Source organism: Phocoena phocoena, chromosome 10, assembly GCF_963924675.1.
Source record: "Phocoena phocoena chromosome 10, mPhoPho1.1, whole genome shotgun sequence".
Lineage (NCBI taxonomy): Eukaryota > Metazoa > Chordata > Mammalia > Artiodactyla > Phocoenidae > Phocoena > Phocoena phocoena.
Window position 1 is genome coordinate 7,465,311 of NC_089228.1, and position 72,089 is coordinate 7,537,399.

The 72,089-nt window shown below is 41.3% G+C and overlaps 1 protein-coding gene across 1 annotated transcript; it reads right to left on the minus strand.

The window, feature by feature from the left end:
- Positions 1–8,440: 8,440 nt before the first annotated feature.
- Positions 8,441–32,122, minus strand: THUMPD3 (THUMP domain containing 3). The gene is made up of 9 exons (XM_065886142.1): positions 31,868–32,122; positions 30,712–30,789; positions 23,738–24,214; positions 20,001–20,131; positions 17,780–17,849; positions 14,123–14,238; positions 9,520–9,630; positions 8,767–8,890; positions 8,441–8,590 (listed from the first exon to the last, which is right to left on the minus strand). The coding sequence occupies exons 1-9, from the start codon at positions 32,120–32,122 to the stop codon at positions 8,441–8,443; spliced, it is 1,512 nt and encodes a 503-aa protein (XP_065742214.1).
- Between the last annotated feature and the right edge of the window lie 39,967 nt (positions 32,123–72,089).

The window sequence follows — 72,089 nt, forward strand, 5'->3', positions numbered from 1 at the left end:
ACCTTCTGCAGTGATGGAAATACCCCATAGTTGTGCTGTCCAATATGGTGGCCACTAATCACACATTACTTTTGAGCCCTGGAAATGTGGCTCTTATGACTAAGGAAGTCAATTTTTAATTTTATGTAATTTAAGCTTAAATTGCCACTGTGGAGGTGTGGCTGTAGCCACAAAGTTGTGTTGTAGATTGCAGAATACTTAATATGGACATTGATAATTTTGTCTTCATACTGAGCAGTAAGGAAATAAAAGTTGAACCTTTCTGGCCCATTTAGGTGTGCACCTCGCACCCCCCAGCCCCCCACCAAGTTGGTTGGTTGGTTTTTTTTTTTTTTTTGCGGTACTTGGGCCTCTCACTGCTGTGGCCCCTCCCGTTGCGGAGCACAGGCTCCGGACGCGCAGGCTCAGCGGCCATGGTTCACGGGCCCAGCTGCTCCGCGGCATGTGGGATCTCCCCGGACTGGGGCACAAACCCGTGTCCCCTGCATCGGCAGGCAGACTCCCAACCACTGCAGCCACCAGGGAAGCCCGGTTGGTTTGTTTTAAAACTTATTTGTATACTTTAGCTGACAGCTGAATCCAGCAAACCATTACTAAAGATAAACCTGCCTTGGACAATGGTGTGTTGAGAAAGCAACTGTTGATTCGTTTGAGTTTCAAGAATGCATAATGGATTTGACGAAAGTGGGATTTCATTAAATCATAACGGTGACAGAAGTTTAATGAGGAATAGGACTATATCTGATGTTAGTGAAACTAGCCCTAAATTTCAGTTCTACAAAGTTTTCAATTTTGGAAAAACTTCCATCAGAGGAGGCCCTAAGTATCATATCTTAAGTTACAGGAAATCATCACAAAGTAAGTTTTCATTCTGATGAAGTATAAATTAATAGATATGTTTTAACACCAAAATGCTTTTTGGTTTGTATGCTAATATAGATAGCATCTTGTAAATTTCAAATTTTTTATATTTAAAAAACAATTTTTTTAACTTAAAATTTCTTAAGATTTCTCCTTAAAATATGAGAAGTGCACATAATTGGCTTGCTATTTAATGCAGATTCCCAGTCCCACACTCAGAGATTCTGAATTCAGTTAAGACTGGTGGGGGTCACTAGAATTCTGTGTCTTTTATATGCTTCTGATGTTGGTGGCCCAGAAAGCACACTACAAATACAGCCCCGAGGGGCTACAGTATGCCTATCTTACAAAAATGATTACAACTTCAGGGAAACTGTATGTTCCCTCTACTTTGTAATTTTTTCCTCCAGAAAAACTGAATAAATGGGGAGACATTTTGAAAGGCAAAAAAAGTTATATTTAATAGTTTGGGAAACATACAGGTCAGACTGCTTTGTTTTAAAAGGAATGTTAAACTATTCCAAGTAATCTTTTTTTTTTTTTACTTTTTTACCAATAAAGTTCCCTCTTTTGTCTGTTTTCCCACTAAATGCATTCCTCAATGATACAGATTTGTTCTTGATTCCCTGGTGCCTGAACACAGAGCTGGGTACTCAATAAATGTTGATTTTATTGATTTATATGTGAAGTTTGTTTTCAAGTAATAGTTTAAATCCACAGAAGCAATGCTCCTTTTATGGAGAAACTTTAGGATCATACTTAACCCAAGTCACCTGATACTCTATTCATAAAGGAAACTGATGCCTCATGGTCTCTGAATACATTTGTCTGCCATTCAGCTCTTCCTTGGGTTTCCTGTGCAAACCCTTGCACTCATCCTCTTCCTGTGCTTGACTTCCTTAGGCTTTATTACAATTTTTTAAACAAAGCAGCTACTTACCTCCTTCTGAAGTAGAGCCATATTATTTCTTATACTCCTAGGACAGAAATTAAATAGAGTGAAAACTTGTACTTGCATGAGAGTTGAAGGTTTTGTAAGGGATTTTATAATCATTTTTTTTTTAAGATTTAAAAAATTTGAACTACATAATGTTTCTCTCATTTTTTATGCACAGAAGAGGTTTGGTATAATTATGGTTTGCAACTGTTAATCCAGAATATGATAGGGATCAACATCACAAGTGTAAGACTAGTTTGTTTTAAGCCCATCTTAATTTTAGAGCACATTGTTAGGTCACATATCCAGAAGTCTGGTACTTTACTTTGCAGGCTGAGAATTCTTGATTTAGTTACATAGTAGTGTACAACTTTATTGGAGGATGTATTTCTCCAGAAGACATTGCTTCTTATCCATGACTCCTCATGGATTCTTGATGGAGTGGGTGAGAAACTGGGTTATTAGAGAACTGTTAATAGAAATGTTATAAAATATTTAGGTTTATTTTATCTAGGCCAGTGTTGAACTTGATGACTTATTCCTGGTATCATGATGTATACCTTCCTGGTGACTAGAGAGATTATTTTCTGCCTCTCTGATTATATCTGGAAGTCATGGTTACACTTAATAATTCTACTTTCTAGCTTTTTTCCTGGACCTTTGCTTTGTACTGGTACTTAGTCACCCTTTGTGTTCTAGTTTTTTGGGTTTTTAAAAAACATGTTTACGATTGGCTCTTCCTGCTGACAACAGTAACAGATTTTCAGATCACATTTATAGAATTGGTTATTTTACCAGCTAATGAACCCCACCTCTAGTATATGGATTCTAGTCAATTCAGTCAACACTCTTTACAGATTTTCTTCTTTTTACTGACCTTTGGTTAAAATCTCATCCCAGACTTTTTAGTATAATAAGTAGTGGTAACTTACTAGTGCATACTATAGGCAAAGCTAATGGAAACACAGGTTAGAAGAAATGAACTAATAATAGTTCATTTAATTGAGCTAATAATAGTTCAAATAATTGAGTGCCAGTTGTGTACCAGATAGTATGCCAGACTCTGCCATTGTATTTAGTGTGGTTCTGATACATAAAACCTCATCTTACAGAGTAGGAAACTGAAGCTGTGAGGTTGAACAACTTTCCTATAGACATAACAACTAATTAAGGGCCAGGGATTGAGACTGATCTGACTTGCTTAGTCAGTATTCCTTACCAATTTAGGGTACTGTGTTTCTCTGATGGAAACAGTCTTTTAGGAAATTTAATCTGGCTACAGATACAGGATGGGTTGTAGGGTTGAAGGCAGAGAGACCGCTTAGGAGATTCTTTTACAGTAGTCCAAACAGGAAGTGATTAGGTCTGGTATACAGTGATGGCAGTCAAAATGGAAAGGAAGTTAAAAGAGTCAGACTGACCAAATGGTCACTGAAAATGGTCTCGACACATCACTTCTCAAGGAAGCCTTCCTTGATGCCTTAACTCCACTGTATTGGGTACCCACCTGAATGCTGTCATAGCATTTCTCGCAGTTGTAATTAGTAATTGGGGTTTTTTCCCTATTTTTTTAGGTTGCTCCTTGAGGGCATGACATTGCTTGTTTATGGCTATATCCTTGTTGTGTAAGCATACAGAGGTCTTCAAGGTCAAAACTGTTTTCATAACACAGTAAGTCCCCTACATACTAACCTTCAAGTTGTGAACTTCCAAAGATGCGAACATGTGTTTGCACGTCCAGTCGTGTAAGTTAGTTCGTGTGTCTGGCGTACATTGTCACATGCCTGCAGCCTCTACAAGTGGTGCTTTTTTGTACTTTACTGTATGCAGTAGTATAGCATCTTTATTTCAAGCCCAGCATGTCCAGAAGCGCTGTAGCTGGTACTGCTAAGAAGCCCCAAGTGATAATGATGGAAACAAAAATGAAAATAATTGAGAGGGTGGAGCGAGGCGAAAAGATGGTAGACGTTGTTCATTCTTATAACATGAATTGTTCAACTATCAGCATGATTCTAAAGAACAAGGACAAGATCATGGAACATGTGCAGTCTGCTGTGCCAATGATGGCGACAATGTTGAAGAAGCGGGAAAAGTGACGGAGATGGAGAAACTTCTTAGTGTGTGGATGCAGGATCAGCATCAGCATCAAGTTCCCCTCAGCTTAATGCTGATGCAAGAAAAGCTAAAAGGCTTTATGAAGACTTGAAGAAGAAACATGGTGAAGAACCAGAGGGTGCATCTTTTAATGCCAGCCACGGCTGGTTTCATCAGTTCAAGGCTAGAGCCAACCTTCACAATGTAGAAGTAAATGGCAAGGCAGCGAGTGCAGATATGGTAGCTGCCTGGGATGAGGAGTCCAAAGAGGTTTTTAGCAACTTAGTGACCCTCAGAGAGAAGCTGGAGCTAGATCTGCAAGAGGACGACTTCACTGAACTCCTTGCTGTGCAACACGAGGAGCTTACTAACGAAGGCCTGATGGAATCGGAGGCCCAGAGAAAGGACGAAGAGAGACAAGAGGAGGAAGTAACCGAAGAGATTCACGACACAGGAAATGGCAAGGGGATTTTCTTTATTCGAGGAGGCACTGTTAGTTTTTGAGGTGCAGGATCTGAATGTAGAACAGTACATGAAGGTTGCAGCAGCCGTTCGGGATTCAATCCAGTGCTACCGTGTCATCTGCGACGAGAAAAAAAGAGCTACTACCCAGACATCATTGGGTTGTTTTTTCAAGAGGGTAGATAGAATTGAATCCAGCAAGGAACCAGAACCTGTGCCATCAGTGTCGGGTGTGAGTGAAACTGAAGCTTGCCCTTCGTCTCTTGTTGCTGACCATCCCTGAGTTCTACCATCTTCTACCTCCTCTCCCTCCTCCAGTCAGTAACTCTTGCCTGTTCACTCGATGCCAGCCCTTGTGTGCCAGCTGTTGTACTGGACTACTGTACTTTTTAAGGTACTGGACTGTGAGATTAAAAATATTTTATTTTTTGTGTTTGTTTTTAGATAAACCTATTAGTACAGTACTACATAGCCGATTGGGTACCTAGGCTAACTTTGTTGGACTTATGAACAAATTGCACTTATGAATGCCCTCTTGGAACTGAACTTGTTCGTTATGTAGGGGGCTTACTGTACTAAGACGTAACTTACCTTTTCAACTCATTCTTACGAGTACATAGAGGCTACATGATATGTGTTGGATGACATCATCACTAATGTTAATTGAATGGTGCTGTATATTCTTGAATTTTTCACAATTTCCTAAGGTCGTAGGTTTAGGGTATGAATATCTGTGTCTTTAGAAATTCACTCTTAGGTTATACCTCCAAAATCCCAGCAAACCTCAGTATTACGCAGTTCTTATAAAATCTTGTAGTTTTCTTTGCACCTAAGCATAAACATGAATACATTCTGTTATCAAATAAGGTGATGAATATTTCACAGAGTTGTCTGACACATAGGGAGAATCAACTCCAAAAAACTATGAGAAACACCTACTGAAGTATCTTAAAGGATAGGTTATTGTATGAGATTACATGCTTTGTAATGTGCCATTCTTTGTTTAAAATAGTTAACTTCCGTGAAAGTGTTAATGTGATATTTTTACTGTATTTTACTTTTTTTCTGTTTTTCTAATTATGGTAAAATATTGGTAAACAAAGCTACTTGGAGCCCTCAGTTTTTAAGAATGTGAAGGGGTCCTGAGCCAAGAAGTTTGAGAAAGCTGCTGTAGCACAGTGTATATTGTAAACAAACACTCATGCCTGTTGAGTAGCTGGATGTAGTTAAAATGACTCGCAGCATTAAGTGTGGATTACTGGGAGGATGGGCATGCTAGGACAGGGAGCAGGTTTTAGTGGAGAAAGGTTCCTGTTGAGTTTAAGTACATACAGGAGAAGGGATAACAATAGTAGGCAGTTGGAAATTCAGAATTTGGGCTTGAGAAAAACTAAAACACCATTATCCTTTGCAGTGAAAACTGCTTTCATCATGGAATATATCACTGAACAGCTACTACCTCACAACTGATTGGCATACGTGTTAGCCTTGGGGCAAAAATATGAGGGTGACAGAGCAGCACCCTGTCTCAGTGCACAATGATAAATATTTTCACATTGTGCACTTTTTAAAATTTGGCACAGGAGAGACCTATATATGGTGTTTCTCCTGAACTTAAAAAAAAAAAAATGTAACCAAGGTACAATAATTTGATTTTTTTGTCCTAGAAGTTTCAAACTTCCATCATATTCCCACATAACACCTCATCTGAACTTGGAAAAGGCTATGCCTAGAATAAGGATGTTCTACTTTTCCTATGCCTAGCTCAGTAATTAATATTAAGCACTTGTGCACTTGTGGGCATGAGTATACTTCAGGCACTTTACAGACCTTTTAAAATACTTCCTTTTTTGTCTTCAGCTTACCTTTTGGTCCTTGCAGTGGAAACATGAGCCATGTCTGACATTTGACATGTCAGAATCTAAAATTTTCTGAAAGTCTTATTACCATTTTAAAAGAAATGTTTAAACAAATGTTTCCCTCTCTAGCCAAGTAGTATATTGTCTCTGGGAGATAACCATCTTCCTTTAATTTCATTAAATTTATAAAATCTGTCTCAATGTCTGTTGTTTTTTTTCCCCTCTAAAATGCATTGAATGTCTGCTCTATAACTCAAGTCATTCTGTTTTCAGATTACTAAGATTACCTTCCCCATCTTTTTACATCCCCATGGTGCAGGTCTGTTTCAAAAGTTGAAAACCAAGGTCACAGAACTAGTAGGTGGCAGTGTCATATATAATTCAATCTCAGCTTTTCTGAATCCTCATGTAGCGCATTTCCTGTTCCTGTCACCAGATTACAAAACAATACTAGAGAGGAAGATGGCAAACTATTACAATGTTCGCTACATACTTACATCATCTTAAATCACATCTGTTCATGTTTTTATGATGGTATTTAATAGGACTAAAGTTATGATATATTGAGCACAAATTTGATACACTTAAAAACAGCCAATATGCAAAAATACCCATCTGTTCAACAGATATTAAACGTCCATGCTGATAGGTAATGTGTCAGGCAGTTGATGAACGGTAGAGAAAACATGGCCCTTGTACTTTTCCAGTCCTATGGACTGCTGACCAACACTTAGAGGTTTAAATGGTTTCTTTTGTGAGAGGTGAAAGGCTGTTTGTTCTTTGTTGAACCCATAATAGTGAAACTGCATTCTGATGACCTTAAAAACTCCAGTCTAGGATATAAGACCCTTATAAATGTCTTACTTCCAATTCATTCTCAAGGGTGAGGTATATCAGAGAGAAACCATACAAGGACTGTTGGCTCTGCTGCTAATGTGAACTCTATTCTTTCAAAGGAAAGAAGTACTGTGTCTTTTTACTCTAAATGAGACATCAAAAGTTAGTATGTTACTGACATGACACTGAAGATCTAAGCTGAATGCAGCCAGAAACTCCAAAGTAAACTGAATACAGAATGCCACATAAAACCCCAACTCTGTCGCACAGAAGCACTGTTTTTACAAGGACTTGATGTTTAGGTTATTTCATTTTCCACTGTCTTGGGAAGGACTTTCTGCTACTGCAAAAGCAATTAAATATGAATAGTGACTGAGAGAAAATAACTTACACGAAGTTTTTAATTCAAAGATACATCAGTTTGTTCTGTAGTCCTTTAGAGAAGCCAACAAAAATACTTTGACAGGTTTATGCTTGACTTTGAAAGGCATCACCACCTTTGTGTACTGAAAGAAAAATTTATTTAAATATGGCTTGTTGGTCCCATACTTCATCTACCAGTGTAATCCCTGCTGTTTACAAATAGAAATGTCTATTTAGTTCTATTAATCTGAATAACATGCATATTGTAATTTTTAAAGCAGATAGTAAACTTTTCTGTAGGTCTTGTGAGATTTCATCTTGTCATGGGGCAAACACCATTTTACAAAGTGTAATAATGCTTCATTTTTTTTTTTTTTTTTGCGGTACGCGGGCCTCTCACTGCCGTGGCCTCTCCCGCCGCGGAGCACAGGCTCCGGACGCGCAGGCTCAGCAGCCATGGCTCACGGGCCCAGCCGCTCCGCGGCATGCGGGATCCTCCTGGACCGGGGCACGAACCCGTGTCCCCTACATCGGCAGGCGGACTCCCAACCACTGCGCCACCAGGGAAGCCCGCTTCATTTTTTAAAGTTGAGGTGAAGAACCTAAGCAACTAAATAACAAAGCTGCAGAGGCAATGAAATGTAACCTCATGATCTGATTATGCTCTCTGCCTTTCCCTTAGGCCAGGGTAGCTTTCCACCTGCTACAGTGGAAAACAGGAACTGCTATAAAGCCTGAAAATAAAATGTTCTAAACCCAAATCCCAGAGTATTTTAGTAGGCTTAGCATCTTTAAAGCATTTTAAGAAAACTACTAATTGTCCAACTACAACAGCTCCAAAGAAAAGCTCTGCTTTCTCTTACGACTTGTTCCGTTCTATTCACACCTTTTGCTATCTAGGGTGAAGAGATTTACACCAAACTTCACTTTTATTAATACTATTTTTCTCTCAAAGCAAGTTCGTCATGCTGACATGTCCACTGTCAGGAAGCACTGGCAGCGCTACTAATCATCTTCAGTCTTTGTATCACCAAGGAGATCTTTCTCCATCTTGTTCTGAAGGATGAACAAAAGTTTGAGGTGTACGTTTCAGAAGATAAACTGCAGCATGAAGACCCCCTATGTTGACCCAGACGGTATGTACCTTCCGCCACAGGTGTCCCATTCCAGATAATGCCTGTGTACACACAAAAAGTAGAAAAGTAATTAGCTGATAACTGCTTCTCTACCAACCAGGGGTCTTAGTAAGAAACACTGGGAGAAAACAAATCTTATTGAAATATCCCCAAGTGTACTTAAAAAGGTCCTAAAGTTGTCATGGGCTGGCTGAGTTTTCAAGCTAACGTACAGCACCTTGATAAAGCATTTCTTGTCCTGGGTCAGTAGTACAGCTTGGCCTGTCCCTGGCCTACAGACACGGCTCATCTCCCGTAGGCAAGCTGGATAAAGGTTCCAGTTTCTCTTCTTGGAGCCCATCCTATAAAAGAAGGTCTAATGAGTCACTCACTTTTGCAAAAAATAAGTATCTAGGACTATATGAAATGAGAAGTTACTAAAAACTCATTTTTATTGCAATAAGAAAGTCCTGAGGTATGAAAAATAGTTGCCTTCTAGAGCCAGAGCTTTGTCATTACATGTCAATGAAATGGTTAGATTTAGTTAAGTTGTTTAGAATTCTGAATGGGATGAACTGGTTACGGAAAAGATCTGACAACTATAATAGTTATGTTAATAGTTATGTAAGTTGTCCCCTTAATGAGTATAAGCAATCATTATGTAAATGAAACCAGTGATTAAAAAATATCCTGATAACCAAGTTTTCCTCAACCTTTCTCTGAAGTATTAATGTAATTCAACAACGGGCTACAAAGTGGATAAACCTGTGATGGTCAGGATCAAAGTGTAGTACATTCCTGAGTTCTCATAAGAAACAAAATGGGTCGATCTATCATATTGTTACATTCTTAAGTGAAAAACTGTTAAGTCTGCTAAAAGAAACGGAAGATTTCTGACAGAATAAGCTCAAGGAAAATACAACAGATTTAGAAGACAAGTGGGTACTAATATAACAAATGAAAGTAAAATTCATTTTTTTACAAGTCCCACCTTTTTCCAAATGGCATGTCTGTTACAATAATGTCCACAGAGCCAGTTCTTAGTGGCAAGTTGCAGATATCCCACTGAATAGTATCTATGGGCAAGCCCCAGGACAGTTTGCTGTGGCGACAAAAGAAAAGGTGCTTCAACATATCCTGAAGAATGAAATTTTAGAAGACTTTTCTTCTGAAGAGACTGCTATAAAATACAAAAACTAAAATAATAATATCAGTGACAACATCAACAACTTAGTAAAAATTTTTGAAGTAGCAGGTAGGCAGAAAGCATAGGTCATAAGCTAAAACTTTTATAATGACAGTCCGTAAAAAACAAGTAAATTAAAAAATTAGTTAAGATTGGTTTTCAAAAGCTGTCTATATCTGTTTCATCTACAATTTAAGAAGACAGATTAAGGGGAAAAGACCGTTAACACAAAGAACTGTAGTACACAACTTGAAAACAGTGTTGAGGCAGTTAATTACCTAACTGATGATGTAAAAACATTGTTGATGAAACACTGGAAAAAACCAGAACACTAAAGAGAAAAAAGCTGATGAGGTGACACACCTGAAGGATAAAGTTTGGTAAGTCTACACAGAAATAACAGGAGACCTAAAGAAACAGATATGTAAAATTAGGAAATATAGAGGTACTGGTCTTAAGATTAAAAAACATGTATCATACTATAAAAAAACAAGAGAACAAAAAAGTTAACATCAAAAAAATAATGACAGAAGGCAGGATGAATATAATAATATAGATGATTTAAATCCTCCCCATTAAGGCAAACCTACTAGTTTAAGAAACAAAATTATAACAGGCAATAATAATGCACAGGCTAAAAATTAAAAGCAAATCAAGATTATGAGCAGAAATTAAATGTAATATTGATATTTAATAAACAATTTAAGAAAAAATAAAATGCAATAGAGGTAATCACTACATAATAGGAAAAAAATACAGATATTAAAAATATGTATTACACTCACAAGCACCAATAGCTACAATAAAACAAAACAAAAAAGGCAAAAAATATTAAAAGTCAATGTAAGATTGGGACTTCCCTGGTGGTCCGGTGGTAAAGAATCTGCCTTCCAATGCAGGGGATGTGTGGCTTTGATCCCTGGTCGGGGAACTAAGATCCCACATGCTGCGAGGCAACCAAGCCCACATTGCCACAACTACTGAGCTCCTGCGCCTCAACGAGAGAGCCCACGTGCCACAAACACAGCTAGAGAGAGAAAGATCTACACACCACAATTAGAGAGAGGCCCGCTTGCCACAATGAAATATCCCGCATGCCTCAATGAAGACCCCGTGTACTGCAACTAAGACCCGATGCAGCCAAATAAATTTAAAAAATAAATATTTTTTAAAAATCAAGTTAAGATAGAAATAGTACAGGTTGAACAGACAAAAAGTGAAGATGCAGAGGATATGAAAAATATGATAAAATATTCAGAAACTAGAAAAATTATTTGCTTAAAAATATCAGGTTTCAAAGAAACCCTAGTCATGTACTATGCCTCAGGAAAAATCTCAAATATAAAACAAAATATACCATAAAAATTCATTAATCACAATAAAACATAATATAAAAATAAACTAAAAGCTTTTAACTACTTATGTATAAAAAATGATCTAAACCATTGGTCCTCAAAGTTGGGCCACAGACCAGCAGCATCAACATCACTGGGAAGCTTGCCAGGAAATGCAGACCCTCAGGTCCCATCCTAAACCTACTGAATCAGAATCTGTGTGTAGTTAACAGGTTACCCAGGTGATTCATTTGAACATTAAAGTTTGAAAAGCACTGTCCTAAACAATTAGAAAAGAGAGAATCAAGTATATAAACAACCATTTAGAAAGTGACCAAAACAGATTTATCAAAATCTATAGGATATGGTCAACAGGAGTACTTAGCATAAAAGTCAGCTCTAGTAAAAACTTTTATTAAAAAGAAGACATTGGGCTTCCCTGGTGGCACAGTGGTTGAGAGTCCGCCTGCCGATGCAGGGGACATGGGTTCATGCCCCGGTCCGGGAGGATCCCACATGCCGTGGAGCGGCTGCGCCCGTGAGCCATGGCCGCTGAGCCTGCGCGTCTGGAGCCTGTGCTCCACAACGGGAAAGGCCACAACTGTGAGAGGCCCGCGTACCGCAAAAAAACCAAAAAAAAACAAAAAAAAGAAGACATTTACAGCATATAACTTAAGATTTTAGATAACAAATGAAAAGACCTCAATAGGAAATAGGAATAAAAAACAAAAAGCATCAAGCATAAAACCACAGAACAAATAGTATATGAAAGAACAAAACAAAGCACTGGCAATCTAATCAAAGGGGGGAAAAAAAAACTAGCAAAGAAAAGAGGATAAGCAATATACAGACATAAAATAATATTAAGGCATACCATGTATAAATAATAAATATGAAAATTTGCATAAAATGAACAAATATTCTTAAGAACAACTGATTTCTACTTACAAATATAAACCTCACATTAAGGGTCATGGAGGCAGCTGTGAGGTCAATCATGGGATATAACGACTTCCTGTGCTCCTGGATATGAAGCACCTGTAAGACCTAACAAATCTGCTTACCGCTACATATTTCTGCCACTTTGTAAGAAAATGAAGGACTCCAAGCAGAGGAGACCAGAGAAACAATTTTGTGATGAGGCATCTCATAGGAAACTGCAGACCAAGTGCTATTTCAACCAATTCTTCCCAAAGACAGCTGAGACTTTGAAAGAATGGTGAAAGGCTGGCACAGATGGTGTGTCGTCAAATCCAATTTGTAGCAGTGGGCTAGGGCTTAAGGTACTATAGCAACATACATCTCAGGATGGGAAATTTCCCAGAGGCTAACAGACTTTCAATGCACATATATCAAAGGGATATGGTTGAAGGACCTTGGAATATTTTGCTTGGAGGAGAGAGGATGTGGAGAGCTGCGATAGAGGAAGAGGAGGGTTGGTAGCCCTTCAAATATCTGATGTTAATCATCACTGTGACACAGAGATAAGATTTTCCCTTATGGACTCAAGTGGAAGAAAAAACCCAGATCTGTACAAGGTACAGGGAGAGATTCAAGTTCCCTAAAAGATATGACTAGCACTCAAAGCTGTGCTAAGCTGGAATCAACAGCCTTCAGAGTCATAAGAGGTGTTTATACAGGCTGGAAGATCACTGGTCAGGATCTCCTACAGGACATTTAGGGACTGTAGGGACAGCTTTCAGGTCTTTTCCAACTTTGAGATTTAAGTGCCAAATAACAGAGGAAAGGCTAAATAAACTGTAATATTTCTGTACAATGGAATATTATGCAGTCATTAAAAACACTGAATAAGAACATAAGCGTTTGAAAACTTTTTAATGTATTCAACTGTTTAATTGCATTAGAAAATATTAATATTTTAATATGTACTTGTTTTACAAGAACCTAGAAATTTTGAATTGAGAAAATGATTACAAAGCGTGTCTATGTGTCAGTCTGAGTTATGAATGAATTAGGTCCTGGGGCCCATGTGGTCTAGTAAGACTACAATCATCAAAAATGGTCCTGAAACATACTAACAAGAGGACATGAAAGCTAATACGTGTGGGATATGCAAATATTTGAACATTAGATTATCTTCCCCCCCGGTATTTCTCTAATCCTTATAGCATGTAGCATAAGATTGAGTTCCTTGTTGGTGTTCAATTAAGTTTCAGATATGAGAGTGCACCGCCGCCACTTCGGTCCTCTTCCCCGACAGCTAGGAGGACAGCTAGGGCCCCTTCTCTCACCCCCTTCACCGGGTGCCTTCTCCAAACTACATCACTTATTCAATACTAAAACATTTCCAGAGAAAAGACCACTAGTCAGTTAGGAGGAGTCTTGTGCCTCTGTTAAATCCCCAGCTGGATGCCTGCATGCACTAATGGAAAACTTATGAAATTAAAATGAATCTATGCAGTTCTTCCACTACATGGGAAAAAAGATATTTGAATAAGGAAAGAAAAAGGAAGACAGAAATAAAAATAGTTGCATTAGGGTGGGGGAAATTATAGTTAAAAATATTTTAAAAATACAAATTAGTTTCAATCAACTTTTAAAATTTAAATGGAGTTTCAATATATTCATTTGGCTATAATACTGTCACAATGCACTGGGTGTGTTAGTTCATAAAGCCAATAAGAAAAGTGATTATTGGACTTCCCTGGTGGTGCAGTGCTTAAGAATTCGCCTGCCAATGCAGGGGACACAAGTTTGATCCTGGTCCAGGAAGATCCCACATGCTGCGGAGCAACTAAACCTGTGCACCACAACTACTGAGCCTGTGCTCTAGAGCCTGCAAGTCACAACTACTGAGCCTGTGTGCCACAGCTACTGAAGCCCAGGAGCCTAGAGCCCGTGCTCTGCAACAAGAGAAGCCACTGCAATGAGAAGCCCGTGCACCGCAATGAAGAATAGCCCCTGTCTGCCGCAACTAGAGAAAGCCTGTGTGCAGCAACGAAGACCCCACGCAGCCAAAAAGAAATAAATAATTAATTTTAAAAAAAGAAAGAAAGAAAACTGATTATCTAAGTCTAAGAGATGCTACAAAATCTTTTAAATTAAAATTTTACCCTTCTTTCACTTGGCTCTTGGTCAATAAAGATGAGATGTTATTTGCTGCTCTATTCACAGCCAATGGATTATTATCACCAGCAATGTGATAACAGTTAGACCATTCTGTAGCCCCCTGAAAGACAAGAGTATATATGAAAACAGAAGTAGCCAACTGCAAAAAAAAAAAAACAAAACCAAAAAATGATTAAAGGTAAAATCATTTCAATCACTTGTCAATACACAAGACAATCCAATCCAATCCAATAATCCAATGCTTTTCTAAAGTAGCAAAATACTGCATGCTGTCAACTTTGCTATTCCCCTTGCTTGAAATGCCCTTCTGTTCTGTTTGCTGAACTCTTACTCATCTCTCAAGGCCCAGCTCAAATGTCATGCCCTCTGTGACATCAAGCACAACTCTCCAAGCTGTCTCTCATTTGCCCCTCCAAAAGCACTCTGTACATGTATCTGCCCCTGCACTTGCTCTCTTTTTAATTATTTCTATACCTGTCTGTGGCTCAAAACGTCTGGGAACTCCTTAAGGATAGGTCTGGTGTGTCACTCAGTCCCTCACCCAGCAGTGTCTGCCACACAGTAGGTATTACAGACTTTAAATACAAACATAGTTTAACCAAATCAAACTGACTAACCTATATCCTTTTGTGATTATGGAATTTTTATATAATCCGATAACCTGGAATATTTGAGAATTTAAATAAAGTGTAATCTCTATTATATAGGCTTTTGAATGATAACCACCATATTCTTGAAAGGATTTTGTCACTTTTTTTTTTTTTTTGCGGTAAGTGGGCCTCTCACTGTTGTGGCCTCTCCCATTGCGGACCACAGGCTCTAGACGCACAGGCTCAGCGGCCATGGCTCACGGGCCTAGCCGCTCCATGGCATGTAGGATCTTCCCGGACCGGGGCACGAACCCGTGTCCCCTGCATCGGCAGGCGGACTCTCAACCACTGCGCCACCAGGGAAGCCCAGATTTTGTCACTTTTTAAAAAAAAAAAATAAATTTCTTTATTTATATTTGGCTGTGTTGGGTCTTCGTTGCTGCACACGGGCTTTCTCTAGTTGCTGCGAGTGCAGGCTCCTCATTGCGGTGGCTTCTCTTGTTGTGGAGCATGGGCTCTAGGTGTGTGGGCTTCAGTAGTTGTGGCGCTCAGCCTCAGTAGTTGTGGCTTGTGGGCTCTAGAGTGTAGGCTCAGTAGCTGTGGTGCACAGGTTTAGTTGCTCCGTGGCATGTGGGATCTTCCCGGACCAGGGCTCAAACGCATGTCCCCTGCATTGGCAGACGGATTCTTAACTACTGCGCCACCAGGGAAAGCCAGGATTTTGTAATTTTAAATCAAAAACATGTCAGCAGAACAGAAATACCGAGCTTTCCATATTATTTGTGCAATGGGGTGACATACTACCCTAGGCCTGAACAATGTTCTATGCAGATTAACAGAAGGTTTCTGACGTGAAAGCAGAGACAGTTCTGCCCTTGGTTTAGGGATGAGTAACAAACACCTCTTCCATGGTAAACAGTAATACCCCCATATCTATGGACACAGGGCTTCTTAGCTTTTTCTTTTGCCCAGACCCTTGAGGGTAATGGAGAAGGGTGATGTAGGGAGGATGATGTAGAGTTTGATGAAAGCCTCTCTGGTGATTCTGATTGCCGAGTATTCATTTTTTCTTCTAAACCTATTTAGATTTTTGGGTTTTATAGTACTTCCAAGTTTTAAAGGCAGTATTATAAATCAAATACTTTATACTTTGGTGAACAAACTGTTTATATACCCTTTCAATTCCTTTCATAATTTCATTCATTTTGGTCATATACCAACTTAGGTTTTTCCATATTGACATCCTCATGCCTACCCCCACATGGAAATGCCTCAAACATTTTCTTTTTATTTATTTTTTATTTTTTGGTGGGGCTGGGAACTCTTCCGGTCTCTCTCTAGCTCTGTTGTATATTTCTTGACATGTAGTAACCTTCACTGCTATTCCAGACCATAGACACATCATGGTTTAATGCTAGAGAAGCACACTCTGCTTTGTTCCCAGAATTCTTTGTGACAACAACTGAGTTTTCTCTGTGTGGCTCTTTAGCCAGAGTAAATTTCTCTAGCTGACACTAGCAGAAAACAGCAGTCATCTAGACTACTATGATTTCCTTCTGGGATTCAAATTCCCAGGTAGCCGATGTCATTTTCTAATTGCAGTCTGGATTATTTTTCCCTTTGTGGGTTGTTTTGGACTTGCTCATCTGTCCAGTTTCTGCTCAGTCACAGAATCTGTAGTATCTCCCTGCAGTTTATTCCCATTGGCTTTACATATACTATACATAAAGCAATTTTTTACAAATTTAATTTAATTTAAATTTAATTTTTTTTTTTTTTTTTTTTTGCGGTACGCGGGCCTCTCACTGCCGTGACCTCTCCCGTAGCGGAGCACAGGTTCCGGATGCGCAGGCCCCGCAGCCATGGCTCACGGGCCCAGCCACTCCACGGCATGTGGGATCCTCCCGGACCGGGGCACGAACCCGTGTCCCCTGCATTGGCAGGCGGACTCTCAACCACTGCGCCACCAGGGAAGCCCTAAATTTAAATTTAATTTAAATTTTTTACAAATTTAAGCCATTTTACTGGCGCCCTCTTCCAAATTATTTATTATAAAAGTTTAGGTAATATTGATTCAATAATACGGATTCAAGGAGACTCTCCTGTTAAATGTTCTCCAATTAGAAAATGCCTTTCTATTTCTTGCTTTGCTTTAGGCAGTTTTTGAGTCCTCTCAATGTCATGGTATTTTCTGTAAACTTTGTAACCTTGCTAGACTTCCTAACAAACCTAACTAATGGTCACAGGCTTCCCCATCTTACAAGAACCTAGGAGGATGAAGAAGCATAGTCTCACTTTATAGAGATGAAATGCCCTCCTCCAGTTCAAGCTTGTACCTTCAATTATCTTTTCTGTTCAAGTCTACCAGTTTGTCTGTTACAGAAATGGGACTCACCAGTTTGTAATTCTCAGCCTCCTCTGTAATCCAGTGACTAAAGATGACTTATAACCTAAATCTAGTCCTTGGCTATTTGTAATAAGTGGCTACATCCTTATCACAAAAGTTCCACCTTTACTAGTGTAATTCACTCAAAACTCTTGGGTCCATGGACCTAACCTTGGTGATTTCATTATGTCTAATTTACCCATGAGTTCTAGAACATTCTGGATGTATCACTTCCTTATCTAAAAGCTAAAGAAGGGTTCCCCTGGTGGTGCAGTAGTTAAGAATATGCCTGCCAATGCAGGGGACCCAGGTTCGAGCCCTGGCCTGGGAAGATCCCACATGCCACGGAGCACCTAAGGCTGTGCACCACAACTACTGAGTCTGTGCTCTAGAGCCCGCAAACCACAAATACTGAGCCTGTGCTCTAGAGCCCGCAAACCACAACTACTGAGCCCACGTGCCACAACTACTGAAGCCCACGTACCTAGAGCCCATGCTCCGCAACAAGGGAAGCCACCACGATAAGAAGCCCGCACACCGCAACAAAGAATAGCCCCCACTGGCCGCAACTAGAGAAAACCCATGCACCGCAACAAAGACCCAATGCAGACAAAAATAAAATTTAAAAAATAGTAAATAAATAAAAGCTAAAGAAAAGTTATTACCTCAATTGATATTGCCCCTGTTCCACACATCGGATCAACTATTATATCAGTAGGCTGAGGAGCACAGAGCCTAGAGAAGAAAACAGCCTATGTGAACAGACAAGACTTCCACGACTATTCCTAAAGCTGTAAGATCAAAGGCCTGTTATGCTAGCATGAAGAAACAATTGATATTTATTTTTAAAATCAATTGGTAATTACATGTTGACTCTATATCCTAGCACTTACAAAAACATTACATATAACTAAAAGTCCCCTTTGATTACCATCCAAAATCCCATTTCACTTACAAATGGAAATAGCTTCTAGATCTGTTAATATATGTGTGTATATGCTTTTAGAAAACACATGTTATTTTGTATATAGACCTGTGTTGTTACATTTAAAACAACTCAAATGTGTGAAGTAGAACATGTATCAATATAAGTTTACTGGAAATTATTCATTCAGTATTCCTTTCCTAATTAATTCAATTTGAAAGATAATAACATTGCTATAAAATAACTGCTTTACTTTGAGCACTTAATATTTGCCAGGCATGGATTTAAGCTCTTTGCATGCATTATCTCTTTTAGTCCTTTTAACCATCTTGTGAGATAGGTTACTATTATTATTCTCATTTACAGATAAGCTGATGCCAACCTGTCCATGGACACAAAGCTAGTAGGTGACAGAGTCAGGATTAGAGGAATTACTGTTAGTGGCTTAAATGTTACCTCTTCTATGAAGCATCCCCTCCTCAGACAGGTGACAAGGTTTATCCTTCCTCCTTTTGTCCTGCTATTCTTTCCACATTATATTATGGTTCTCCCTTACAAAACTGAGATTCCTGGGGACTAACTCTGGATTCTTATTGTAATACCTGTCCAGCTCTACTTCTCCATTCCTGCCCCTCAACACATGGCAACAGAATCCTTGGCAACCCTCTTGGTAGTAAGCAACCCCGTACTCCTAGCCACTGCTGCTGCGTCTGGGTGAACACATGACTGAAACTATGTCAACCAGATTCTCTCTTCTAAGACGTGGGAACAAAGAGCTGGAAGACCTAGGCAGTATGGGGCTGGCTGGTTATTTAAAATTGGAAATACATAAATTTAGATGACGGGCAGCCATTTGCACAGATGAGCAAAACAAGAACCCGTAGGCTCCCAGGGTAGATAAAAGTGACTGTCTAGGTTTCTGGTGGTTTTCTAAGACCTGGTTCCTACCCTTCTTAAGATACGGCTTTTAGTTTTTCTGTGGATTTCCCAAGACTTCTCAGTATCTTGCCAGTAATTCCCCCTCCCACACAATCATCACTTTTTTTTAATCTTAAACTAGCTTAATTAGGTTTCTAACAGTTGCACCCAAAATTACTCTCCATATCCCTGGCTCCCACCATAATGCCTGGCAGTAGATAATAAATGTTTGTTAAATGAATGAAGACTAGGAGCTCTTGCTTAATCAAACGGGTGCAGTTTTCTATTGTTGTCATTGAATTGACAGGTTCCAATTGTATTGAACTAGGACTCCATGGATGAGCAGGGTAGAAGAGGAAGCAAAGATTGGAGGAGTAGGAAATACAATTAACTACCAGGCTATGCCAGGCACCGTATGTAACAGGTATATTTCATCTGTTTTTGCAATTTACTCCTCACTAATAATCCTTTAAGTCTAATATCAAACCCATTTTGCAGTCTGGCAAACAGAAACCTAGAGAAAACAACTCGTCCTAGTGGTGGAAAGAAACACCCAATCAAAGGGAAAAGGGCAAAGGAGAAAGAAAGTTATATCTTGCTCTTGGAAAAGTGGAAAATTTTCCATGTGAGTATAAAATTTTAAAATATAAGTAAAAGCTCTCTGTGTTCACTTATACATTATACACATTAAAAAAATCTCTGCTTTCATCTGCTTCACTGCATAGAAATGAAACAAAGCAAAATTTGTTCTATTTCCCAACACGCAGTATATCCTTTCTAAACAGAAACGTGATAACCACGTTCAAGAGGCAGATGAAAACTACTGTTCTCATTTTAAAATCAAGAAAATTGAGATAGTAATTAAGTGATATTTTCAGGATCTCAAGGAATCAACACTGGATACAAAGAAAGAGAGCTTTAGCTTTTTATCCTGTTCCTTAACTACTAGATTCTAACACAGTACCTCACAAAAAATTACATTTTGAAGGGAAAATTCAAACCAAGTTGTCACGTTCATCTACATGGCAAACCCATTCTCTTACCTGAGCATCCCATAGGCAAGAGTAGATCTAAGAGTTGTGGGTCCAAAATGTGTGATATTTCTTCGGTGGAGACTCTCTTCTGTCAATGCAATGCCCACAACAATTTCATTATCATGGATATTCAAAAGAACCTATAAAAGAAGAATAAAATAGTTTTAGGGTTATTCAAACTGTACTTATCACTAAGATTTTAAAATTTGAGGCTTTATTAATTTTTGTTACTTTATTACTGAGGTATACTTTGCATACAGTAAAACGCACAAACCTTAAGTATGCAGTGCAGTAATTTTTACATATAAATGCTGTGTAACCATCATATAAACATATCTATAGTTTTTCTTGCCCTCTGTCAATACCCACCACAAATTATCATTAATCTGACCACTACCATGATAAACTATTTTGTCTTTTTTTGAGCTTCATATAAATGGAATCATTTAAGAATATTGTATTTAAAATTTTTTAAATCTATTTTATTCTCCTTTTAATTCACCGTATTCACAAGTTAGCTATAACCAGATTCCCCCCGAATTTTTATGAGAAACACATTTTGAAGGTTTCCAGGTTTTTAATATGCATTTTTGAAATTTTTAACTTTTTTGGAAAAAATTCCAAACATCCAGAAATGCTTACCAGAACACTGGCACAACGAACTCTTAAGTATGCTCTTCATTTAGATGAACCAACTGTTAACGATGGGCCACATTTGCTTTAAAACCTATTATTTTTTTAGTACTTTTTAAAACTTGACTCAAGTAATGTCTGTGAAAGAGTGTTTCTTTTTGGTCTTAAGTTATAGTTTTTCTAACACACAGTTAAATATATACTATTCAAACGAAAATAAAAGTTGAAATAAAATATGTTCTGCAATCTTCCACCTAAAATTTCCTCACCATGATCTTAACAGCAGCAGCTAACACTTACCTAGCTATATGCAAACTACTGTTCTACACACTTTATATTTGTTACCTCATTTCATAGCCACACCCTCTGAGCTAGGTATTATTATCCTCCTTTTATAGATAAGGAAATTAAGGTACAAAGAGGTCAGTTTACTTGCCCAAAGTTATGCAGCTCGTAAACTGGGATTTAAATCCATGTAGCATGGCTCCAGAATCTGTACTCTGAGCTCCCATGCTAACTTCTGGACATCACTGTTCTAGTTAGCCTATTCATTCTCATAACAGCTGTTACAAGAAAAAAAAGAATGGGGACTTGTTCTTCTGATTTGATGTGCAAAAAAAAAGTTACAGAGAGAACAGGCAACTTGCCCCAGATTCAAGTGTCCCAAAAGCAACAGTAAATGACTCCTTGGTGAAAACGTCAGCTGCTAGGGGCCTTTTAAGCTGTCAGAGATGGAAAGACTTGTTAGTATGGCTCACATGTGAATCACCCTTATAGTAGAAGATTGAGACCAAGGAGGGTAAGCGTGCTAAAAAGAGGTATCTGGATTTGGGAATCTAGCAGAATTTAAGAAAAAGGACAGCTGGCTCTAACATGAGTATTAGCAATGATGTCCTGATTTTATAAGGTCGAGGTTTGTTTTAAAAATGTATTCCACTTCAGAAGCAAAGTCTGAAACCAAGACACACAAAACAAAATAGTTGTTTTAATTCTTTTGAATTTTATAATCTGAGAGTCCACATAATGTAAAAAGCACTAGATTAGAAATTAGAAAATTCAAGTCTTAATAGCTCTCATCTATTAAGCATGTAGTATAGACCAGGTATCACACCAGATACTTAAAATGTATAATCTCATTTAACCTTCAGGACACACAGGTATAAACTATTATTGGCTCCATTTGAAAGAGAGGCTCAGAGAGAATAACTTGTCCAAAGTTACACAGTTAGGGAGTCAAAAGTTGGATCTAGCTCTGTCTCAATAGCCCATGCTCTTGTTAATGATACCCTACAGTTTTCTTCCTTTGTGACATCTTTGGTTCTGGTATCAGGGTGATGGTGGCCTCACAGAATGAGTTTGGGAGTGTTCCTCCCTCTGCTATATTTTGGAAGAGTTTGAGAAGGATAGGTGTTAGCTCTTCTCTAAACGTTTGATAGAAGTAGCCTGTGAAGCCATCTGGTCCTGGCCTTTTGTTTGTTGGAAGATTTTTAATCACAGTTTCAATTTCAGTGCTTGTGATTGGTCTGTTCATATTTTCTATTTCTTCCCGGTTCAGTCTCAGAAGGTTGTGCATTTCTAAGAATTTGTCCATTTCTTCCACATTGTCCATTTTATTGGCATATAGTTGCTTGTAGTAATCTCTCATGATGCTTTGTATCTCTGCAGTGTCAGTTGTTACTTCTCCTTTTTCATTTCTAATTCTATTGATTTCAGTCTTATTTTTTTCTTGATGAGTCTGGCTAATGGTTTCTCAATTTTGTTCATCTTCTCAAAGAACCAGCTTTTAGTTTTATTGATCTTTGCTATAGTTTCCTTCATTTCTTTTTCATTTATTTCTGATCTGATCTTTATGATTTATTTCCTTCTGCTAACTTTGGGGGTTTTTTTGTACTTCTTTCTCTAATTGCTTTAGATGTAAGGTTAGGTTGTTTATTTGAGATGTTTCTTGTTTCTTAAGGTAGGATTGTATTGCTATAAACTTCCCTCTTAGAACTGCTTTTGCTGCATCCCATAGGTTTTGAGTCGTCGTGTAGACATTACTCCAAAGATAAACAGATTGCCAACAAACACATGAAAGAATGCTCAACATCATTAATATTAGAGAAATGCAAATCAAAAACTACAATGAGATATCATCTCACACCGGTCAGAATGGCCATCATCAAAAAAATCTATAAACAATAAATGCTGGAGAGGGTGTGGAGAAAAGGGAACCCTCTTGCACTGTTGGTGGGAATGTAAATTGATACAGCCACTATGGAGAACAGTATGGAGGTTGCTTAAAAAACTACAAATAGAACTACCATACGACCCAGCAATCCCACTACTGGGCATATACCCTGAGAAAACCATAATTCAAAAAGAGTCATGTACCACAATGTTCACTGCAGCTCTATTTACAATAGCCAGGACATGGAAGCAACCTAAGTGTCCACCGACAGATGAATGGATAAAGATGATGTGGCACATATATACAATGGAATATTACTCAGCCATAAAAAAGAAACGAAATTGAGTTATTTGTAGTGAGGTGGATGGACCTAGAGTCTATCATACAGAGTGAAGTAAGTCAGAAAGAGAAAAACAAATACTGTATGCTAACACATATATATGGAATCTAAGAAAAAAAAATGGTCATGAAGAACCTAGGGGCAAGACGGGAATAAAGATGTAGACCTACTAGAGAATGGACTTGAGGATATGGGGAGGGGGAAGGGTAAGCTGGGACAAAGTGAGAGAGTGGCATGGACATACGTATAGTACCAAATGTAAAATAGATAGCTAGTGGGAAACCGCCACATAGCACAGGGAGATCAGCTCGGTGCTTTGTGACCACCTAGAGGGGTGGGGTAGGAAGGGTGGGAGGGAGGGAGATGCAAGAGGGAGGAGATATGGGGATATATGTATATGTATAACTGATTCATTTTGTTATAAAGCAGAAACTAACACACCATTGTAAAGCAATTATACTCCAATAAAGATGTTAAAAAAAAAACGATACCCTATTAGCTTTGTGGCCTCAGTTTGATTGTCCATAAGATTGGGTTAGTCTTGAAAATTCTACACATTTATGAGAGCCTTCTTGAATCATCACAGTAAGAGCCTGCACTTACCTCCACATCAAAGTTGGTCATGTCAGCCTTCCACTTAAAATAATCTTGAACAGCACCCCCAAAATCTCTTGCCGCCTCATTTGAGGAAAAGCAATGTTTCTCTCCTGCCCTGTTGCATGTGACTCTAAACTTCAGCACTTCAGGATCAGTTTCTTCTTTTGAGCTTTCCTCAGTCTCATCTTTGCAAGATGTCAAATCATCACCTACTAATGTTGATATCTCTTCTTTGATGGCTGCATTTTCATAATAGTCTAAGATCTGTGAATCTAAGACATTGTTAGTGAACTCTTTTTTGACATCTCTCTCATCTGTTTTGTCTCCTCGTCCACTTTCAATCTTCTGTTTACTTGAATTCTGATTGATCTTTTTGTGCTTTGTTTTTTTTTTCTTGAAACATGTGTTAATTTTCCATATTTTTAAAGGGTCTGACCATGGAAGCTTCCCAGCCAAGTCCTCAAAATCCTTTAGAACTTCTTCCTATAAAAGAGAGAATGAAATCCATTCATTTCATTCATTTCTCACCACTTTAATTGAACAAATAAACCCCTACTTTGCCTACAGACTACGTTAATTGTTATGTTGGGGGTGGCAGGAGTACAGGACAAAAGAGTAAATAATATAATGTCTGCAATTGAGGAAATTAAAGTCTCACTGAAAATTAAGATTTACACAAATTAAGGCTACTACAGAATAATACAAGACAGAATGGTAGATCAGAGGCTGGGATTCAAGATTAAAATGTAAGCAAATAAGGAACTATTAACAGTGGTTACCTCCAGCGAGGGGAAATGAGGAGATGAAAGACAGGGGAGGGAGGGCAGCTTACCTCTCACTGACTTCCTTTTGAATTTTGTGCTGTGTATACATATTAACTATTTTTGAAAAGAAAAAACCCAAACCTTAAGCAGTTAAAAACGTATCTATCCAATTTCTAAATAGTATCTATAGTCATCTTTTAGAAAAGTAAATCTGATCATGCTTAAAGCCCCTCAACAGCCTCCCATTACACCCCCCAAAATTTAACTTCCTTAAAAAGCCCAAATAACCCGACTCTTGCCTGTGTCTCTTACATCACTTCAGGATCATTCTCTCCCTAGCTTCGTACCTCTGCTTGGAAGGTATATGCTTCATATGGCCTCTCTGCATTGCTGGTTCTCTTCTCATTATTTAACAGCAATTTAAAAGGCACATCCTTTGAGAGACCTGCTCTACTTAAAGTAATCCTCTCAAGTCATTCTTTTCTCATTTTATTTTCTTTAGAGAACTTAACATTATCTAAAGTTATTAGGTTTAGGCTCCTCCCAGAAGGTAAGCACAGGGTGGAAAGACCTTGGCTGTCTTGACCATTGCTATAAACCACACATCTAGAGCAGTGTCTGGTGTAAAAAAGGTGCTCAGTAAACAGCTAATGGATATGTGGTAAAATGTTAAAACGGGTGGTACAGAGCCGTGCTGTCCAATTCAGCAGCCACTAGTCACATACAGCTACTGAAATATTTTAAATGACTTAAAATTAAAAATTCAGTTTCTCAGTCATATTAGCTACACTTCACATGGCTATCATGCTGGACAGCATAAACATACAACATTTCCATCAGAAGTTCTGGTGCAGAGCACTGGCACAGACAGTATATGTTACTGAAGATCAAAGTAGAAAGAAATCAGTGCTGACTGATGGAGCTGAGACTTGAATTGGAAGTGAGTGAAGGCTGTAATACTACTTGAAACCTGATGAAATAATGGTAATTTCAGGTTGGGCAAATTCAATTTTATTTACAAATAATTTCCATATAAAGGGCATCTATAGGACTTGTAGGTTTAACATGGTGGGATAACACTGGTACAGCCCCTTTCTTTCTTCAGAAACCACTCTAAAAGAAAAGAACAACAGAAATACCAACTCCATCCTAATAGAATCTACATGATATCTGTAACCTAGAAACAGAACATAAGAATTATAACATAAGAATTCCCAGGCTCAGTGAAGGTAAAGCAGAGGTGCAGAAAGACAACAGAGGGAGAATGACTACAGATCTCAAAGGGGAGAGCAGTCTGCAGAGCAGTAGGAAATAAACTCTTCTCTGGAACAGCAGGGAAGAAGTACATGCACTGAGAGGGAGCGTCCCTGGATCTTGTTTGTACCCAGAAGCAGCAGAGGAGAGAAATGGAGGCTGAACAAGGAATCTCACAGACATGCTCTATTTGCTGGAAACAGAGTAGAGATGGGGAGATATACTCTACATTGTGAATAACCCTAAAGCTGGTGAATGCTTCCAGCTAGGGAGAAGTAATGGTTAAAAGAACTCATTAAGTGGTATGGAAATTACACCTCAACAAAGCTATTTAAAAAAAAAGGAAGAGAACTCATTCACCACAACCTTTTGTCAAAAGGAACTTCACAGTGAACCAGAGGGATTTCTTGCTAGCTTGGAACAGTTCCTGAACCTCCTATAAAGAGGAGGCCCAAGAGGGACTACCTCATTCAAAGATGAGCAATTATCAAAAGTTATCAGCACCAGACTTATATGAACGGAAAAAAGGAGAAAAGGAACAGAAAAACAGCGGACAAAAACCAGTGACCAGAAAGACACTGCCACAGAGCAGCTGAAAACCATGATCAAATATGTTGACATGACATCAAAAAATGTAATAAGGAGATACTTTTGCAAAATAAGAGCTCAGTTGCAAAATAAGAGCTCAAAGCACAGATATAAAAGCAGGAAAAAGATGAGGGGAGCTGCCAGAAGGAGATGAAACAGGATCTTGTAGAGTTCAAAGAAAAGTGGAATAAAAAAACAAACCACTGCAAAATTGAAGACCATATTGAAAGCACCACATATAAAAGCCACCGCTGAAAACACAGTAAGGGATGTGAAGAAAAGTAAAGCGAATACAATAAAAATTAGCAAAAATTTAAAAATGGATTAGAGAGAACATGATAAAACATCAAAGACAATCAAAGAGATCCTGCTGTATGTATAACTGGTTTATCCCTGATGGAGGGATTTAAAATAAAGAAAACATACTAAAAAAATAATTCAAGAAAACTTTCAAGAAACATAAATGGAAGTGAATTTCTCTACAGACTGACATGTCTTAACTGGAATTAGCAACAAGGAGATGTACCCTGGTGAACTTCAAAATTGAAAAAAAAAAATCATCTGGGCATCAAGCAAAAATAACAAGAAAGCAACAAATAAGGAGGAAAAATAACAGGATGACTTCAGAATTCTCCATGGCAACATTTCATGCTAGAAGAGAACAAACATTGTCTATGATATTCTTAAGGAAGGAAAGCGTGACTCCAAATTTTAAACCCAAATTATTAATCAAATAGAAAGGTGAAAGACAAACATTTGTGAACTCATGCCAGTCAAGAGATAAAAACTGTAACAAAAGGACAGGTAGTGTGCCTATAATCAATTTAACTATAGGACTAAAATGAAAACAAATACAGGGATTATGACTGCAAAACAGAATGTAAATGTTACAAAGTGGCCTGTCCTTAGAGGGGAAAGGGAACAGAAGATGGGAAGTAATTTAAGCACACTGATATCCTCTTCTCTCATTCCCCAAGGTCAAAGGTTAGAAATTAACGCTTAGCAGAGAAAGTGCAAAACACAGGCAGTTTGGTGCTTCCAGAATATAATCTCAGTGACTTTTCATGCAGCATTAAAGCTTTTCGGGTTTCATCCAATCTTTTAAATAAATAAATAAATAAATAAAGATGATTTTTTAAAAAGTATATTTAAAGGATTTAAAGGCATGTGGTTCAACATTAAGAAAAATTATAAAACTGGAAGGTGAAAGGGAAGGAAGAGAGATGTGGGAAATATGCCAATTTCATCACTGCTCTTAGTAGGGATTCAAAAATACTGTGTAAACAGTAGAATAAGTTGTATTTATAAAGGTAACAGCTAGAGAGCAAATACAAGCCTTCCAAATATTTTAAAACACATGCACGGGGAAAAAGCAAAGAAAACACATAACATAAATTTTTAAAAAGAAAGAAAAAGAAAGCAGAAGGCGTGTAGCATAAATGTGAGAGAACCAAGACCAAACATTTCTGTCATGTCAATAAACATCAATGGGATAAACTTATTAAACAGAAAAATGACCCTCAGACTGAATATGTACAAGGGTGTATATAGGATGTTCATTGCACTACTGTAATAGCAAGACTGTGAAAAATCTTAATGTCCTAAAATGGGACCGATTAAATTGTGATACAGTCAAATCCAACAATGATATTGCCATGATCTCCAAGATAAATGAGAAAAAGCACAGCACAGGACAGTATGTATGTCATACTTCCATTTGTGTAAATATGTAAATAAAATACACATATTCATAAAATATCTCTAGAAGGATATCTCAGAAATTGCTAATAGTTGTTGCCTCCAAGGAGGGGAACACGTGGTATGAAAACAGGGGAATACTTTTCACTGTATATCTCTTCAGTCTTTACAGTTTTGCTCTAAGAACATGTATAAACTCGCTTAAAAAAATTTTAATCACAGATGTTAGCCTTTTTTTAATCAGTTAATAAAAAGGCTAATAAAATTCATGGTATCATCTGAATATTTAAAAATAAGAGAACCCATTAGAATGCTTAAACTAACAGGCTTTTATAAGCCATGAGAAAGTATAATGCAACAAAGAAAAACTGATGGTCAACAGAATGAAAACTAGAAGCGAATGTTTAAAAACAAGGTTTTATTGGGGGCATGTTCCAAATTAAGTCCACAAAGTGGAGGGCTTAACAATTTCTCATGGTTATACACAAGAGAAGTTGCCCTTGCAGAGATCTGAAAATCTACCTTAGGGCTTCCCTGGTGGCGCAGCGGTTAAGAATCCACCTGCCAATTCAGGGGACACAGGTTCATGCCCTGGTCTGGGCAGATCCGACATGCCGTGAAGCAACTAAGCCCATGTGCCACAACTTCTGAGCCCGAGTGCCACAACTACTGAAGCCCATGCGCCTAGAGCCCGTGCTCCGCAACAAGAAAAGCCACCGCAATGAGAAGCCCGCGCACCGCAACGAAGAGTAGCCCCCGCTCGCCGCAACTAGAGAAAGCCCGTGTGCAACAACAAAGACCCAATGCGGCCAAAAGTAAAATAAATAAATTTTAAAAAATAAATAAAAGGTGAAATTATTTTTTAAAAAAAGAAAAAAAAAAAAAAGAAAGAAAATCTGCCTTAATCCCTGCTGCTCTTCTTCTGGGACTTCCACCAGTAATATCTTTTGCAGTTACTTACAAGGCAACTCTGAATACCTGGCTCATATAGAACCATTCCATAATAACAAATTCACCTCCAAAAACACTCAAAATAATACAAATTCTAAGATGACAAAAACACAGTAATTGAAGAAAATATTAATAACACCCTAGTAGGTTAGAGGCAAGAATTTAAGATGGACACTTATAGTTTTAAAAAATATGTTAACATTTATTCATGTATAGAATTGACTATCACAATTTTGAAATACTTAAGAGCAAAAACTGTCAGCACCCTGCCTGTTATTCACTAGTTTTATAGATATGATATGGTTGGCAATGCCTATCAGAAGGCTGAAGGGTTATAAAACTAGTGTTAGAAGTTACATTTTTAGGGCTTCCCTGGTGGCGCAGTGGTTAAGAGTCCGCCTGCCGATGCAGGGGACATGGGTTCATGCCCCGGTCCGGGAAGATCCCACATGCCGCGGAGCAGCTAGGCCCGTGAGCCATGGCCACTGAGCCTGCGTGTCCGGAGCCTGTGCTCCGCAACGGGAGAGGCCACAGCAGTGAGAGGCCCGCGTACCGCAAAAAAAAAAAAAAAAAAAAAAAAAGAAGTTACATTTTTAGTTAATAAAATTATCATCTATTTTGAGTCTCAATTCTTTTAGGTCTGTTTTTTTCTAGGTTGGGGGTTCATATCAGTTTGGTTTTTGAAATCAACCTGTTGTCAATAAATAAAAATTAGAGAATTAGGCAGCATATCACAACTTTAAAAAAGATTATTTCTAATATAGGCAATAAAACTGAAAGAAAAAAGTTTTCAAGCATTTGACTCTGGAAACCAGACCAAAAAGCAATCTGGAAAAATACCAAAGACTCACTGTGATCTATTTTCAGCGTTCAGCTTAGGCAGCGTCTCAATATTTAGGAATCAGACGCTAAATACAAGTTGGGGATAAAGCTGTTATCCTAACAACTGAAGGAGTATTTAGATATTACTTTGGCTTTATTTCAAAAAACAAGCTAGAGAAGAAAGCAGGGCAAAAGGAGCATGGTGAGAGAAAGTGTTATTTGTAGATGACACAAACTGTCACCTACTCTGGTTCACAGCCTAGAAGCAATTCTATTTTGAAACCATATACATCAGCAAAGCTCATCTAAGGTGTCCATCTTTTGTAAGAAAGTCAAACAATTTGTTCTATTTCTTATAAGTTTTTCAATATTGATATTTATTTCTTGATATTTATTTCTGTTATTCTTTCATCTTTTCAGAAAATGGAACACAATTAACATATAATATTATTTTAGTCTCAGGTGTACACATAATGATTCAGTATTTGTTTACATTGCAAAATGATCACCACAAGCCTAGTTAACATCTGTCACCATACCGTTAAAATGTTTTTCTTGTGACGAGAACTTTTAAGACCTACTATCTTAGCAATTTGCAAATGTGCAATACAGTATTAATTACAGTCACCATACTGTACATTATAGCCCCAGGACTTACTTGTAACTGGAAATCTGTACCTGTTGACTCCCTTCATCCATTCCCCATCCCCTGCAATAATGATTTTTAAAAGCAACTTTTGCGATAGACTATCAATAAATCTCTGGATTTTACTGTAAAAGTCTCCCAGTATTCTATATTATAAAAGCAGCAGTAATGCTAAACGATACACAGAATGTGAAAAGTGGAAATAACCTCTTTGGGAAGACGGCTGAAGATCAGCTACTGTGTTTGGGATAGCTCACCTTTGTTTCTTTGAACTGGTAATCCTTAAACTCCTGAACAACCACAAATAAGTTATCAACTGATCTCAGACAGTGAACCTGGGGAGGGAAAAAAATGTTGGAAACAAATTTCTGCAAAAGCTTTTGAAGCGCATAAACTATCAGCATTTAAATATAAAAATCAGGTACAAAGATTTTAAAGCAGCTAATACCTATAATTTGTATTTTAAATTTTTCCCAGCTTCTGTTCCTCTACAGAAAAGGAAAAAAGACAGATGGCAGGATAGAAGCTTGAAGTGTTATGTGGGCAACATGGGTTTGGGGGGGGAGGGAGAGATGAAGACAGTGAAGTGGGGCTTTATACTGCCCTCATGGCTCTCTGGGGTACTGTATAGGGTTTGAGCTCCAGCTCTGCGATTATTAGCTAAGCAACCCTGTGCAAATTACTTACTCCTAAGCTCAATTTTAGGAATAAAAATAATTAATCCTTAATTAATGAGGATAATGGTAGGGCCTATCTTTACAAAGCTGCTGAGTTATTATCTAAAACACTGGATGAAAAATACTTGCTTACCAATTCATCCCACAGATATGTAGTGGGTGTCTACTATATGCCAGATACTAAAAGCTTGGGAAATATTGACCAAAAAAAAGAAAAAAAAAAAACAAACAGGCAACAATCCCTGCCCTCATGTTGCTTATGTAGTAATGAGATACAGCTTAGCTTTTACTTTAGTGGGATGGCAGTTTGCTGACCTTCACTTCTCACCTTCAGTGATTCCTAATTACTTTTGAGCAAGAATAAATTTGACACAGATAAAAAGAAAAATTTCTCCCTTTACGCTTCACCACTTAAGTCTAAACTTCAGCTAGATGCTGAAGTAAATAAATTCTAAGAGGCGTAGCAGATACTAAGAATTTCTTCATAAGTCTCACAGGATCCTTTCTGGTGAATTCATCCTCAGGAAATACTAGGATCACTTCTAAAAAATATAGCAAACCTAGTAGTTACACTTACAAATCAGTACCCATTGGAAAATGCAGTAATACTTTAAAATTACCTGATTTGCGGCAGAGCAAAGAAAAGCAATAAGGATTCCAGAGAGGTCTGTAAACTAGAAAGTAACCATAAAATGATATATTTAGAAAACTATTTTAAACATTGCTTCATTCAAACCTGAGCCAGACTTTCCACTGAAATGTCAAAATATATCTTGCCCCGGTCTTTGCTGATTTTGCACGGTGACGCCAATTTCTCTCTCACTTCATCTGCAGCTGTTTGCTCAAAACCAGTAGGCACAGTGGCTCCAATAGTGACTTGGAGATGTTCAGACTCACTTCTGAGGCCACTTTCTGTCACTTGTATAGACCTCTGGTTCTCATGAAGGTTCACATCCAGGAGCTGGTTAGTGGCTTCTTGAACATCAGACATATTGGCAGTGCTTCCAAGGTCCTGAATATAGTCCCTTTAAAAGTAGTACAGAAAAGAAAAAGAAATAATGCCTAAACATTATCACCTCTTATTTCAACTATAACTAAAAACATCTGCTTTGGAGGTCTGGCAGAACAACGCAACACAACTGAATCAGTATTCACCAAAGATAAAAGGACTGAATAACATGGGTACAAAGTGGAGGATATAAAATATTATTAAACAAGCAATACAGATAGTGTGGAAGAAAAGGAGACAGACAAGAGTATTTCCACAGCATGCAATGTTTGGTTTGGGATCACCTATCTTGATGATAGCCATCGCACAACTACAACAGTTAATCCCAAAACAGAAGTTGCTAGAACACATTCAAAAATATTTCTACATCTAGTCCTTTTTCAGCTAGCAGTTAAGAACATGGGGCTTTGGAATTTCAGACCTGGGTCTGAATTCTTGCCCTCACCATTCAGAGGCTGAATGACCTAAAACAAGTTTATTCTCCATTGCCTCAACTTCCTCATCTGCCAAATGGGAACTGAATAATGCCTCTCTCTTAGAGTTGTTGTAAGACTTCAGTGGGAATAGCATACTGCCAGGCCCATGATTAAAACTTGCTAATTAAGGATATCTATCTTCCTCCTTGAAATGGATAGTGATTCATGCATTTAAAAATGATTAACTGAGCACGTACTATCTAGTGACTACAAATATTTGAATGCCTAGGACAGGACAGGCTCTGGGATGCTTGGATGGGCATCAAGAGAGACCTGTGAACTATTTAAACCAGTAAGCCAAATTTCCTTTATCTGAGCTTTTGGTAGGGTGGGGGGCGGGGTGGAGTAGGAGGGACTAAAGAGCTGGGTGGGAGGTGGAGATCAATAGTTCTTGGCAGATTTTCAAAGTTTTGTGAGCCAAAACAACTTAAGTAGGCCCAGAGTACCTACACAGTTCTTGTTCTGTACCCGGGACAGGCGACAGTGTCTAACACAAATAAAAGTCAGTTCCTGCCATTAAGGAGCTCACAATCACTGTGATACGACCTCTATCTGCTAAATAAGGCAGCTGAAGCCCACGAAAGGACGTATCCTACCACGGTCAGAGGGCCAACCAATGGCGCAGGCTAGAATAAAACCCACGTCTCCCTACTCCCACCCCCAGGGCCCTAATCACAGGATCCCGGGGAGCAGGTGAAGCCCAGGGAAAGGTAGCGAGAGGGCTCCACCGTGGATCGGGCTGAAGTGCAGCCAGTCTCCGGCCCGGGTCGCAAGACGAAGGCCGCCCTTCCCTGCCGAGGGTCAGCAGCGCCCCAACTGGCCACTCCCACCCGCCGCCCGGTTACCGGTCGCCAACGAACACTCTTCCGGCTCCCGGTGCCGCCGAGGCCAGCGCGCCCAGGTCACCGCGCCGGAAGTCGCCTCGGTGCCCCGGAAACGGAAGTCTGGTGGCGCGGTCACAGCGGCTCCGCGCTAGGGGCGGGCGGTGGTGCGAGGTCGCTGAGGAAAAGGCGTGTGTGTAAAGGTCTGTGCGCGGTGGCGTGCAGTACGTGGTGGTTGGTTTCTGCGGTTGCGGACAGGCGCCTCAGCAAGCTGAGCCGGGGAGGCCGCGGGCTTCGTCGCCAGGCGTCATTGTAGCTAACTTTAGAGGGCGCTTAGCGGCGCTGGCACTGAGTAAGCGCTTCACACGCGTCATTTAATTTGTTCCAATAATTCTCAGGTGGCAGGGGCCACCCCTCTTAAAGCCGGGGAAACTGAGTCTCACAGAGGTTAAGTATCTTGCCCAAAACGTCCGCCACAGCACTTTAGAGGCAGAACTGGGATTTGAACCTGGGTGCTGTGCCTCCAGAATGCTTGCTCTTAGCGTCTGAGCCAGTATTGCTCAAACTAGTCCCTGAGTTGTACATTGCCTTCATTATTTTTGCCCAATTGTACTGTTGTTTACTTAACACTTTTCTTTAAATTTATAGTTTCAACAAGTTATTTTAGAAGGAGATTTTACAATTCAGCAACAAAACGATAATTCAGTTAAAAATGGGCAAAGGCCATTTGGAATATTTGGAATATTTCTCCAGAGAAGACACGCATATGGTCAACAGTCACATGGAAGGATGATCAAGGTTACTAGTCATTAGGGAAATGCAAATTAAAACCGCAGTGAAATACCTATTTGAGTGGCTAAAAGTTTTAAAAAGTGGACAGTGCCAAGTTTCAGTAAGGGTGTGGAGCAATGGGACACTTGGGCTTTGTTGGTGGGAATGCAAAATGGTACAGCCACTGTGGAAAACAGTTTGTCCTTTCCTCATAAAGTTAAGCAGAATTACCATATGATCCAGCATTTCTACTGGTAGCTATATACCCAAGAGAACTGAAAACAGATGTTCAAACAAAAACTTTTACATGAATGTGCTTAGCAGCATTATTTATAAGAGCCAAAAAGTGGAAACAACCAGAATATCCCTCAGCTGATGAATAGGTAAACAAAAGTGGTGTATCCACACAATGCAGTATTATTCAGTCATTAAAAAAAGGAATGAAGTACTGAAACATGCTACAACATGGATGAACGTTGAAAACATGCAAAGTGAAAAAAACCCAACAACAACAGCCCCCAAAGACCACATATTCCATTTGTATGAAATGTCTAGAATAGGCGAATATATACAGACAGAAAGATTAGTGGTTGTTTAGGGCGGGGGGGAATGAGGAGATTGGGGAGTGATAGCTAATGGGTATGGGGTTTCTTTTTGGGGTGTTGAGAATGTTCTGGAAGTAGTGATGGTTGCACAGCATTGTGACTATTACTAAGAAACACTGAATTGTACAGTTTAAAATATTTAAATTGGTGAAGTTTGTCTTAAAGGAAACTTTGGTGTCATGGGAAACTCTTCTGCAGTTTCCTCACATGCAAAATGCTACTTCTCTCATAAGAGTTCTTGCAAGCTTTAAATGAGATTAACGTGTTACATAATTAAAATAAATGGTGCCATTAAAAAAATACAGTGGAAACAAAGTTATTAAATGCTGGCCAGATAGTGTTCCCTATAAAATGTTCTAAATGTGAGGCCCATTCTGTTTTTAAAAGGATAAATTGTCAAGTATTAGAGACAAAATTGCATTAAATGAGACCTTCTTGACATAATGAGAGGGATTAAAATATTGAAAAGATTCTTTCCATTTGATTCAGTGTTATTTAATGCATACCTTTATACTATTTAAATTGTCTCTCATAAACAGGTCATACACGTGGGGAAACATTACCCTAAGACAGTAACTACCTGTAATGTTAGGTCTGTCGTTGAAGCAACAGAACTTTTTTTTTTATATATAAATTTATTTATTTAGTTAGTTATGGCTGCGTTGGGTCTTCGTTGCTGCATGCGGGCTTTCTCTAGTTGCGGCGAGCGGGGGACTGCTCTTCATTGCGGTGCGTGGGCTTCTCATTGCAGTGGCTTCTCTTGTTGCAGAGTGCAGGCTCTAGGCGCGCGGGCTTCAGTAGTTGTGGCGCACGGGCTTAGTTACTCCACGGCATGTGGGATCTTCCCAAACCAGGGCTCGAAGCGGTGTCCCCTGCATTGGCAGGTGGATTCTTAACGACTGCTCCATCAGGGAAGTCTACAACAGAACTTCTTGAACATGTATTACATGTTAGCCACTCTCAGGCACTAAAGATACAGCACTGAAAATTTTTTCTAGAGCTTATATGCTAATGGAAATGACAGACAATACAGAAAAATACACATATCATCCCTGTGATGATAAGTATTACAGAGAAAAACTAATGAAGAGTGCTAGAGAGATGGAGGGGAAAACCTATTTTATATCAGGTGGTCAGGAAGGCCTCTTTGATAAGGTGACAAAGCAGAGCCTGAAGGAAATGAAAAGCAAGCCATTTGGGTATCTGGGCGAAGAGCATTCCAGGCTGAGGGCAGGAACATGTTCAACAGGGTTTAGGAATAGCCAGCCAAGAGGCCAGTGTAGACTGGGAGGAGAGAATGAGGGGGAGAGAGGGAGAAGATGAGATGGGATGGGTACATCATATAGGCCAATGTTTTACAAATTGTCACCGTGACTTAGATTTTAAAAGAATCACTCTGGCTACTGCACGGAGAACAGTAGAGTGCAGGAATGGAAGCAGTCCCCAGGCCATTTCAGTGGTCCAAGTGAGAGAGAATGATGACTCAAACGAGGATATCAGGGGTGGGTGTGGTGAGAATTGTCAGATTCTGGTGTATTTTGAGGGATGACCTGTCACTGCTGATGAATTGGATGTGGGTTTGAAAACAAGGTAAAGAACAGGAAGTTTAAGGGTCAGACCTAGCAGATTTTGCTGGTTCAAAGTGCCCATATTCTGCTGGGGGATGAATGCTCAAGAGCTCAGGCCAAAATGCTACAGAGGAAGTAAAAATGGACATATTTGCTCTTTAGAGTTCTGGTTCTGGTTTATTGCAAAGAGTAATAAACCAGAACCAAAATAGTATTCTAGCTTACATCAGACAAACCCTGATGATCTGCTGTGAAAATATTGACTAAAGTGCATCCTTGCTTGAAAATGCCAGTTTTGAATAAGTAACACATACCTGTAGAAATTGAAGCCTCTAATTCCTTTCTAACTGGTAGTTGTATTATAGTAAACTAAAGTGACCCCTAAGTAAATAAGCAAATGATTAAATTTAATAATTCCTATCAGATACAGTGACACAAATTAGGAACTGAGTGGTAGTTGCTCCCATGAACACAGATATCTATTTTACCCTAATAGCTGTCTATCCTTGCCTATTCATAAGGGTAAAACAATATCGTGTTTAGAAAGTTAAAGAGTACAGCCGCTCCCCAGCCCGGTCCCTTCCTCTGCTCTTGTACAGAAGCAAGGACTGTTAACCACGTCTGCCTTTAGTTTACATGGTGATTTCCTCCATGTCGCTAAATAGCATGCTTGAAGTGCTATGTCTTGCTTTTTCAATTTTGGCGTTATCTGTGAAGTCTGTTGTGGTACTTGGGATTTAGCCTATTTCCCCCTCCCTTCCCCTCCCATTAAAGTTACAGCCCAATATAGTTTGTTCCTCTATGTTAAATTTACTGGGGTAAATTTAAGTGATATATGAAACATTTTTTTGTTTTATCAGCTGTAGACAGTATCTTTTGATTCCCCATACTGTTAGGTGAGGGTTTTATCAGCACTCCTGGCCTTTCTGCTGCCCACTTAGTACCTTTCTCTACTTTTCTTCCTTTTTTAAAAAAAAATTAATTTTATTTATTTATATTTTTGGCTGCGTTGGGTCTTTGTTGCTGTTCGCAGGCTTTTCTCTAGTTGCGGCAAGCAGGGGCTACTCTTTGTTGCAGTGCGCGGGCTTCTATTGTTGCAAAGCACAGGCTCTAGGCATGCAGGCTTCAGTAGTTGTGGCTTGTGGGCTCAGTAGTTGTGGCTCGTGGGCTCTAGAGTGCAGGCTTTAGTAGTTGTGGCGCATGGGCTTCATTGCTCCACGTCATGTGGGATCTTCCTGGACCAGGGCTCGAACCCATGTTCCCTGCATTGGCAGGTGGATTCTTAACCACTGCGCCACCAGGGAAGCCCCCTCTCTACTTTTCTTCTTTATAGCTCCCAACCTATTTTGTTAGGATTCCGCTTGCCAGGTTGGATTCCTGTGGGGATGTAATTGAAAGAAAGGATACCCCTACACCTGCTTCTCACTCAAGAAACTACTAAAATTCCATCGTCCCCAAGAAAACCTTTTGGGACCTCATTGGGAAGCAAGTGATGTGTCTACAATCCTATTAATGAAATGATATGATAGACTAGGAGTCCATGAACTCTTAACCCAACGGACCTTTGGCCTGTCAGGTGATGATAACAACTAGAGAGGAAAGCAATCAGCTTTGGCCGTGCCCTGAACAAGCTGAGATTTGTTTACTTTTCCCAAGCCCTGTGAAGCCAAAGGCTATAAAACTGCTTTAAGTAATATAACTCCTGCGAGAACTCTCCAGTAGAATTAGTGACATCACAGTGAATTTTCAAGAGAATGTCCTTGAAATTTATCGTTCACCTTAAACTTCCTATGGATAAGTAGGTTTATTTAAAAGCAACTCATTCATCTTAAAAGGAACTGTATTTTGGCTGTAATTGAGATTGCAAGGAGGAAGAAGGTAATGAGCTGGGGAGCAAAACACCCCTGCCACCTAGTGGTCATTCATTCTGAAACACGACAGTTCTTTGAAAGCACAGACAGCAGAAAAGGAACTGAGTTGGTACAGGAAACATCCAGCAAATGTTTGGAACTGGGGAAACTTCTGTTCCCTCTTCCCTTGTTAGAAAGGGATGTTTGTGAGCCTTTTTTAAATAGTCAAAGACGAAGCAAGGTATTAATGGGGTTGTCCCTGAGAGCCGTTCTTCCTTTGTGTAATCAGAAGAATTAACAGAGCACTGACAAAGGGAGAATGTTGTTAGATAAACACGGACAGCCACCAGATCTCTAGCATGAAGTGGAAGCTCCAGAAGGAAGCAGGAAGTGCAACTAGTGAGCAGAGAGGGACCACAGTGAAGCCGGACCCTCTTCAGTGGTTACTGCAGCAGCAGCATGGGTCTAGAGGCAAAGCAGAATTAGAAGCAAGGCCAACAGGGAAGATGATGGTTAAGTTGCATAGACTCAGGATCACTGGTCAGCAGCAGCCTCGGAGACCATGGTCTTGTCACTGTAGTACTGCTTGATTCAGGGTAAACTAGTCAGGACACGCAGGGGATAACAAAAGTAATTAACATTTATGGAGCACATACTCTATCCAGGCAGTGCTTTACATGCATTATCTCATAATAGTCCTGTGGAGTAGATGTTGTTACCAGCCCTGTTCTGAAGATTGTGAACTTGAGTCTAAGTAACTAGCCCAAAGTCACAGAGCTAATGAGACTTAGAGCCAAGATTTGAACCAAGGCAATTTGATCCGAGTTCAAGCTCTTCATTGCCATGCTTTCCTGCTTCCCTAAGGGGGAGGGAACATGGGGTTCAATGCCTCTAACTCTACTGACTATTGTATTGAGGGATAGTTGTGAATTGGAACTCTGAAGGTGATTAAGATCTGGTCTTAGGTCTGCCACCTACTTGCAGGAGGATATTTAACCTTTCAGGAACTAATTTTCCTTATTGTAAAATAGGGATAAAATGGTGACTTTCATAAGCTGCTGTTGAAGATTCATTGAGATAGTATAGTTTTTGGCATGTGGCAAATGAGATGGCTTGCCTGCAAAATGGTTGCCAACAATTCTCATCATTGTAAGGATCAGTATTCCTCCCAAAAAGAGGTGGGATCTATTTCCCTTCCCCTGGAAGTGTGCCTGGGCTTATGACTTGCTCTGGCCAGTAGGACGTGGCAGATGTGTTGTTGGCCAATTCCAAGCCCAGGTCTTAAGAGGCCTGGCAGTTTCTACTTTTGCTCTCTTGGACCACTTGTGCTACTTTGTAGGGAAGCTCAGCCTAGATTCTTGTGTGGTAAGAGACCACATGGAGAAAGAGGCATCAGGGAGCCGGAGTCCCACCTGAATGCAGCCATGTGAGTGTGCTGTTGAGACCTGAACTGACCTGCCAACCTATATAATTATGAGAAATAATAATTCATTGCTGTGAAATGACTAAGTTTGGGGATAGTTTGTTATACAGCAAATATAAAGTCCTCAATAAATGGCATCTATTAGTATTATAATTGGTGCTGGTGAGGGATTCAGCCAAATATCTGGTTTATCTTTTCTTAGGTCACTGGGTTTTTTTTTCCTCTTTCACTGAAATAGACAGAGAGAAACAAGGGTTATATGTGCAGTGAATATTGCTTGTTACAAATAGGTCTTGTATTTTTATTAAAACAGGATATCTACTCAGAAAGACTTTGTTAGCATTTCAAATTGCTATATACATTTGATATAATATAGAAGTATATTTCTTCAAACATTTCCAATTCAGGCTTTTCACTAAATTGGTTATGGTGGGACCTTCCGAAGCCTTTATGTTGGATGCCTTCCAAAACCTTTATGTTGGAGGAGCTGAGTCGTGAACAGAGATTTATCTTCTTTCTAGCATCTGAAAGCCTTGAAAAGGACACTTCACTCTGACCTTCATCTCCTTTATCTCCCTGTCCCTAAATTCTCTTTTTCTTTCCCTTCTCACATGCTTTTCCTATCTCATTTCCTTATTGGATGATTAAATAAGATCTTCCCTACTGAAATGTAAGTTCCAAGAAGGAGGAGATTTTCACCTATTTTGTTCTCTACAGAACATTCTTAGAACAGTGCCTGGCACACAGAAGGTGTGCCACGAATGTGTGTTGAATGAATTAAACAATGCATATAAAAGCACTTAGAACAGTGTCTGGCATAGGGTAGATGATGCTGAATAAATATAACCTATGGCAATTCAGTACTGCAACACGTGAGATCATTCACATTTGTCTTATAAATGTTCTATTACTTTTAGTCTTTCCTCTCTTTTCTTTCCACTTTATCCCTGCTTTTCTTTTTCTGTCATTGCATCTTCTCTCCTGCCCTTGCTTGTGGCCTGTCAGGGACCCTCATTGGTGGTGTTTCACCCTACCTCAGAGGATGGGCAGAGAAAACTTTTTGGAACTTTGTCTTGGATGAAAAGTAACTATTTGTGATTTATAGCTGACCTAGGACTGTGCATAAAATTCTGCTGTTAAGGCAAGCCAAATTTTGATGGTACTGAATATTTTATCTAGAGGCCTGGATAATGGAAAACAACACGCTTATTAAGTTATAGTCTAACAAATGCTTGACTGTACATGTCTCTGGGTGTGTGGGTATTTCTAGTGCCTGTTGGTGAATAACTGCTACTCTTGGCAGTAGAGATGTGAGCAGAATCAAGCAGAACTGATTTAGCTAATTTTCTCGTCCCCTTTTTCTCCATAAGGGAATGGAAATGTACTGCCATGCAGTGGAGCAGTTCTTCCTCGGGCTCATAACATTACGGAATTCCTGTTGAAATGCGAGCTGGACTGGTGGTGAAAACCAGATTCTCATATCGTCTCATGAGCTGTTTGTCAAGGTATATCCTATATATTTTAAAATCATGGGGAAACTTTGAACCTATCATCAGAACCAGTTATACAGATATCTCCATTTCCTCCAATAATCACTTATGTAGGAAGAGCTCTCTCCTCTTTCCTGCTAGTCTTTCAGATTCAAAGCAGGAGTTTCATGAATCTGTAGGCCAGCAGCTGGGTAGCTTGAGCTGAGTACAAAACAGTATTGGTGCAGTTCTCAACACAGTGTTGTTTATGTTTCTATTAGGCTAATAGGTGGCTCAGATCTCTTACCCCTGCTAATGTTTGAGTCCTGTTTTATATATATATACATTCATATAATATATATTCCTGCATATATTCTGTCACATAAGACCACTGTTTTAAAAACCAAGAGTTGGGAGGAGAAAGGGTGAGTCTGTGAGCCTCCTGTCACTCTTTCCCAAAATTGCTTTCAGCCACTCTGTTTTCTTTCCTTCTTTCAAACATCTGATCACCTTATAGGAAATAATTTACCAGGTCTCTTTACTAGGTTAACCAACTTAGTAAATCAACATAGACTCAGGGCAGTGAGATTTTGAGGCATTCAGACCAATGATTTGCACATATGTTAATTGGCACAAAAGACCTCGTAATACACCTAACCCATCCATTCCACTTCTTGTGAGAAGAGAATTTGATGATAACAAAGAATTAGGGAGGAACAAAATATCAACCCCAAGTGGCAATATCATAACGTTTATGCATGAACAATATCATAAAACCAGAAAAACAACTATATTTGACCCGTGAAATAACACATACAAGAAGGGCTGTATTTGAAACTTAAGACACTATGAAGTCTCCCCAGTCCCCTCAAAATCATTCCTGAAAACTGGAAATTCCAGCAATCTGTGCTGTCACATGTGTGGCAGGAAATTTGCATCATTACCAAACTTTCTGTGGCAGTCAAAGTTTTTGATAATTGGCAGTACTGCACTGTTTTTCTTTTTGAGACTATAAAATTTTAATCACTCTTAATAATTAATGAAGAAAGCTATTAAGTACTTAGTCATATATAAAAATGAAAGTCCTTGCCCTTGCATGGCATTTGTTCTAAGAGTTGAAGAAAGAACTTTCATATTTTGAACTCTTCATGTTTCGTCAGGAAGACTAGTGGGCCACAACTATACGTGGAAACTTGCTGGCCCAAATGACTACAACAGCCTTATTTCCGAGCCTTCTCTGGCCTGTGTTTTTGAAGCTGTAAGTTTTTTCCAAGTCTTTGAGTAACAATTTGATTTCTGCATTAAAATGATCACTCTACTGGTGGAAACATAATAAATGAATAAAACCTTTCCATGGAGTATTTGGCAAAGATTCAGAGTCTTAAAAATATGCATCCCCGTTGACCTGGCAATTCTACCCCAAAAGAGTTAATTATGATATGAACAAAGATGCATGTACAAAGATGTTTATTATAGGATATTTTAAAATATTTTTAGGGACTTCCCTAGTGGTCCAGTGGTAAAGAATCTGCCTTAGAATGCAGGGGACTCTGGTTCGATACCTGGTCAGGGAACTAAGATGCCGCAGTGCAACTAAGCCCATGCGCCACAACTACTGAGCTTGCACGCTTCAACTAGAGAGGCTGTGTGCCGCAAACTGCAGAGCCCACATGCTCTGGAACCCATACGCCACAACTACAGAGCCCACGTGCCCTGAAGCCTGTGTGCCACAACTAGAGAAGAGAAAATCCACACGCCACAAATAGAGAGAAGCCTGTGCACCACAACGAAAGATCCTGCATGCCTCAACGAAGATCCCGCATGCCATGAGTAAGACCCGATGCAACCAAAAGTAAAATAAAATAAAATTTAAAAAATAATAATAAAATATTTTTATACTAGGTAATTTTATACTAAGAAATTGTTCACAACTCTAATTTTAAAAAGTAGGGCAGGGCTTCCCTGGTTGGCGCAGTGGTTGAGAGTCCGCCTGCCTATGCAGGGGACATGGGTTCGTGCCCCGGTCTGGGAAGATCCCACATGCCATGGAGTGGCTAGGCCTGTGAACCATGGCCGCTGAGCCTGCACATCCGGAGCCTGTGCTCTGCAATGGGAGAGGCCACAACAGTGAGAGGCCCGCGTACCGCAAAAAAAAAAAAAAAAAAAAAAGTAGGGCATATAAAGTATGTATAGTATAATCCTTTTTATCTGAAGATGTATGTTTATTTATAGAAAATGGCTGGAAGTATATATAATACAGTGTTAATGGTGATTATCTTTTTGTGCTATTACAAACTCTTTTCTGATGTCCACAATAAACATGTATTAATTCTGTAATAAGAAGAAAGGTATTTAAATATAGTTAAAATTTAAAAAAATCCCTTTGGCAGTCATGGTTATTAGAATATGAATGAGGGAGATTGCATGAGAGCTTATTGCAGTGATTCAGGCAAAAGACAATGTAAGTAAGAACCAAGGATAAGGCAGTGTGGATAGAGAAGGAAAAGCTTATTGAAGACATATCAGTAGTTTTCTGAGAACTATAAACACACACCACACCTCCAAGTCAATAAACATTGATCTTTTTTAAAAAAAAATATTTATTTATTTGGCTGCACCAGGTCTTAGTCGTGGCATGTGGGATCTTCATTGCAGCATGTGGGATCTTTAGTTGTGGCATGCAGGATCTTTAGTTGCAGCATGCAGGATCTTTAGTTGTGGCATGTGGGATCTAGTTCCCTGACCAGAGATCGAACCCGGGTCCCCTGCATTGGGAGCGTGCAGTCTCAGCCACTGGACCACCAGGGGAGTCCCAACAGTGATCTTTTAAAAGAGCTAACATGATTCATCTATATCCTTAGAGAAGGGGTCCCCAACCCCGGGGCTACAGACCGCTACCGGTCTGCAGCTTGTTAGGAACTGGGCCGCAGAGCAGGAGGTGAGCGGCAGGCAAGTGAGTAAAGCTTCATCTGCCGCTCCCCATCGCTCCTCATTGCTCCCCATTGCTCACATTACCGCCTGAGCCACCTCCCCCCTACCCCGTCCATGGAAAAATTGTCTTCCACAGCACTGGTCCCTGGTGCCAAAGAGGTTGGGGGCCGCTGCCTTAGAGTACCTTCTAATATGCATTTAAAGAAACTCAGAGCCAATTCTGATGACAGGGTTTTGGTTTTCTGACTTGTTCAGCTGAGTTAATGGAGGTCCTGTTGATCAAGAAACAGAATTAAGAGGAGGACAGGATTGTGGAAGGAGAAAATCAATTTAGTTTTGGACATGTGGAGTCTGAGGAGTTTGTGGGACACACACTAAGCTGTGGTACACTAGTCTGAAGCTCAGTTCTGGTCAGTAGATACAGAATTAGGGATCATCAGTGAATGAGTGATGGTTAAAACTGGTTGGTTGTTATGGTTACCTGGAGAGTGAACAGTGAGAAAAGGGCTGAGCGGGGACCCTTGTGGAACCCTTACAGTTCAGGGCAGGGTGAGAAAGAGGAGGTCCCGGAGAAGACTGAAGAGTGGGGAGCGAGGCCAGCCCGTAATGGGCTAATCCAAGTTCAAAGCCTGGCGAGAATGAACAGTTGGACAAGTTCAAGGTTGCTTTCATTTCTGCTTACTCTCTAATATGCGAGCAAACATTGAATAAATAGATGCTGGGGTTTCTTCTGCTCCTTGTGGAGCTGTGTGACCAGAGTTCAGGGGTCAGTGCAGTCCCTCTGAAGTCTGATCTGCCATTCACTGCTCTTCAGGCTGGGGAAGGGGTCCGTAGTCCTCAAGGGTCTGGGTATTACTTCTTAAGGCAATTGCTCACTGTTCCACAGGTACTTCCTCACGTGTTCTCTCTTCTTACTGCCGCTCCACCTGCACCAGGCTTGTCTGTAGCATCCCAAAAGTGGCCAGAGAGGTTCAGAGGGAAAAGGCAGTGAGGGAGGGGAGAATTTCAGAGAAGGAATTGTCAACAGTATCACATGTCAGTGAGGTAAAGTAATATAAGTGCTAACAAGTTCCCACTATATTTGGCAATTTAGGGCTATTTGTAACCATACACATAGGGTACTGCCAAGCTCAGATTCCCACAAAAGTCATTTTCAGTCTCGTGAAACGTAATCCAAATATTTATTTTAGCTGTGGTATTTTGTTACAGCAGCCTGAGATGACTAAGACAGCCACCCTGCCAGACTCCCTCCTTTATAGTGATTTTCTCTTAGTGGTCCTATTGTCTCTTCTAACAGTTGGGTTTTTAAAGGAACTCCCCTGTCCATCATACAGGTTGTAGCATATTCCACTTGTGGGCAGTTCAGCCTCTCTTCCATAGGGCTCTTGTGTCCCATGAACATCAAGGAGTGCGGCTGGGTACCAATTTCATTGTCCCCAAACCTTCCCAACAGGTGAGAAGACTATTGGATGTTGGTCTTCCCAGAGCATACGGTGGACTTCTAGGTGACTCAAGTCCATCAGTTCATCCCTGATTCATGGAATGCTCAGTTGCCCTTAAGTGGCAAAATAAAAGAAACACATTCAGATGGAAAGTGTGGGTCTTTAGCACCAAATTATAATTACTGGGCTTTATAAAGCATGGCATTTGTCAGAGGCAACAATGCTTAGACTCTCCTGCAAGGGATGAGGCAGCTCCAATCTTATGTCTGTTACCAGCTTCATTTGGGGCCCCAAACTGAAGCATTATAAATATCCGTATCTTTTTACATCTGTCATTGTTTATTATTTGGTTTTCCATCTGCCCTGCTCTGGAACAGGAGGAAGAGAAGACAGAGGGAAATGGTAAACTCTTTAGAGGAATAGTGCCAGATATTAAATCCATAAACAAAATAGATTGAACCGGAAAGAATGAGTCAGAGATGAAGGAAGCGTGAAAGCAGTGAGTATCACACTGGGAAAATATCACCTGAAAGTGCTGACTGAATGCTCCTGCTGTATTTGTGATTGGCTCTGTAAGTCTGATCAGCACAATTGGGTTCCTGCACTGCTTGCGCCTCACTGCCCTGTGAGTGCATTTTCATTGTTTCCTCATATCAAGCCCTTAGATTCATTTATATAATGCAAGCTGATGACCCGTGGTGAGATTGTCCTTTCCTCTAGTGATAATGATCCTGTCGCACCAGGTTCCTGTTTCACTGGAGTGTGAAGAGAGTTAGGCTGATTGATTGAGTCCACGCTGGAGTGAAATAAGAATTTTACTGGAGAGTCCCTTGGTCTTGCTGCATAATAATGCCTCAGACGGTACTTAAAACTGGGAGTTATCTGCGTGCCCAGCCCTCTTGTAGTAGTTGCAAACAGGCAGCGCCTGGGTCTGATGTATTTTATTTGGTCTACCTAGGGTTTAGAATTAGTTGACAACATTTAAAAATAGGCATATTCCACACCCAATTTTCCTGCTTCTCTTTAAAACTGGAAGATCTGTAACGCTGGCCCTGCAGTCCCTCCCGGAAATGACTGGCTGATGCTGAGTGGGTCACTGCCCTTTAGTGTGGACATGAGCTCTCCAGGTCGCCACAGTCCCTGCTGCTGCATTCATTTATGTTGGCCACCAGAGGCACCTGAGTTTGTGTTCCATGACCTATAGGAAGGACGTGCAGGGGAGGAAAAGCCTTTTTCCTCTGTCATCCTAGGTTTGTGGCTCTGCCTAAGAATCAAATTGATAATATATAGATTAACAAGAGAAGAAAACCAGTTTTAATTATATAGGTACACATGGGAGTTTCACAAAGAAACGACTCAAGGAAGTGGCCAGATGATTGAGGTTTATATACCATCTTAGGCTAGACAAAGGAAAAGGGGTTTTGGGCTTCTGGGTAGGAGAGAAAACTTATGACAAAGTGAGAGGAGGAAATATATGATAATTGTCTTATTATGTAGGTAAGAGTTTCTTAGGTGATAAAAGTCGTCTTTCTTCCTGGTACAGAGACACCTTTACAAATGGAAAGTTCTTTCATAAATATAAGTTTCCTTTACAAAAGGGGAAATTTATACTCTAGTTTTAAGCAGTTAGGGGGAGGTGAAGAGCTTTTCTTGCCTCTGCTTGTTCTCAATTCCCTTTAGCTTAAAATAATCCATATGCAAAAGAGGCATAATTTCACATGGCGTATGCTGGTACCCTTCAGAAGGAAACTAGCATTTATTGAATGTCACTTTTATAGATGAACCACTGTGTCTTGTAACTTGCACATGTGATCTTATTTGATTTTCCTAACAACCCAGTAAGATTTGAGCTCCAGTGCTCCAGGGACCATGCCTGTGATGGGCTTCAGGACACGCCACCTCAAAATATGGCACCTTGGCATATTGTATATTTTAAGCTGAAGGAATCTGAGAACACAGCAGAATCAAGAGGGTCACTCTGACCTTCTCCCTACCCTTCTCCCCTGAAACAAGTCATAAAACCTTCATGTGAGAAGTGCCCTCCCTATACAGGTTTCCACTGCTATCTGAAAGTAGAGCATTCCTGTGAAACCTTTCGTAAGACAAAGTGGCACAAGGTGAAGAAGCAATTACCTCAGGACACATCTTGCTAATGGATGCACAAAGTAAATCAAGGTAAAGCACAGATGCTCACAGACACCGTTCAAAGGTGAGGTGCCTAGTGCTGAGATGCTGAGTGTAGCTCCCGGGGAAGGAGCTTTGTGGAGCCACGCTGCTCTGGGTGTGTGCTCACTGCAAAACAAACGCTAAATGCTATTTTCATTTTTTTTGTCTTTTTCATTTTCCTTCTTTTTTTTTTTTTTTTTGTAAAAATGAAAATCCTCTTCAGATTTCTTTCAGTTAGCAGAAGCAGGAAAATGTAGGTTTTTTGTAAAAGTGAAGTGGCATAAAGCGAGCTTTTGAAAAGCAGGGGATATCTGTACCTGGAGAAAAGGTACATCCTCATCTCTGAAGACAAAGGGACCCTGAGAAGAATCCTAACAAGCAGATCTTGCTAAGTTTCCCTCCTACTCCTTACCCTCCCCTGTTCCTCCCTGACTATCCACTCTTCATCAAATCTAGCATCCGGGCTTCCCTGGTGGCGCAGTGGTTGAGAGTCCGCCTGCCGATGCAGGGGACACGGGTTCGTGCCCCGGTCTGGGAAGATCCCACATGCCGCGGAGCAGCTGGGCCTGTGAGCCATGGCCGCTGAGCCTGCGCATCCGGAGCCTGTGCTCCGCAACGGGAGAGGCCTCAACAGTGAGAGGCCCGTGTACCGCAAAAAAACAAACAAACAAACAAAAACTCTAGCATTAACCTCTCAGGTCTAACTGTTTCTTTGGGTCCTCATTTCCTTATGAAGCCTCCCATGTAACATAAAACTTATATTTCATTAATTTGTATGCTTTTCTCCTGTTAATCTGTCTATGTCAGTTTAACTTTTAGACCAAGCTAGGCACCCTAAGAGGGTCGAGAAAACGTTTTTCCTCAACACTGTGAGAGTGCCCTGCACTCAGTGTAGTCAAAGCTACGTGGTAGGAGCTTTGAATGGATGAAGGTACCCATGAACACATAAATATATGAATGCAGCATTTTAATTCCATTTTTGTAGATGAGAAAACCAAGGCCATGAACAGTTAAATAACTTAATCAGATTCATAGAGCCAATAGAGGTTACAGTTGGAATTTAAAGATGAGACTGTATGACTTCAGAGGTTCGGTGTGAAAGAAAAGACCATGGGTCATTCAGGGCCAAATGCATGGTAGGCACTTTGTAAGTACTTACTGAATTGGTTGACAATGCTCAAGCATATTTTCATGAGTACAAGTAGCCAGAAGATTGCAGGCATGGTTCTTAGCTTCTGAAGTTTATTTAAAACCTACTGGTGTCTAGGTGCCTTGGACTTTGGGATTTTGTAATAATCAGTCTCTGTAGTAGAGGCCACCATTGGCATGTGACAAGGAGGCCATGACATTTCTGTCCACACTTGACTTGTGTCCCATAAATGTGGTAAAATCCCAAAGTTAATTCTCCTTACACATCTAAGGACCTTCCTCCAGGGCTTATTTCCTTAAACTACCTGCTGATGGTGCTTGGTTACCACCCTGGAACCCAGAGCTGTGCTCAGGGATAAATGTAATTCAGTGCTCCTTTGGGAGCTTATTAGGAGGGCCTAAAGCTGGCATAGGAAGCAGGCCCCTCAAAATGAAGCCCCTGTCAGTGAGAAGGGATTAGCCTGGCTGAGGAAAATGGGGGAGTAGGGAAGAGGGTATCCTGTGGCTTAGTTTCCACCTTTACGCTGATTATTCCTAAATTGATCTATAATTTTGATAACTCTCAAACAAGTCTCATAATTGCAAAAACTGTTAGATATTTCTTCCAGACCTTTGTGTACCATGACTCCAAAACCAGCATATGGAAAAGTGAACATATATTTTTGTCCATACATCAGTCTTTCCTTTTAGTTTTTTTCTGTTAGTGGTTATGTATTCTTTCACTTACCAAGGTTTAAACTTTGGATTTTTCTACTGTTACCAGATCAAACTTGGGTGTGCTTACCCACCATACACTAAAGCCAATTTACTTCACCAGGTGGTGGAGGAAAGTACAGTTTTTATTGCAGGGCCCAGCAAAGAGTATGGGTGGCCCATTCTCTAAAAATCCGAGCTCCCTGATGGCTTTCAGGGAAGGGTTTTTAAAGGCAACATTCTGGGTAAGGGCTGTGGGGTGTATGACCTTCTTCTGATTGGTTGGTGGTGAGTTAATGGGATGATGTTTCAGGAACCTTAATCATCAACCTTCTGGTTCCAACCAGTCTGGGGTTTACCTGTTATGGTCAGCGTGTAGTCACCATCCTCCACCTGAGTGGAGGATGACCTGGCCCTATAGGCAAGTGACTTTCCAGCCCAGGCTTTACCCTGAAGAGTGCTCAACAGACTTGAAAGCCTTTTACACATCCATTATCCCAGCAACCCCACAAGGTCAGCTGTATTAAATCTCCCTTTTGCAGCTGAGGAAACTGAGGACTAGTGAGCTAAGGGACATCCCTAGAGCCACATAGTGACAGAGCAGGATGAAAACCCATCACTTTTCACTTCTGCTTCAGTGCTTTTCTCCCTTCCATCTGGGCAACTGACTGTTAGTCTCTCCAGGCCAATATACCTGGCTGCCACCAAAGCCAAACTCTGTAAGTTAACAGGGTACCACGTTTTCAAGAAGGGGAACCCTCTATCTTGTCTTTATTTATTGTGAATATTTTCTGTAAAGTGTTTAATATACTAACTAGTACATAGAAGGTCCTTAATGAAAGATAGTTACTCTTATTATTATCTACTTTGTTTGTATAGCATCACTTGATGCCCTTTTCCTTCTTTCCCTACTCTCCATACCCCTGGCTGGATACTTTCATCCCTCATATAAGATCTGGTACATTTTCTGTATCTCTATTATAGCACATAATCACACTGTATTATATTTTCTTTTTTTTTTTTTTTACGGTATGCGGGCCTCTCACTGTTGCGGCCTCTCCCGTTGCGGAGCACAGGCTCGGGACGCGCAGGCTCAGCGGCCATGGCTCACGGGCCCAGCCGTTCAGCGGCATGTGGGATCCTCCCAGACCGGGGCACGAACCCGCATCCCCTGCATCGGCAGGCGGACTCTCAACCACTGCACCACCAGGGAAGCCCTTATATTTTCTTAATGTGTCTCTCTACTTACTCCCTCAGTCCTTGGGTGCTTTGGTTTCAGGGATTATTTTTATTTCCAATTTTTGTAGCACAGGGTCTGGCCCAAACTAGGTGCTGCCCAAAGTAAATGCTGAATGGAATGGAATTCCCTTGACTGGAATTGAAATTCAGTTGCACAGTTGCAAGATACATTCAATCATATTCTAATTTTACTCCCGATAATAATCATCCTGCAAAGCAAGTATTATTATTAATATCATTATACCCATATTAAGAATGAAGAAATGAAGCTCAGAATCCTGAATTCTCTCCAACTGGTGTTACTAGGTGATGTTGGCCAGGTTTTCCATCAAACAGTTGATTGTTATTCTTTGCTTTTCTTTATAATTTGTGCAAGGCTTTCTCCCTGACAGCAGAGCCTAAGCCTTATGTAGATCTTTATCCCCAGCATGGGGTGTGGCAGGTGGCAGACACTCAGTAAGCATTGATTTGAACGTAATTTCCACTGTTATATGTTAGAAGCTGTGTCTGTTACCAGTTTAGGGAAATGTTTGAAAGTAGAATCTAAAAGTTGCTCATGATTAAATCTACTTTCTCTCCATCTGAATATTATCCAAATATACTCACTGTTTTATCAGAGATTGGATGCTGAGAGAGAGAGAGAGAGACTGGGATTGACTTGGATCTTTGAGAAAAGGACATGGGAAATTGCACGGTAACCAAACCCTGTCTGAGAGAGAATTCTTTCTTTGTGCTAATACCAGAGAGTGCAGGGCTGTCATGTGAGGAGCAGTTACGCCCTTTGTGTATCAGGTAAGGCAGTAAAGAGAGGACTAAGGTTCAAGGAAAGGAGGAATTAGAAAGGGCCAAGTGATTGAAATCAACAAAGGGAATGGGTCAAGAAATATGAGAAATGGAGAGGAAGGAAAGACTGAGAGGGTGCTCTGTAGATAGCATTTAAAAGAGACTAAGGAATGCAAAGTGACCCACTGTGAAGGAGCCACCAGATACCATCTGTACTCTCCCTCCTCACCCCCACCGTGAGACACTTTCTTCTGAAAAGGATTGTCATCATCAAACCCCAAACACCACTGCAGTATTTTGTGGTGCTATTGCTTTTAAAATATAGACTATAATTTTATTTTAAGAATCTGATTAATCTGTGATAACATTCTGGTATTTTGTAAAACTAAAATATGCTAAGGCATCCTGTCAAGAGAGATGGTAAATCAAGAAGCTAGGGTATTTTTTTCCTATGATCATGGTTGCTGATTTTGATAGGGAATTACCCACGTGCAAGAAACATTTCCTGGTATTAGCAGTGGGTTCCATATCATGTTTTGTGCTGATTTGATTTTCTGGTCTAGAGCCATTTGTGTCTGAATAAAAATGACAGCTATATTCACATTCATCATATTCTCTTTGGATCAAGTTCCTTTTGCTCATGAGTCTGTTATTATTGAAGAAGCATTTAGTTGTAGGTAAATGACCCTTGCCTTCTGTCTTTAACTGAAACTCAGCCTGCCACAGTTAATATGTTTCATGATTCAGTAAATCTTGGAAGAAAAACCTAATGTGCTGTAAAAGCAAAGGAAAAAATATTAATTGATTTCAGCACACATTTTCCTATGTAAACAAGGCCTTGCTTTCACGTCGAAAGAGCTCTCTTGACATTCTTTTTTGCATAATCTTCCACACGTTCTTACCAGTATCTGTTTAGTTGTATGTAATTCTGTTTTCAGAAGAAGAACCCTTTGGTCTATTTAGAAGGGAGCGTGAGATCTGTAATCACTCTCTGGGCATGGAGTGTGGGCTTGATCTACGTGTTAGGAAAAGAAGTGCAAGAGAGCCTCACTGAAAGGGCTTCTACCTCACTGTGTTATTTAGTATTTTTTTTTGCCGCATTGACCCAGCATAGGCACCTCAATGACTTGAGATAGGCTCTCAGCTTTGTAAATTCAAGTTGTATCAGTTAGCTATTGTTGCAGAACAAATCACCCTACAACTTAGTGGCTAAAACCAACAACAGTATATTACTTTTCACTATTTTATGGATTTGCTGGGTAGTTTTTCTGCTCATTTTGCCTGGACTCACTCACATGGCTGCATTCATTTGGAAGGTCACCTGGGGGATGGGCTCATTTGGGCTATGGGGAATGTCTGGGCCTCTCTCTCTATGTGGTATTTCATTTTGGGCTTCTTCACACCATGGTGGTCTTGGGGTTCCAAGAGGATAAAGGTGAAAGCTGCAAGGCTTCTGGAATTTCCATGATGTCACTTCTACCATATTCTGTCAGTGCAAGTCTCAAAAACAGCTTAGATTTGAGGATTGGGGAATCTACCTCTCTTGTAAGAAGGAGACCCTATATGTTGTGGCCAAGTTTTTCTACCACATGGCTACTTGTCTAGGAGAGAATTATTAGGATATTTGGGACTGGGAAGCGTGCTTATATCTGGGTTTTGAGTCTTCGATAGTTGCCAACTGAGCCAGCTGTCCCTAAAGTGGAGTGTGTATGGCAGTAGCTGGATGTGTACAAGTTTGCTTCCATAATTGTATTCCAGAGTCATCCCACATCAGACTAGGGCAAATTGCGTCGTCTCATTTCCTCATCTTTAAAGTGTGAATAGTAATAGTGTCTCCCACATAAATTGTGAGGATTCAGTGAGAAAGATAATGTATGGAAGGTGCTCTGCATGGTTCCTGGAACACAGCAGGTGTTCAAATGAATGATAGCTAATTTAACTTTTTGGTTTTCTTATTTTAAATCCTGTTGTTGTTGTTGTTGTTTTTTACAAGTAATTCACAACATTCTTTTCAGGAAAATCTGAAAGTATAGAATAGCAAAAAGAGAAAAATTATTTCAAATTACCCAGTATCTTATCACCCAGTTTTAGTCACTGTCAGCCTTTTGGTGAAATTCATGTAGCGTCTAGACTTTTTTCAATGCATATAAACATATGAATAAGTACATGTTAGAGAGAGAGAGATATTGATTTGTGTGTGTTTAAGTTATATATATATATAATACATATATAATTTTTAAAATCACAGAAGTACCCATTACTTTTTATTATTTGTAACCTTCTCATCCCAGCATTTGTATAGGCACTGAGACTGCAGTGTTAAGTAGAACCTGACTCACAACGTGTCATTTTAGTCTTCCATGGATCCCAGCTCATACCTGTTACCAGATCTGAATTTCTCAGGGTGAATCTAGGAAACACCAGGCTCCAGAGATGCTCTGGGAAAGAAAGGTTTCTTGGTCAAATAAGTTAGAGAAATGCTACATATTCTCTTCTGGTCTTTGAGAATCACAGATGCTCATTTGTAATTAGATAAATATTAAATTAAATATGTGATTAAAAATGCAAAGGCTCTGAGAAGTCCTGTTGTAAAGCACCCTATTTCACTTTAACCCAAACTTCCCCAAATTTAAGTGAAATCTTCTTTTGCTTTTATTTTAAAAAATAATATACAGTAAAAATAACTTTTTTTTTTGGTGTACAATTCTATAAAGTTTCACACATACATAGGTTCGTGTAACCACCACCACAGTCAGGATGCAGAACAGTTTCATCATACCCCAAAATGCCCTGGTGCTATCCCTTTATAGTCATATCCCTACTCCCCCAAGCTCTGGCAACCAATGACACGTTCTTCACCAATATAGTTTTCTTTTTTACAAGAAAGTCATATAAATGGAATTATACTGCCTTTGAGACTGGCTTCTTTCACTCGGGTAATACCTTTGAGACACATCCATGTTGGATGTATCAAGAGTTAGGTCTTTCTCATTGTTGAGTAGTATTCTATGGTATGGATGTCCCAATTTGTTTATCCTGTTGAAGGACATCTGGGTGGTTTCCAGCCTTTGGTGATTATGAATGGAACTGCTATAAGCATTCATGTACAGGTTTTTGTGTGAACATAAATTTTTACTTCTCTAAGGTGAATACCCAGGAATGGGATTGCCGGGTCATATGGTAAGTGGATGTAAGCAAATTCTTATTATCTGTGTAATACCTATGAAGATCCCACATAATTAGTATTTCACAGAATATGCTATTAACACCCTACAGTCCTAGTATGTCACAGAACATACTTAGGAAATAAAGCTCTGGGAAGGCCTTGAATGATGTGACAATGCTGTATTTGAGAGTCAAATAGACCTCAAATCCATCGCCTCCATCCAAATTTTGCTTAGGTTCTGCCAGGACTCCCACCACATTCCCATTTGTTGAGGACCTACTGCCAGACATTTGTATCATGATCACATTTAGTTTAACCCTCACAACAGTCCTGTGATTTTGCAGATGAAGGAGCTGAGGACCAGAGAGGTTAAAAGGCTAGCTTAGGTTCCCACAGCTGATAAGTAGCTGAGCTTTGAAGCCTTGTATCTTATCTCCAAGCCTAGTGCTTTTTTTGCTACCCCCTCTACATGTCTTTTTCTCCCTTTCTCTCTTGAAACATGCTTTTTCTCGGTCTGCAGTCAGTTGTCTTAGACCAGGGCTGGCAAATAAAAAGCACAAATGCTGTCATTTCCCACTTCCGTGCTCTTGGCAGACATTGCTAGTTCAGTTCCATCTTCTCTTTGTTGCTCAGCCCTGGTGCAACTTTCTCCAGACAACTATCAGTTGATTGGAATTAGCATTTGAGCTAACAACCATTTACTATTTTGTTCCTGGACTCTGTATTAGTTATCTATTGCTATGTAACAAAGTACCTCAAAACATAGTGGCTTAAAAATAGTAAACATCATTTATGATCTCGCACAATTTCTGTGGATCCAGAATTCAGTTAGGGCAGGTAGAATGGCTGGCTCTACTCTGCTACGCCTGGCACATTCAGTTGGAAGACTTGAAGGCTGAGGCCGAAGTCATCTTAGTTTTGTTCGCTCACTTGTCTGGTGGTTGATTCTGGTTGTTGGCTGAGGACCTATCTGGGGCTGTTGTCTGAACATCCTCATGTGTCCTCTCCCTGTGACTTGGGCTTCCTCAAATTGTGGTGCCTTGCTTGGTTCTAAAGCCTGGAATGGAGGGAGAGAGAGAGAGAGAGAGAGAGAGAGTGAGTGAGAAAACATCCCTTTTATCACGTTCTGTTTCTTAGAAGTGAGTCACTAAATCTGTTCATTTTCAAGGGGCAGTAAATTAAACTCCATGTTTTAAAGGAAGGAGCGTCAACTAATTTGTGGACATATTTAAAAACCACCAGATGTTGTGCACATATTGGACATAGATGGTGTCTGTGTAACATTCTTTGCGTGGGCCTCGTTTAGCACTATGAATAATTAAGTGTTGGAATTAAGTTTTTTTGGTGGTAACAGTTGGAGCTAACATTGTTCAGAGCCTTTTACCCAGCATGCCCACAGTGAATATTCACTGGTTGGAGACAGTACCTTGGAATCTAACCTCTCTGCCCTTCATTGGGTCTTTTTTTTTTTTTAATTTATATATTTTAGTTACTTATTTTTAGCTGTGTTGGGTCTTCGTTGCTGTGCGTGGGCTTTCTCTAGTTGTGGTGAGCAGGGGCTACTCTTCCTTGTGGTGAGCGGACTTCTCATTGTGGTGGCTTCTCTTGTTGCGGAGCACGGGCTCCAGGCATGCGGACTTCATTAGTTGTGGGATGCAGGCTCTAGAGTGCAGGCTCAGTAGTTGTGGCACCCGGGCTTTGTTGCTCCGTGGCATGTGGGATCTTCCCGGACCAGGGCTCGAACCCGTGTCCCCTGCATTGGCAGGCGAATTCGTAACCACTGCGCCACCAGGGAAGTCCCTCTTCATTGGGTCTTAAAGACAACTTCCTTTATCAGTGTGAGAGGTTTGGCTAGAGACCCAGAGGTAGGACCTCTGACAGAAAAAGCTGAGGGGAAGTACATTTAGATCTTATTCTTTATGTAATTCCACAAAAGTGTTGTGCTTTCAGTGCATCTGTCCATATTTTCATTATTCAGTGCAAATTTTTATGCACAGTGAATTAGCAAGACTCTTTCAGACATTAACAGATAACCAGAAAAGGGAATTTACTGGTTCACTTAATTGAGAAGTTGAAGGGGATGAATTTATTAAGATTGGATCCAGGCCCTCAAAGAATGTTCATAGGATACAGTTTCTTTCTCTTGTCTGCCCCTGTATTTTAGCTCTATTTCCCACTCTATTGGCTTTATTCTCAGGCAGACTCTCCCTGGGAGGTGGTCCAAATGGACAGCACCATTACATTATACTGGCTTAGCAAGCCCAGTAGCCCAAGTTGCCTCTTTTCTTATCGCTCTAGAAAAGTGCCAAGGTTGACGCTTGTCTTAGTTCCTTTGGGCTGCAGTAATAAAATACCACAGACGGGTGGCTTACAAACAACAGAAATTTATTTCTCACAGTTCTGGAGGCTGGAGTCCAAGATCATGGTGCCGGCAGATTTGGTATGGTATCTGATTAGGCCCCACTTCCTGGTTCATAGATGTGTCCTGTTCATAGATGTGTCTTGCTGTGTCCTCACATGGTGGAAAGGGCAAGGGATCTGTTTTGTAAGAACACGAATCCCATTCACGAAGGCTCTACCCTCATGACCCAAACACCTCCCAAAGACCTCACCTGCTTATTCCGTCATATTTGGGGGTTAGGATTACAACATATGAATTTGAGGGGGACACAAACATTCAGACCACAACAACACTGATTGGCCTACCTTGGGTCACGAACTCCCCCCTGAGCCAATCACTTTGATGTATGTGGAATCCTGGCCTGGCCAGTAGGCAGTCGGTCCCTCTTGAACCCATGAGCTAAGGAAAGGATGGGATGGGCTTTGTTATCAGAAGCCGGCAAGCTAGACAAAGGCAACAGACATTCACTGAGCGCAGCGACATGCCTTTAGACCCCGAGGACTTTCTCTGATCTCTGCTCTCCCATTCCTGTCCTGGCTTTCCACTCAGCCAGTCCTCACTTTCACAATCATGTTCCTACTCAACTTGTGGGCTCTGAGTTTCCCAGGACAACTTAAAGGGCAAAAGCACCCGTTTATAGTCTAAGGTCTAGCTCTTACTATTTTTTTTTTTTTGCTGTACGCGGGCCTCTCACTGTTGTGGCCTCTCCCGTCGCGGAGCACAGGCTCCGGACGCACAGGCTCAGCGGCCATGGCTCACGGGCCCAGCTGCTCCGCAGCATGTGGGATCTTCCCGGACCGGGGCACGAACCCGTGTCCCCTGCATCGGCAGGCGGACTCTCAACCACTGTGCCACCAGGGAAGCCCTAGCTCTTACTATTGATGCCTTGATTTACTTCTGTGACTCCTACGTTCCTGACTCCTGGCCAACTTAGGATTTGAGGGGCACAGGACGCTTTGGTTTTGGTCTTAATTTTCTGGACTCTTAACCTGCCTCTCATAGTCCCGAAGCAGTTACTACTTGACCTGTGGCCTTTGCTTGGGGCCTTTTGACTTCCTAGTTTCTGGTGTTTACGAATCTGTTAACCCCTTACTTCCCTCGCATCCTGTCTCCTGGTTTATTTTATTACTTTGCCTTGTTACCACTACGCCTTGGCTTAATAGTATCTCATGGGCCAACTAATTTCCTAACATTGATCAGTATTCTGGTCTGTGCCTTCTCCATCAACAGGCCTCCCTTTCTCCCTTTCTTCTTCTGGAGGACAAGCTGAGATAACAGTGGAATTAGCCTTGGATTCAGAACCAGAAGCCCTGAGTTCAAAACTTGGCATATGTAATTTTAGGCAAGGCTTTCTAGTCTGTCTGCACCCCAATCTTCTCACTTGTAAGAATAATATCTACCTCACAGGATTGCCTTGAAGATTAAACAGGAGAATGCAGATATGGCAAGGTAATAATAGATAATAATTCTAAAATGCTAATGTGTGTGTGTATTTTAAATTAGTTTTTCTTCACCCTTCTATGGCTCTTTTGTTTATGCAGTCTTCCCCATTTAAGCAGGTAGGCCATTCTGTGCTCATTAATTCAGGGAAGGAAATGTCAGAGCAGAAAAAACAAATAAGAATCTTTTTTACTTTGGTTTCCAAGAGTCTAAAGCCCTTAGGGGAACACTGAGATCACTGGACATGGCCAGAATGAGTGGGGGCAAGAGCTTTGAAGACAGATTCTCCCTCAGAGGAGCAGAGAATCCACTGTTCTGGGCAGAGGAGGGGAGGTAAGGGTGGGAAGAAGACACACAGCGAGTCTGATAAAAGTAGAGCCCTGGGGAGCAGAAAGGACAGGGCTGGCCGACTCCAGGTTCCCAGTGTGGCCCAGAAATGGTGCTGGGCCGGAAAGGGTCATGCAGCCTGGGGTGAGGGATATGTCAGTGATGATCAGCGAGGATTGAAGCCTACGGGCCAAACAGGGTGATGGCGATTTCATCTGACAGCTGTGTGGATAGATGACAGCAAGGACCAGAATGCAAGCCCTGATCACAGCCCACCCACCCACCCCCACACACAGTGATTATCCATAAACACCCAGAGCCTAGAGGCATTCCCTGAAGGTGGGAGGAAGACTTTAAATTAGCCGAGGTTACATTTTTACCACTCTGGTTGAATAGAGGCTAAGAATGAAGTTGAGTTATAAAAATATTTTTATATTTTGTGTATAACTGTGTGGTAGATTGAGAGCCATAACTACTACCCTAGAAAGCACTTAGCCTGTGTCTGTAGGTCGGTACCAGACTACTTTTACTGAATTTGAATCCAGATGTTATTGAGCCTTTGAATATAATGTCCTGCTTGATGTCTGAGGCCTGGTACAGCCACTCCCTACATCAGGGGTTCTCAAAGGGTGGTCACTTGTGAGAAACACACTTTCTCAGGCCCTGCCCCAGAACTGAATCAGAAAGTCTTCCAGGTCATTTTGATGCATGCTAAAGTTTGACAACAACTGCTCTACATCATTTCTGTTTTCTCTTCTCATTTACACTCTCAGTTTCTCAGACTTGTTCAAACATAGTCAAGTTACGGTTTGACACTTGACTAGCTTCAGCTTTGGGCCAGCCAGACATTTTATGCTTCTCATATGAGGACAGGAGAGCTTCTGATTTCCCCCAGAGTTTTCCTCATAAACATCCCAGTTTCATTTCCCTTCATGGAGGACCCAGTTTCTGGAAGGAAAATAGGGAGATGTGGAGAAGAGCCTTCAGTAAATCGGGAGAGGAAATCCCAGACCAGCATGGTCTTAAACCTTTACCAAATATGCAAGGAGCCGGTGAACTTCAGAGGGAATGATTTCTGTGGCCAGGCAAAGTTCCTGGGGAAATTTATGACCTAAACATTTCCCTGTTTCTGGGTCAGGAAATGATAGCACACAGATGGAATTTACAAAGGGAGCCTGAATGTAGTGGCCCCACCCAGGCAGCTCAGCCAAAAGCCCCTTTCACTGGCTCTATTCAAGTATAATGAGTGCTCCCCAGGCTCTCCTGGCTGGCTGCTTTTTCTTTTTCTTCGACTGCTTTCACTTTTTCACAGAGCACTGCCGTGCATGTAGTCCACTTGGGACCGGGGTGAGCCTTGATTTGGCAGGAGAAAGGAAGAAGTACACAGTGGCCTACAAAATTGAATCGCTCTGCCTCCCTGGCCCCTTTCCTTGAATAATAGGCCTTTGTGCTTTGAAATGTAGGGAAGTCCCAGTTTCTCAGGCTTAAAAAAAAAAAAACCCAAACCTTCCTCCAACTTCTCCTGCCTTAAGATGCTTAGGAGGAAGTTGTTAAGGGGCAGAACAATTATTAAATCAAATGTTTCTTTAACAATTTTAGAAATCGCTAGGATAGCTGATTTCTAAACAAATACATTTGATGCATTCCTTCAGATGGACAAAAAATATTGACTCAATTAAAAAATCCAGCTTAAAAAAATCATATAGGACAAATTGCTGCATTAAAAAAGAAGAAAACAAACCTGTTTTTGGCTCTAGCCAGTGACCCACTTTCATAAAATATTTGACAGAACAAAATTGCATTACCAGAGAGGAGTCCAGACAACCTTTGGAATCTGTTGAAATGGGTTTTTGATAATAGATATTATTTAGGTCATCTCTGTTCTTCCTTCCTGAATTTTATCTTATTTTTTCAAAGAAGAATGTTAATAGCATCACGTTGTTTTTTTTAAATCCTGGAAGCAAATTATATTGAAAAATCATTATCATCATTTAAGTCCCCATATGTTTCAATGGTTTATGTATATTTGAACATCTTTGATTTTCATTTCACCATAAAAGATGTGATTTCACCATTAATTTTGAATTTTGTAGAATGTAGCAAAAGGTATAAAACATTCTTTAATCAAGGACTTATTTCTTTGGCTGCATTGCTGGAGGCCAGGCTCTGGAACTAAACTTGGAGTAAGAGGTTATTGTCTGCCCCTCCAGCAGCATTCCCCTTCTTTCCAGTTACAGCCCAGATTTGTGTTTTCTCCTCTAGGCTACTGGATCTCTGTGAGGCTCCACTCTCACAGAGTAGAGAACACTGGATCCCCCACCTGGCCAATCGAATTAGCAATCCCTTTCTCCCACCCAGCATGGGGAGGGGAAAAGGCACAGTGATTGGTTTAGGGATGGGCCATATGACCTAGCCATAGGCAATGAAATGCACCTGAGACTTTTCTGGGATTGGTGGTAGAGAGGCAGGTGCTATCCTCCCTTTGATGCTAAAGTTTGGGAGAAGGTGGAGCTGGAGACATAGCAGCCAGTTTGACACCCTAAAGTGAGAGCCTGAAGCTATGGCAGAGGCTGGGGGCCTTTAAAGAGCCTGAGGATGAATGAAGCAACCCTACTGAAGATCGAGCTAAGAAATGGAGAGAAACCCAATCCCGATGACATCATGAGCCGTGTGCCTGAAGCCAGACCTACCACTAGAATGTTTAGTTGTTCTAGTCAACAGATCTCCTTAGTGCTTAAGCCAGTTTTCTATTTTTAAACGTGGTCTTGCCAAGGCAGGTCTGGAGTCCAAAGGTACTGGGCATTTGCTAAGACAAGGCTCCAGGTGCTGGGAATGAGGCTGGAGTTTGGTTGTCAGAACTGGGCCCCAGTGCCACCCTGCTCCCCAACCGCCTGGCTCTTGCCTGGACAGGGCAGGGGGTGACTCGATGCTGGTTTCTGCAGAGGGGTGCTGGATCGACTTAAGTCCTTGCCATCTCAGGTCAGGTCTGTTCTGGGAACTAGGAACAGGACCAGACTTGGAGGTAGGGGATCACATCCCTTCAGCTGTGGGGAGGGGAGGGGCAGCCTGGACACATATTGTGAGGGGCTATAGAACAGAAACTTCATGCTGTGTTACATCTCTTTCATTGCATGGGCTCTTTTTTCCCTCCTGCTCTGTGTGCCCACCAGAGCAAAGAGTGTCTTTACTTTGGGTTTCTGCCCTGAATATCTTCCCACCCTCTTGTGCTCTGCCTAACTTCCGCAACCGGGTTAGACATCTCTCCTCAGTATTCCCGTAAGCTCTTTTATGTACAGAGCATCTCATTTTTCACATTATATTTTCATTCATTTATTCAACAACTATTACTGAGTGCCTGCCATGTTGTTCTAGGCATTGAAGGTACAGCAGTGAACAAGGCAAAAATACCTGCCTTCAAGGAGTTACAGTATATTCTAATGGGTGGAGATAGGCAATAAAATAAGTAAATTATAAGTCTTTTAAAAGTGGATTTGTGCAAAGGGGAAAGAATAGGGAAAGAGAATAAGGACTGACAGGGAAAGGTGATAGTTTTTAGTAGACTGGTGAGGGGCGACTTCATTGAGAAGGTGGCATTTGAGTAGATTTGAAGGACATGAATGAACAAGCCATGTGGGTCTCTGGGGGAAATACTCTCCAGGTGAATGGAACAGCAAGTGCAAAGGCCCTGAGCTGGGGACTTGGTGTGTTTGAGGTACAGCAAGGCAGCCAGTGTGAGTGGAGTAGAGTAAGCTCCAGGGAGAGGAGTAGCAGTTGAAATCATCACGGGGTTAACAGGGAAATAGGGATCAGAGGCTATTGTAATTATTTACTGCTGCATAAGGAACCACTCCAAAACTTAATGGCGTAACACAATTTATTATTTCTCACGATTCTGTGGTTTGACCGGGCAATTATGCTGCTGGTCTCACCCTACGGTCCCTCACGTGGCTGATAAAGCAGGACACTAGGATGGCTGGGCTGGGCCTCTCTCCCAGTGTGGTTTCTCACCATTCACTTGTTTTGCCCAACCTTCTTATGTGACAGCTGGGTCCCAAAAGGGAGCATTCCAAGGGGACCAGCCCCAATGTGCGAGTGCTTATCTAGCCTCTGCTTGCATCACATTTTCCAGTGTTCCATTGGCCAAAAACAAAGCAAGCCGTGTGGCCAAGCCCAGAGTCAGCATGGGAGTGACTCTATCCAAGAATGTGAATACCAGGATGCAGGAGTCATTGGGGGCCACCATAAAAATGCTCAGGGATCCTGGCTTCTAAACCCATTGTGACAGTGAGGCAAGGGTGTACATGATTGATGGGCTGTGGGGTTTGGCTGGAGTGGAGGAGAGAGGCCAGGTCAAGAATGTTGACCACGTTCCTGTGATCTAGTTGACTGGCTTTGTCCTTTGGTAGAGCCAAGGGGTCACCTGAGAGGACTGTAGTTCTCCATCATTTCCGTCAGCCTCCATTTTCTTAGATGTGAACAGTTGGCATCTTCTCAGTCATATTTAAGGTACCGTGTACACAGTTTCAAGACAAGCCTCCAGGATGAATCTCCAACTAGACTGCTTCCTTTTCAGCTGCACCTATGTATAAATTTTGGAGTTACCACTGACACTGTAAATAAAAGGAAATAAGATCTGGTGAATCCATTTGAATTCACCCAAATTTGAAAGGAATAGAGATAAAATTACAAGGAGCAGATAGCTACCAAAATGATTGTTCATTGATTCATACAACGAATATTTGCTGACCACCTGTCATGTGCCAGGCATGTGGTATCACAGGCATTAAAGACATTCTGGAGAGGACCCTGAAGTCTATTTATTGAGTCTCATTTAACAATTGGCTCTCTGTGATAACTGCTTCCTTTTTAATATGTTCATAAAAAGGTCTTTTAGGTGGTCTTCCCTGGACTGTCATCTTCCTTTTATCTCCTCGTTGTCCACAGCGTTTGGAATCATTTCAGTGCTTTTCTGATTATTTTGGTTTTCAAAGTAAAAATAACTTTATACATTTTCTTGTTTTTAAAATGATCTATGCTTGTTTAAAAATATCTGAACACACAGACGACTGGAAAGAAGAGTGTAAAAATCTTGCGAAATTCCACCATCCTGAGGGCACCACTGGTAACATTTTCATGAACAGCCTTCAGACATCCCTCAGTGAATATACGTACATGATGCAATAAACGGAGTTGGGCTGTAACCTGATTTTTTTAAATCCCAGTTTGTGAGCTTCACATTTGTTGAGTCCCACAATGATGGATATTTAGGTTGTTTGCAATTTTTGTAACCGATTACATAATTTTTTGATTCTCTGATTTCAGCTCCACCCCTGGGGTTTTCCTGTTTTCTCTGGGGCATATTTTTCTACTTTGCTGAAGATACTATCTTTGCTTTTTTTTTTTTTTTTTTTGTCTTGTCAGTTTTGATCATTGACATCTGTTTTGTTTAGGACCTCTAACAGGAGTTTCTAAGTGGTTTTCAAGTAATGTATGATAGACTTTTAAAGGCCTTATTCTATCTTTTCATTAAATGTAGCCTACATTTGATTGACTAAAACATCACCTCAATAGATGTGTGGTGGGTTCCTAGGCTGGCCATTTCCCTCTGTATTTTTGAGTTCAGTTCTGTGTAAACATGGTTACCAGGCTTGCTACCATTCCCTCCTTAAAGTGATTTCATACTATCAGCATTTCCAGCCCCAAAGACCCCTGGCTGACCTGGGTGTTCGGAGGTGAAACTCCCTCCAGAAGTTCTGTGCCCTGGCTGGCAGTGTGGGTGGCGTGTGAGGCAGGCAGCGATAGAAGCTAGCTGGGCCTAGGTGGGCTTCTGCTCCACTTCTTGACCCACCACATCCTGAGACTCAACTCTGGGCAGTGCCCTGCTACTGTAACCCTGTCACATCGCACACTAATCCTTTGTTATGTGACTGCCGCCCTACCCTGGGCTGTGAGCTTCTCAAGGGAGGGACCTTTCCCATTTGTCTGTGTCACCCAGGTATCCTGTGCAGTACCTGAGAAATAGTTGCTGAATGAATGAATGAGTGATTGACTGAGTGAATAAAGGCAAGAAAAAGAATCCTGATATTCCACCCAAGCAATGTTTTGATGCTCAGTGCAGGGAAAGAGGAGGGAGGTGGGGAAGCCAAGTTACAGAGAAACACAGCCTTAAGTGTGTGGGCTTTGGAGTGGGAAAACCAGGACTGAAATCTGGGCCGGACAACCTACCAGCTGTGTGACCGCGGGCAAGTCACTCAACTTTTCTGCACTTAAGTCTCCTTATACATAAAAGGGGATTCATTCAAGTAACGGGTAGATTCAATAAGTATTTATTGAATGCATTGGGCTAGGCACTATTCTAGGTGCTGGGGAGTCAGCAGGGAACACAGTTTTCTGTGACAGCCATGGGATCACGCTGTTCAGAGCAACTTTAGGAGAGAAACTCTTAAGAGCTGCGAAGAAGCTAACTTTAGCCTCCCTCCACTGCACCACCCTGTTCATGCTGAGGCTGCAATGAGGGTGTAGGCCACTGCAGCCTGGGCTCTTCTTGCCCAATCCTTCTGTCCCCCTCTCTCTCCGTGGGTGTCAGACCTGATCAGGGTCAGAGGCTTTCCTGCCTCCCCCTTCTCCTTCCCCTTTATCCTTCAGAGATGTGTCTCCCAATAAGTCTCTTGCATGTCTAATTCTGTCTTGCTGTCAGCTTCCTGGAAGGCCCAAACCAATATAGCTCTGTTCTCAAGGAGCTTACCTGATGGAAATCAAGTAGTGCATACCTCTGAAGGTTGTTGTGAGGATTAAATGAGATGAAATTTGACAAGGGCATAGCTGAAGGCCAGCACCAAGTAAGAGCTCAGTCAAGGATACACATTGTTGTTTCTATTGTTATTATCCTCACTGATTTTATTACCCAAGTGAACAGGTAGAGAATGATATCTTTCAGGTGTCAATTTCTTTGGTTTGTTCAACCCAGTGGACTGTACCTATATCCATGTGTCCTTCAGGGTGTATTCAGGAACAAGGGGCTAGAAACTGGAAGTGGGAAATCCTGGGAAGATGCTTTGTAGCCTTCAGAAAGTGAGGCTGGAGCTTCCAGAAGAATCTTCTGATTCTAGGAAGGTTGGAGTGTGGAAGGGAAGAAGTCTGAATGACCGTCTTTGAGGTCTGTCCTTGGCTGAGAATAGCACAGGCCACTCATTGAAGCTTGGAGGAAAGAGTGATGGGGCAGCAGAATGTGGTGAACATGAGTACAGGAGTGTGGAGCCAGGCTGCCCGCATGCAAATCCCAGCCCTGCCACTTACTACCTACCTCCCAAGCTTGCTATGAGATTTACGGTAATAAAGATAGAAAGCTCTGCACAGAGTAAGTGTCTGAAAACTGTTGGCCCCTCCCCCTGTCCGCCTCCCGCAACACTTTTATTCTATTATTCTTGGAATAATTAACATTGTGTAACTCCTCTGGGTTGGAGAATTATGGTCAGGGCTTGGGCTAGGGAGCCACTGTCCTAATCTCTGTGGATTATTGTGAAGGAGAGGAAGGCCCAGGGAACGAAAGGAGGGAGGGCATCTGGGCATGGAAGAGGAGTTGGGCTTTCGCTGGGCAAATATTTATTGAGCAGCCGCCATGTGCCAGCCCCTGTGCTGGGTGGTGGGTTTATGAAGGTGGTTAGGACACAGGCACTGTTCCTAAGGGGCTCAGATACTAACTCGGAAGCCAGGGGTGGACAAACAGGTCTGTAAACAGTGAGCCGGGTCCCATGATGAGGCAACACACAAAACTTGGGGGCATGTGACCCTGGGTGGAATGGTTCTTGCCATTGCTCCCCTCCCAGACCAAGTGAAGCTCCTATGGCTCCTAGATTTTTCCACAGAGCAAACTCATCCCACGAGTACAGGATGAACGTCTCCCTTTCCTGCCAGACAGAGGATGCTGAGAGGACGTGGCCCATGAGCGCCCTGCTCCTGTTCTCCCCCAGGGCCTGGCGCAGGGCTCCGCACACGTAGGCAAATATTTGTTGACTGAGTGGTCTTCTGTCTCCCTGCTGTAAACGAGTATGACAACGTTGATCTCAGGGGTGGTTGTGTGGAGTCAATGGGGTCATGTTTATCAAATGTAAATCACCTTACAAATGTCATTATTGTAGACTTTTCTAATTGGTGTAGTCTCTTGTGGATTAATGTAGCAAGCTGTACAGTCCTTCTGAACTTTCTTATGTGGTTATGTGGAGGATTAAGTAAATATATATAATATTAGAACAGAGCCTATCATGTCATAAATGCTCAAAAAGTCTTGGCTAAATCAGTGGGTATAAAATTTCAGTTATGCAAGATGAATAAGTTCTAGACAACATAGCCCCTATAGTTAACAACACTGTGTTGTACAGTTGGAAACCTGTTTAGAGAATAGATCTCACCACAATTAAATTCTTCTTGTGGTAAGAAATTGTTCTTATCACAATTAAATAAATTCCCCCAAACTGAAATCAAAACAAGCAAACAGGGCTTCCCTGGTGGCGCAGTGATTCAGAGTCCGCCTGCTGATGCAGGGGACATGGGTTCGTGCCCCAGTCCGGGAGGATCCCACATGCCGCGGAGTGGCTGGGCCCGTGAGCCATGGCCGCTGAGCCTGCACGTCCAGAGCCTGTGCTCCGCAACGGGAGAGGCCACAACAGTGAGAGGCCCGCGTACCGCAAAAAAAAAAAAAAAAAAACAAAACAACAAGCAAACAAAAAAACCCATGGAGGACAAAAATATATGTAGGAAAAATAGAGGCGACATTATAACTTATTAGAGTGCCCAGAACAAATACATCACTTCTAAAATTTATCATTCACCTTGGTTTATAACCCATTACTATTTCAAAATAAAGTGGTGAAAAAATGTGGGGGGAAAAAGTCTTAGCTATTATAAATATTATCACCGTAGCTAGTTTTTTATGTGTTATTTTACTGATCAGAATTCTGAGATTCAGAGAGGTGAAGCACCTCGCCAGGGACCACACAGCTGAATGTGGGCAGAACAGCCCCTAGGAACCAGGTTTTCTGAGTCCCGACCCAATGTTCTGGGACATTCTTGGAACTGCCCGCCAGGGGACGCTCTTCACCCAGGATAGGATCTGGCCAAGGATCCAGCAGCAGCCTTTTCTAACTAGAAGAACCTAGCATTCTAGAGCTAGCAGGGATTTTGATCATGTCTAAGCCCTTCTCTTAGAGGGACAGAAACAAAGCTCTGAGAATTATGTATCTGGACCCAGATTCACCCATGGTCACCAGGTGATGCTGGGATGGAGTCCCAGTTTCCCATTTCCAAATCTCATTTGCTTCCTGCCTCCTTGTGTCATCCCTTGCCCACGTCCCTGCAGCCACTTCTGGACTGTCCCTTGCAGAGCTAGGTGCTTCCCTGCTGGGCGTTTGCAGGGCTCAGCTGTCTGGGGGTAGAGAAGGTGTTTGGGAGCAGGGCAGGTGTTGTGGCAGGTTGGGGAGCCCTCCCCATTTCTTACCATTCTCTGGCATCATTCAGGGTAGGTGTGTGCACTGCTAAGGGCAGGGATCCAGGAACTAAACTGCCTTTGTCCAAACCCTTGTCCTCCCCTTACCAGTCCTGCATCTCATTGTCCCATCTATAAAACAGGAGCTATAAAATACCCATCCCACAGGATCTTTGTGAGGATCGAGTTAATATGTGCAAAGCACTTGGAACAGTTGTAAGCACATGGTAAGAGCTATAAAAGTGTTAGTTCTCAGTATTATATCTCACCAGCATCCTACCTGGATATGCGTTGATGTGAGAATTTCAGTGATTCATCACACTCCTCAGCTATTCACTCGTCTGTAGTGTCCTTTCATAATAACAAGTGCCATCTACTCGCAGTTAGGCTGTGCAGTATGCTAAACCTGTGATTGCATTATATCAGTTAATCCACAGAACAACCCGTGGATACTATTATTGTTCTCAACTCAGAGTTGAGGCTTAGTCAAGACTAAGGCATTTACCAGACTCACACAGAAAGTGACAGACCTGGACTCACACTCAGGCCTGTGTGATGTCAAAGCTGAGGCTTTTTACCACTACACCGTCTGACCTCCTCTTGAAGCCAATTAAAAACAATAAAATCAAGCCCCCGGAGGAGCCCCAGCATCCGCTCTGCTCACGCCTCTCTGCAGGACCTATCTCTCTCAGAAGCAATCCTGCAGGGTGAGGTTTCCTACCACTCTTTTTTTTTTTTTTTTTAACATCTTTATTGGAGTATAATTGCTTTACAATGGTGTGTTAGTTTCTGGTTTACAACAAAATGAATAAGTTATATATATACATATGTTCCCATATCTCTTCCCTCTTACATCTCCCTCCTACCACTCTTATCCTTCGGGACAAAGGAGCAGATTTCACAGATGTCTCCCTGCTTCCTGGTAAAGACACAGCATACTTTGACCGACAAGCAAAGAGCCCTCTTCAGATTAGAGCTGAGTTAGCCACACAGTCTTCAAGGGCCACCTTCCCAGCCTCCTGTTTCTTCTGCAGCCTGCAGGCCCCTTACCTGGGCAGGGTGGGTTGCCTGCATCTCAGGCACATGGATTCACTGAGTTCTGGGTGATCCAGATGTAACACGAGCTCTCAGTGACTCAGGCCAGCCTATCTGGGATTTTTCCTCTCTTGGCATGTGAGAGAGCCTGCAGTGTTGACATCTTTTAGCCAAGAAAGAAGCAGCAGGCACCAACCTATAATTACAGAATCACAGAACGTCAGTCAGGGCTGGAAGGGACCATAGGATGCGGAGAAAAGGATCCTGACAAGAGAAGGTTCTTGGTCAGGATCTCGTTGAGCAGGAAGGAGGGTACCCAGATTTAAGCCCTTATTTATCCTTGGTACCTTTCCTGGTACCCCCAGCTCCCAGAGGTGCTGAGAGAGGGCTGAGCTGGGACAGGGTGGGAATGCGCATCTAGGCCACTGAGTATGTGTGCATTCAGTGCTTGCTGTCTCTCTCTCATAGGTGATGATCCTGTAAAACAGGCTTTCTCAACCTCAGCACTAGTGGCGTTTGGGGCTGGATAATTCCTTGTCTCGGGGGCTGTCCCGTGTTTCGCAGCATCTTGGGCCTCTACCCACTAGATGCCAGTAGCACTCTCCCGGTTGTGTGACAACCAAAAATGTCTCCAGGCATTGCCAAATGTCCCCCTTCCTGCTCCCCACTCTTGTTGAGAACCAGTGTTCTAAAAACCAGCTCCTTCTCTTCTGGAAACATGTATTAAAAGCTTACTATGGCCATGCTCTGCTGGCAAATGAATCAAGCATGGGCTCTGTCCTTAAAGGAAGGACTCATTCAGAGTCCAGCTGGGGAGATGGACAGGGCCACACAGGTGGCAGAGTACGGGAAGCCCTTCCACAGAGAGAAGCACTAGGTTCTCTGAGGGGCACAGGGCAGGTGCTTCACTGACTGGAGATCCAAGAAGGCTTCATAGGAGGACATGGCAATTTTCCAGGCAGGCAAGGCAGGTGAACAACATTCCAGGCAGAAGGAATGGAATATACAAAGGTCAAGAGTTGTGAAGTGTGACGTGTTGGCTGAAAAAAGTATTCTAGTGTGACCGTGTCCTAGAGTGCACATGGGGAGTGGTTAGGGAGCAGCCTGGAGGAGGGTGAGGCAAGAATAACGAGGGTGGGACTTCCGTGGTGGCACAGTGGTTAAGAATCTTCCTGCCAATGCAGTGGGCATGGGTTCGATCCCTGGCCCAGGAAGATCCTACATCCCGCGGAGCAGCTAAGCCCGTGCGCCACAACTACTGAGCCTGCGCTCTAGAGCCCGTGAGCCACAGCTACTGAAGCCCATGTGCCCTAGAACCTGTGTACCACAACTACTGAGCCCATGCCCCGCAACTACTGAAGCCTGGCACACCTAGAACCCGTGTTCTGCAACAAGAGAAGCCACTGCCGTGAGAAGCCCACGTACCACAATGAAGAAAAAAGCCGTGCGCAGCAATGAAGACCCAAATGCAGCCAAAAAAATAAAAAATAAAAATAATAAGAATGAGGAAGAGGATAATGATGATGGTTAGCTCATATTAACCATTATTATATGTCATAATATATGGCATCTAATGATGATGGTTAACTCATATTGAGCACTTATTGTATGCCATACTGTTCCAAGTGTCTTATGTATATTGTTTCTTCATCTTCAGGGCAATCCTTTGAGGAAGGTATTATTGTTATTACTTCTACTTTATAGATGGTAAAAATGATGCACAGAGAGATTAGGTAACTTGCCCCAGCCACACAGCTTGGGAAGGTGATGGAAATTTGGTTATGAGATCCAAGGATTTTGAAGTAGAGCAGTGTCATGATCAGTGTCTCAGTTACCTTTTGCTGCATAAAAAACCACCCCAAAGTGACTGGCTTAACCAATGCACTTTATTATATTTCATGATTTCGTGGGTTGGCTGGGGCTCAGCTGGGTGGTTCCTCTGCTGGTCTGGCTTGAACTCTCTCATGCAGTAGCAGTGAGGAGGGGCTGGATGTCTGCCACCTCGATGTTCCTCCATGTAGCCTCTCTCCTCTCTCTTCTTCTTTCTGGGCCTTTGCCCATGACCACTTTCTCTTGCAGAGTAGCCTGTTCTTCTTGGTGGCTCAGTAGCTGCCAGGCCTTTTTAATGTGAGGACTTGGAAGTCCCAAGATGTTGTTTCCTCTGTAGTATTCTTTTTTTTTTTTTTTTTTTGCGGTACGCGGGCCTCTCACTGTTGTGGCCTCTCCCATTGCGGAGCACAGGGTCCGGACGCGCAGGCTCAGCGGCCATGGCTCACGGGCCCAGCCGCTCCACGGCATGTGGGATCTTCCCAGACCGGGGCACGAGCCCATGTCCCCTGTATCGTCAGGCGAACTCCCACCCACTGCGTCACCAGGGAAGCCCCTCTGTAGTATTATTCTAGTCAAAGTGGTCACAGGCACAGCCCAGATTCACAGGGAGGGGACACGGGGCCCACATCTGGTAGGAGGAGGGGCACACACATATAGGGAGGGAAGGGAGGAATTGTTTGAGGCCATTTTTGGCTACTGGATATCAGAGCCAGATTTTTATTCTAGAAAGAATGTTCTGGCAGCATTGTGGAGGTGGATTGAAGAGGGCAAGACTAAAGCATGAAGGTGAATTATGAAGTCACTGTAACAGCTTCAACAATTTTGGCTGAATTGGTCATTCAGCGTCTGTCTTTTCTTCTGTTACTGTGGAAAGACCAGAGTA

Excerpts from the sequence above, each read along its gene's own strand:
- THUMPD3 (XM_065886142.1), bottom strand. The coding sequence starts at position 32,122 with ATGTCTGATGTTCAAGAAGCCACTAACCAGCTCCTGGATGTGAACCTT. Across the intron at positions 20,132-23,737 it reads TGACCAACTTTGATGTGGAG|GTTCTTTTGAATATCCATGA; the intron begins GTAAGTGCAGGC and ends CTTCTTTTATAG. Across the intron at positions 8,891-9,519 it reads GACATGCCATTTGGAAAAAG|GATGGGCTCCAAGAAGAGAA; the intron begins GTGGGACTTGTA and ends CTTCTTTTATAG.